This window comes from Cetorhinus maximus, chromosome 10 (genome assembly GCF_964194155.1).
Source record: "Cetorhinus maximus chromosome 10, sCetMax3.hap1.1, whole genome shotgun sequence".
NCBI lineage: Eukaryota > Metazoa > Chordata > Chondrichthyes > Lamniformes > Cetorhinidae > Cetorhinus > Cetorhinus maximus.
Genome location: NC_135888.1, coordinates 62,564,441 through 62,636,529, shown reverse-complemented (window position 1 = coordinate 62,636,529; position 72,089 = coordinate 62,564,441). Strand labels below are relative to the sequence as shown.

Genomic DNA, 72,089 nt, shown 5'->3' with positions numbered 1-72,089 from the left:
GGGAGGTGTTAGGAATGTCAGGTTTTGTAAATGGTAATAATTCATTCTATCTTGGACTTAAATAGACAGTATAGATTTGTGTCTAGAGGATAGCTAATTACCATTTCTACCTGTATACAGAGCCCATGTGATTCACATTACCATGGTGATGGGCTTTGAGAGGGGAAGAATCCATAGCAAGCCATTGTAGTATCAGGTTACGGGGTTTGTCTTAAGGTATCCCTGAGCCTTACAGACAGATCAGGCTGCAAAAATCTGGGAGAGTGTGAGAGAAAAGAGGAAGAAAGAAAAGAAAGATAGAGGCAGTTAGTCATGTACCTTAAGCATAGAAGATGCTGGCCCTGTTGGTCACCATGCAAAACGTGGGAGGAAGCTCACACTCAGATTGAAGAGACTGAGCTCCTGAGGATTTAAACAAGCCTGGAAGCTTGGTTGGGGGGAGGAATCACTAATTCTTCCTTCTAGCCAAGCTTCCAGTCCTGAATCAGTTAGAATCTCTGATTCTTTCCTCACCATGAAAGTCAGCTCGGGGATTAGAAGTTACCTACCTAGAAAAGTAAGTAAGCAAGCTATCAAGAGCTGAGAATAGCTTTGGACTAGTTCCTGGAGAATGAATTGTCCACTTAATGGACAGAGTAAAATTTAAAACAAAAACAGAATTACCTGGAAAAACTCAGCAGGTCTGGCAGCATCGGCGGAGAAGAAAAGAGTTGACATTTCGAGTCCTCATGACCCTTCAACAGAACTAAGTAAAAACAGGAGAGGGGTGAAATATAAGCTGGTTTAAGGGGTCGGGGGTTGGGGGGGGGGAGAGGGAGAGAGAAGTTGGGGGGTGGGGTGGTTATAGGGACAAGCAAGCAGTGATAGGAGCAGACAATCAAAAGATGTCAGATAAAGGAACAGAGAGGTGTTGAAGGTGGTGATATTATCTAAGCGAATGTGCTAATTAAGAATGGATGGCAGGACACTCAAGGTACAGCTCTAGTGGGGGTGGGGTGGAAAGACTGACAGGGCATTACAGGTATAGATTTAAAAATAATGGAAATAGGTGGGAAAAGAAAAATCTATATAAATTATTGGAAAAAACAAAAGGGAGGGGGAAGAAACGGAAAGGGGGTGGGGATGGAGGAGGGAGTTCAAGATCTAAAGTTGTTGAATTCGATATTCAGTCCGGAAGGCTGCAAAGTGCCTAGTCGGAAGATGAGGTGCTATTCCTCCAGTTTGCGTTGGGCTTCACTGGAACAATGCAGCAAGCCAAAGTCAGACATGTGGGCAAAAGAGCAGGGTGGAGTGTTAAAATGGCAAGCGACAGGGAGGTTTGGGTCTTTCTTGCGGACAGACCGCAGGTGTTCTGCAAAGTGGTCGCCCAGTTTACGTTTGGTCTCTCCAATGTAGAGGAGACCGCATTGGGAGCAACAAATGCAGTAGGGGAAATGCAAGTGAAATGCTGCTTCACTTGAAAGGAGTGTTTGGGCCCTTGGACGGTGAGGAGAGAGGAAGTGAAGAGGCAGGTGTTTCATCTTCTGCGTGGGCATGGGGAGGTGCCATAGGTGGGGGTTGAGGAGTAGGGGGTGATGGAGGAGTGGACCAGGGTGTCCCGGAGGGAACGATCCCTACGGAATGCCGCTGGGGGGGGCTGAAGGGAAGATGCGTTTGGTGGTGGCATCATGCTGGAGTTGGTGGAAATGGCGGAGGATGATCCTTTGAATGCGGAGGCTAGTGGGGTGATAAGTGAGGACAAGGGGGACCCTATCATGTTTCTGGGAGGGAGGAGAAGGCGTGAGGGCGGATGCGCGGGAGATGGGCCGGACACAGTTGAGGGCCCTGTCAACGACCGTGGGTGGAAAACAACCTTGGAGGGGGATTTTCTGTTGCCTTAAAAATTAAATGGGGGATTTTTTCCAACTCTCTTCAGTTCTGAAGAAGTCATATGGACTCGGACCATTAACTCTGTTTCTATCTCTACAGATGCTGCTAGACCTTATGAGTTTTTTCAGCATTCTCTGTTTTTATTTCAGATTTCGAGTATCTGCATTATTTTGCTTTTATTTTTTCCTGTCGTTTAGAGTATAAGTTGCCTGCTGAATAGTGTTTAGGCAAAGGTGACGTTAGTTCATTTATTGCAGTCAAAGTCATAAATTAAGTTTTGTCATCTGATCCCTCCAGTCAGCCACTGGGAATTCAATTATCTATCTAAAAGTTATCAGTCTCTGCAGGGATTGTGACAGTGCAGAATTTTAGATTCTAAAGTGTAGTCAGCATTTTCTTACATGGGCAGGTGGAGGGGGAAACACTCTCTTGAAAGAGTTAGCATTTCAAATTCAAAGAATGATATATTCCAGCCAGAAATACTTCTGTCTCGAATAAGTTTGCTGGCAATCCTTTTTAGCCTAAGAAACATTTTGGGTAACTTAAAAGGAACTGGAATTTGTGCCAAGCACACAAATAGGTATGAGAAGGAGAGAAGGGACACAGCCAAAATTTAGGGCTGGTTCAACTGCCATATTTCAACCCCAGCTCCCCCAACCCCCACCCCCACACACCTTGCTGTGGAAGGGAGGTTGTTCTATCAGCAGAGAAAAAAAAATGCTGCAAAGGTTATTTTTAAAAATGATAGGATTTCTCTGCCCATAAAAATGGAAATTAATGATGACTTGTTCTTTCATTTTATCCATGGAACAGTATCTGCTTATACAGTATAACATAGATTCCCATACATTTGCTTTAAACTCTTTCCTTGTGACAAGGAAAGAAAGACTACAGTGTCTTTAACACCTTCAGGAAGTCTGAAAGTGCTTTGCAACAGTGAAGTACTTTTGAAGTGTAGTCGCTGATGTAATGAAGGTCATGCGACAGCTACTTTGCTGTTTTTGGGAGCTTGCAGTCTACAATGTGATAAATGATTAGATAATTTGTTTTTAATGAAGTTGGCGAAGGGATAAGTCTTGCCCAGGCACTTGGGAGATGACCTGTGCTCTGTGGAATCTTTCACATCCTGAGGGGACAACACCAAAATGGCCAGAGGTGTTTTATTTCTGCATGTCTGCCATATTGGTTAAGATTCACTCCAGCCTTGATCTAATTTAATGGTGGAATAGGTGTTAGAGGTCACTTCTGCTCCTAAGTTCCTATAATTCTTTGTACCAATTTTAATTTATTATTTCACCTGATGTGGGAGTCACTGTCTAGGCCAGCATTTAATGCCCATTTCTAATTGTTCCTGAGTAGGTGCTGGTGAGGCACCTTTTTAAGCTGATGCAGTCCATGTGGTGTATATACACGCACTGTGCTGTTAGCGAGGGTGTTACAGGATTTTGACCCAGCGACAGTGAAGGAACGGTGATATAGTTACAAGTCAGGATGGTGGGTGGTTTAGAAGGGAACTTGCAGGTGGTGATGTTTGTAGAGTAAAGGGTTAACTTTAATACTAGCTATTGAGTATGTGCATAAGGAACTATGTAATCATAATGTCACACAGAACAGAGTAAGGAGATTCTTACAGATGAGCAGTGGCTCTGTTCTAGTGCTTTGTAATTCTGTATATAGTTGAGTATGTAAATAAACATTACTTGGAAAAAGGATCTTTGCCTCCAGCCAGATCTCTTGTTAAGGGTAAGACACCCAACATCTTCCAAGATGACCTAGCAACAACAGATGGTGGCAGCAGTGACCAGACCGACAGAAAAGCAGTGCAATACAGCGGATACAGCCTGAGAAGAAGCCCAGTAGCAGCAGAGAGCAGTGGGTGAAGGACTTTGTGGCCCACCCGGAAATCGGACCCGAGAAGCAAATCACAAGGACAGCCCACCAACTGACGCAGAAAGCAGCACAGGAAACGGGAACCTTGGCCAAGGGTGAGCAATCAACTCTACCTTACCTCGCCCAGAATGGTTCCAGAATGCAGCAATGGCAAAACTGGGGAAGGCATTTTGATAATGAGTGAAATGTTTCGGATCTCGCGAGTAAGACTGTCAAAGATCCAATTAGTACCTTGTTATATGCCGTCATTGTGGAAAATGTGCTAGCCAGGCAGGCGATGAATAAGAAGACAGCCCTGGAGATTAAGGTTTCATCGGAGCCTTTGTGTCATATTTTAGTCTTCATTGGAACATCATCGTAGAGCGTAAAAAATTACACCGTGGAAATAAAAGACCTGGTGAAGGAATCAATTCATTTATAAATGATCTCTATCGTTTGGCTGACAATTGAGTATGGAACGTTAAAAGATGATTTAATAAGAAAAAAGATGGTCGGTGTTTTGGAAGAAATGCTGTCAGACTTTCTACAAGATTTGCTGGTGAGCAAAGCTATAGAATTGGCTAGGCAGGCCGAAGAGGGAAAGCAAAACCGAGTGTTTGAAAGGGTTTGACAAGAAACCCTGTGGGAACAGCCCATTCAGTTTATTGGATGCAAAACTGAAAGTGCATGGCAGCAGCAACCATGGAAGAGCGTCAACTGCTGTTTTACGATGTCCCCGTAGCGGTGGGAGGAAGGGTCACAGACGTGAAGAATGTCCCACCCAAACTGCAAAATGCCCTGAATGCGACCAAGTTGGTCATTTTAAAACTCTGTCATTTGAAAAAGCCTTTGCAAAGCATAAAGAAAAACCTTTTTAAAGGAAGCTCTATACAAGATGTACAGAAACCAGGCAGCCAAGAAATCACTCTCCTCGGTGAAATCAAAGAACAAAAGCCAATAATGGAGCGCTAACGTTGAAGTCGATGTTCATCATACAGAATTTAAATAGGATACAGGAGCTGGAGTCTCAGTTCTGTCGGAAGGAGTTAATTAGCTGCAAAAAGTTACTCTGCAGCCTTCATTAATCAAACTTCAAGGTCCAGGAGGAATCAAGCTAAAAGTCAAAGGTTACCATGATGCTACATTGAGGCACAAAGGCAGAAAAATCTCTGAGACTATGGGCTGAATTTTATGCTGATCGGGTGGGAAAATGAAGTAAACATGCACTTGCGCGATACTTCAGTCGGCAGGCACGTGCGGATGTTGGAGCCACTGCCGCCATCAATTAAAAGGCCACTTAGGGCTATTAAAAAGGCAATTGACCAAGATTTCACATTGTCCGTGTGATTTCCCACTCATTGCATGGGCAAAACAGCAGGCAGCTGACATTTTGCAAAACCTTATCCACGAATGGGATAAAAAGGGTTAGCAGCATTGGCAGTGTGAGTAGTGAGGAGTTTTGGAGATAGTTTGCTGCTGGTTGCTTATTGGTACTTGGTAGCTTCATCTCTGTTCGGGGCTTCATTGTTAGCATTTCCAGGTGCATGTGAGGACTCATTGGTGTCTCCAAGGTCCCCGGAGGATTTTGACCATGCGGACCCTTCCGGGTATCAGACAGCCTTCTTTTACCGTGGTAATGGGGATTGTGCTCTCCTCTCATGGCACCTCCTCTGAGGAGGAAGAGAGAGGCAGAAGGAAGAGGAGGCTAGGTGTTCCATTGCAGCTTGCAAGGGAGCGACCTGTGGGAGGAGAGGCGCAGGGCCAGCACGTAGCCCAAGGAGGAACGGACACCACTATCCTGCTGCCAGGGTTTATAGGCGGTGATGCAGCTACCTCAATGTGTCTGAGGTGCAACTCCGAAGGAAGGTCCATCTCTCGAGGGAAACAGTGACCTCCATTTGTCAGATGATTGGGCCTGAGGTCACCTCCAACTGTGTGGGTGGACACCCCATGCCAGTTGTTCTGAAAGTTGCAGTGGCCCTCAACTTCTATGCCTCCGGCTCTTTCCAGGGCTCAGTGGGGGATGTGCATGGAGTCTCCCAATCAACTGCCCATAGTTGTGTCAAGCTGGTGACAGAAGCTCTGCTCAGGCGGGTCATGACATTTATTTATTTCTGTACAGACAAGGCCGACCAGGCTAAGCAAGCCAGAGGCTTCGCAGCGATTGCTGGGATCCCCCACATCCAGGATGCAATGGACTGCGCACATGTGGCCATCAAGGTGCCAGTGGGTGAGCCGGGTGCCTTCGTCAACAGGAAGGACTTCAACTCCATGAACGTGCAGATAGTTTGTGACCACAAGACGCGGATTCAGCAAGTCTGTGCAAGGTGCCCTGGCAGCTTCCATGACACTTACATCCTCAGACACTCCTAGGTGCCGAGGCTCTTCAGTGCTCCAGCTCAACTGGATGGATGGCTGCTGGGTGACGAAGGCTATCCGTTGAAAAGGTGGCTTATGACACCTCGCTGCCACCCAAGAATAGAGGCAGAGCAGCGTTATAATAGGAGTCATGCCTCCACAAGGGCAGTGATGGAGAGGACCGTAGGTCTTCTGAAGATGCACTTCCGATGCCTGGACCGTTCAGGGGGAGCACTACAATAACCCCCAGAGCGAGTGTCACTGATTGATTGTGGTTGTATGCTGCTCTCTCCACAATCTGGCTCTGGCAAGGGGGGACCCAATGGAGGAAGGGGATCTTGATGTAGCTCCACAGGCCACAGATGATGAGTCCAGTAGTGAGTCAGAAGAGGAGCATGGTGAGGAGAACATTGAGGGTGTGGAGGCAGACCTGTTTAACCTTCAGGGAGGCAGGGACACCAGGGACGCCTTAATCCAGCTAGGCTGCCAAAGATCTGCTACCACCTCATGCCAGGGCTGCCACCTCCATCCAGGATGTCTGAAATGCCCCTGTCATGTGAACCCAAAGTCCACTTAGTGCCTGTGCAATAAAGTTTAGACCCACTCATATCCAGCATTACTTACTGGCGTACCCTACACCAAAAATAAAAGGTGAAGCAAATTCAGACCTTCACAACAAAAGCAAATTTAATGTTATTGTCACATTCAAATCACATTGATTTGACCATTACTGGTGTTGATGTCCATACCAGTAGACATATAAACTAAACAGAAGATCACCCGTGAACAATCCCTCTTGTGCTCATGGTCCCTTAAACTTAAGTTTGTGAGTGCTGCATCTTGATGCCTGCCACACCCCCAACTCCTCGCTGGCAGTGACATTGGAGGCAGCCTGCTGACTGTGCTGTTTTGTTGGCCTTGATGACCTTAGCAGTTGTCCTCTGGCCGGTGGAGCCTGTGCTGGCCCCGCCTGGGAGGGAGTGGCCAATGCCACGGCTGGCATCTCGCCAGTTGCCACAGCCTCATCAGATGCCACAGTTCCAGCAGAGGGGTGGAGGAGCTGCTGCCATCATCCGGAACCCCCTGAGAGGAGCCTGCAGAGATGACAAGCAGCTTGTGTGTCAACGTGAGGTCACTCTGGACCTCCCTGCTCACCATTGATGGACGGGCACCTAGCTGGGAAACTGGGTGCCTCATCCATCTCCCACATGGACACTGACCACCTGAGCTCAGTGCCTGTGTGAGGGATTGCAGGTCCAAGCGCAACTCCAGGAACCCATGATTCTGTCCCTGGAGCTTCGCCTCCATGAGAGTCACCACTCTCTCAATGGAGGAGGCAATGCGCTCGTCCATGATGGTCAACGTAGTGCTTATGCTTTGCATGAACTCCTCCACAGCAGAGACCATGGCACACATTCCCTCATGGATCTCCGCCAGACCCTCCTGCACACCCTGCTGGATGTCCAGCATCTGCTGCCTAATGGAAGAGGCTTATTGTATGCCTTCGACCCAGCATCATCCTGGTCTCCAGCAGTCCTCCGGCTGCCAGCGGCCTGGGCACTCTCTGCCTTCACCTGCACCTCAAGCAAGTGTGAAATGCCCTCACCAATGTGCACCGACAATGTAGCAAATGATCTAACGCCCACCGAGATGCTGGTGTCTGCGCTGGTGCCTGGTTCAGAGTGTGGGTGTGACGCAGGTGCAGATGAAGCACGGCAGTCCTCTGGTGTCAGGGGTGGCCCTTTTGGGTCCTGAGAATGAGTCACCAGCATGCACTCGAAGGGAGAACAAGGACATGTCATTAGTTAAAGTCATCACACTGTCACTGTGCATGCCAGGCACCCCGTTGAGACAATGGAGATCAGCATCATGGTGCCATTGTCTTTCAATGACCAGTGGGGACTCCAGGTGTGAAGCTCAATGAAGACGCTAAACTAGAATGGTTGCACAAGCAGAAACTTTCACCTCTGTGCACTGCACTCTTACCTTCGTCTAACATCCTTGCTTCTCCTCAACAGGCTGCATGGGGAATGTGCTGGCTCTCCAGCTCCAAGGCGTCCTGCTCAACCCTAGTCAGCAGCAGCAGGTTGGGCGGGCCTCCGCCTGTCTGTGACTTCTCCAATTGGTTGTGGTTTATCTTCTCCTGAAAGGACAGAGGAGCATTGAATGGCCCACTCTCTACCTGCAGTGCCATTGTAGCCTGGCTGACCTCACCTGAGGAACACCTCGCAGGGCACATCCGAGACATGGCCCTTGAGCCACCTGGCACTAAGTCCAAGCTGCCAGGACACATCCACTTGGCCAGCTCCAGCATCATTGACAGTTGGCATTCAATCTCTAACACCCCTGACCTCCATGGGGTGAGATGGGGGGGAGCAGCCAGCCCTTAACATTTCACCACACTGATCCATGCCAACATAGTACTCACCCTTCCTGACTGTAGCAGGTCATTTTTTATTATTTGTTCAAAGGATGTGGGCTTCTCTGCCTGGGCCAGCATTTATTGCCCATCCCTAGTTGCCCTTGAGAAGGTGGTGGTGAGCTGCCGCCTTGAACCGCTGCAGTCCATGAGGTCTAGGTATACCCACAGTGCTGTTAGGGAGGGAGTTCCAGGATTTTTACTAAGCAACAATGAAGGAAGAGCAAAAGATTTCCAAGTCAGGATGCTGAGTGACTTGGAGGGGAACTTCCGGGTGCTGGTGTTCCCATCTATCTGCTGCCCTTGTCCTTCTGGATGGTAGTGGTTGTGGTTTTGGGAGGTGCTGTCTAAGGAGTCTTGGTCATTGAACCTATTGCGGCACTGCATCCATGTGCGCCACACAATGTCATGGCTGCTGACCTAGACTGCCACCTCCTCCCAGGATTTCTTAGTCAGATGTGATGGCTTCCTCCTTCTGTCCCTTGGTACATGGGTGTCCCTCCTGGTAGACACCTCCTCCAGGAGGACTGTAGGCTCTCTTCCAAAAATCGGGGGGCCAAGTGCCCACCCTACCTGCCCTCCTGCCTGGCGTCTCCAGCCACTGCTGAAGACATAAGTACCATCTTTGCAACACAGACCGTATGCTTCTTCACCGGCAGCTTTCAAGGGGCTGCCTGTGCCATTTTTAAACCCCTGCCCAGCTGTTATGGCACAGTGGATGCTAAATACTGAGCTGCTCAAATCGCAGAGAGAAACCTGAAACAGCTTCAATAGCTGTTTTTGAAATTTGTATTTTTATCTCGAGATGCCTGCCTTGAATTCAGTACTAATAAGCCCACCGAGTATTAGAGGTTTTTTTTTAAACAAAACTAAATTGAACATTTATTAATAAAAGAAATGATTTTAAGCACATATATTGGTCTACAAAATATTACGATGATAGCTCCTAGCTCCCCTAATTAATCTAACTCCCAGTTACATCTCCGTTAAGGCAACAGTAAAACAACATAGATTTCAACAGACCCAGGCAAAGCACACAATAGCCTGGACTGTGATATTAAAAATGAATTCTCTTAACTTCAGTGCCTGGAGACAGCTGCTTGGCGCATAGAGGCTGGAGGCTTTTCACACTTGCTAGATCTTAGAGTATCTTCTTATTACACATAACCTCATCCCCTTTATACAGGTTTCTCCCTTTTTAATATAAATCACATTGTCCCAATATGTCTTTGCAACTTTACTTTTTTCATAATATGAGTGCTATGAAAGATTTATATTATCAGTAATCTTTGGGAAAAATAAATTGGCTTAGCCTCTGTTGGCTAGGTGTAACACCTTACCATCTCTTTGAAATTCACTACTCTGGTTTATCTAAAAATGCAAATGTTCCTCACACTTCACATTTTAAAACTTCAGCCATGTTTATGTATTTAGCATTTCAAACCTAGTTTCCCTTCTGATACATCAAAGCACCCAGACCAGCTGTCTGTAATTCATTTAAAACCCACACACACAAAGACTGTCCTGTTGTCACTCCTACCATGATCTGAGACGGGTAAATTGGTGAGGACTAGGCAAGTAGGTTTCTCCCCTTTGTTGGTTCTCTCATCACCTGCCACAGGTCTTGGCCAGCTCGGTCAGTAGTGGTGCTACTGAGCCACTTTTGGTTATTGGACATTGAAGTACATTCTGTTCCCTAGCCACCCTCAGTGCTTCTTCCAATTGGTGTTCAACATGGAGAAGTACTGATTCATCAGCTGAGGGGGGTCAGGGAAGTGTTAGGGGTGGAGGTGGCCGTAAACAGTTCCTTGACCTAAATCCATGAGATTTCATGGGGTCTGGGTCTGGAGTCAATATTGAGGACTCTCAGACTAACTCCCTCTACTATATATCACTGTGCCATCACCTCTGGTGGGTCTGTCCTACCAGTGGAACAGGACCTACCCAGGGATGGTGATACCTGGGACATTGTCTGTTAGGCCTAGTCATACTCATGGAATCATACCTATGTCAGGCTGTTGCTTGACTGGTCTCCCAATTTTAACACAAGCCCAGGTAAGGAGGGCTTTGCATGGTCAACAGTGCCAGGTGTGGCATTGATGTTTCCAGTGCCTAGGTAGACATGGACCAGGATGAATGACGTCCATCCCTAAAGAGGCATTAGTGAACTGATAGGTTTTTTACAACAATTGACAATGGTTTCACAGTCACCATTACTGAGGCTAGCTTTTAATTGCAAATGTATTAATTGAGTTTAAGTTCCACCAGCTACCATGGTGGGATATGAACCCATGCCCCCAGAGTATTAGCCTGGGCCTTTGGGTTACCACACGAGTGATATTACCACTATCCCATCACCTTCCCGTGCTGGAGAAGCTCACTATAAAGACATAAGTTTAAAACATCCACACTTTAATGAGTCTTTTTCAGGATGAATCAATGAGGATTTTATGGAAATCATGAACCTCAAATTGTGAAGTACATTTAATTAAAGTGTGCAAGATTACTCATCATCAAATCTTACAATATCGTGCTGGAGCTAAGCCCATGATTCCTGATTGTAAATCAGACACTGTACATCAAACTGTTTGTTTGAAACTGTCGCTGTTAACACCACAAATGATAAGACAGCCATATTAATCAGTGAGAGCACCAAATAGAATGCCAAATGATGGCAGTTTTATTGCGACTTATTCCAGGAAGCGGTTGTATTTTGCCCCTCACCTTATTGATTTCACATCAGCTAAAATGACAGTGTCAGCATTTCTGTGATCAGGCCTGAGTGAGCCATCTCTCCAGTAGAACTGCAAGCAATAACTGCTAACATCTAACTTCAAGTCAAATGGTGAATGGCGAACACAGAAATGTGACACCCCTCAGGGTGCCGGGGGGCCAGAGAAGAAATTTTAATGTGAATGAACTTCCACCTTCCCACAACACTGAATGTGGAGTATCTTTCCATCACCAGCAATGTTATGTTGGTTGATATATTAGAGAAGAGGAACTGGATCATTAAGGACGTTTGTTAAATATGAACTTACCCGCTGTTGGGTAAGTAGATGAATGAGTTTACATCAAGTGGAAATTAGTTTGAGCATTGGTGGGTGTGGCTGGCTGTTAGCATTAAATGACACATTAAACCAAGGCCCCATCTGTTCCATCAAGGGAACATGAAAGATCCCATGACACTATTTGACAAAGAGTATCCAGGCCAACATTTATCCTTCAACCAACATCATGAAAGAACAATTATCTGGTCATTATCCCATTACAGTTCATGGGAGCTTGCTGTGGGCAAACTGGCTGTCACATTTCCGACATTACAACAGTGTCTACACTTAAAAAAAAAAGGTACTTAATTGGTTTTGAAGTGCTTTGGGACAACCTGAGGTCATGAAAGTGCAATATAAATGTGAGCTCTCTTTCTGTCGTTTTGTACATTATCAGAACATAATGAGGTCAAAAGCTTTTAAGAAAACTATCATTTTAGTCTACTGCATTTAGTCTACTGTATTTGCTGCTCCCAATGTGGTCTCCTCTATATTGGAGAGACCAAATGCAGACTGGGTGACCACTTTGCGGAACACCTTCGGTCTGTCCGCAAGCATGACCCAGACCTTCCTGTCGCTTGCCATTTCAACACTCCACCCTGCTCTCATGCCCACATGTCCGTCCTTGGCCTGCTGCAGTGTTCCAGTGAAGCTCAACGCAAACTGGAGGAACAGCACCTCATCTTCTGACTAGGCACTTTACAGCCTTCCGGACTTAACATTGAGTTCAACAACTTCAGACCATGAACGCTCTCCTCTATCTACATCCCAATTTTCAAAATTCATTTTTATTTTTTATGTATTTTTATTTTTATTCAATTTTATTTTCATTCATTTATTCATTGTTTTATCCCCTTTTTTAAATCCCATTTTCAATCCCCTTCCCCCCCCACTAGAGCCATCTGTTACTTGTTCATGTTCTTTTCAGAGTGTTTACCCTTGCCCTGCTATTATCACATTTGACTTTCTTACCTTACTGCCACTATCAGCACCTTTTTTTAGCCCATACTAAGACCGTTAAAACTCCCTTTGTCCTTTTGTCCATGCCATCTTTGTCAATCTCTGCTTTGCCCCTACCTAACTCTGGCCTTCTATCCAGCTCCACCTGCTCCAACCCCCCTTAAACAGTATAAATTTCATCACATTTTTGCTTCTCTGTAGCTCTGAAGAAGGGTCATATTGACTCGAAACATCAACTCTGTTTCTCTCTCCACCGATGCTTTCAGACCTGCTGACGTTTTCCAGCATTTTCTGTTGTTGTTTCAGATTTCCAGCATCTGCAGTATTTTGCTTCTATCGTTTTAGTCCTTTGTTAATAGACTTCACTCTGTAACATAAGATTGTGATGTTAGGCTGTGGTTGTAATGTGCTGTCCCCCAGAGACCAGCTGCTGGGTGTGATTTGCCACCAGCAAGAGCCATGGTTACTTTACCTGGCTGTAAATCACACTCCTGGAGAGAGTTGAGAGAACCCTGTACACCTGTCTCCCAGGTAATGATTTCTATATGCAGAGCATGAGCTGGACCATCTGCTAGCTCACAACATTAGAGAGATTTTGTTTAGGTCTATGAAGTGCTCATGTGGGCCAGTGGACACCCTGAACTGCTGTTTAAAGCCAGGGCTGAAGAGGGAGAATTCTGGGGAGAAGACTGCCTTGCAGGCATGACACACTGTGGGTGGGCTAAAGTGGTTGAGAGTGGGACTTCCACCCCTCAGTGGGAGGAAGACCTGCCCTTGGGAGCTGCCAGCCAATCTTATTGGCCTTCAGCTCCAGCAGCCCCGGAAGTGCCACAACTCAGTAGTGGGCACAGCCGGAACTGTAGGAAGGAGGACGAAGAAGATGGATGGCTGCCCCAAATAATTAAGTCTCGGAGTTTTAGTGTGGGGAGGGATCTTGAAGCTCGGGGGGAAGAGAGTGTTTGGAAGAGGGTTGGGTTTTGGAGGGCAGATTGTGCAGAAAGAAGTGAGTTGGGGGGGGGGGTGGTGACATCTTAGGAGGAGCTGCTCCTGGTGCATAAAAGGTAAACCCCAAATGAAATGTTCCCTTTCACTCCCATCCTTTTCTTTTCAATGTAGGCCTTAAAAAAACAGCCTGCCCACTCCTGCCTGCTCACACCAGCCATATAATAGCATGGGTAACATATTACCCAGGTCAATAAGCTTGCTAACAAGTCTAACAAAACTTTAATAATATATTAGCTTAACGTAGGCAGGCTGCTGATTTCGGCCCCTGCCTGCCCACCTAGTGTATTATGGGGGGTCAGCTCGGGGGTGGCCGGGAAGGTGGTGGGCTAGCCATCTGACATACTTTAGGTGCCCTGCCATACTATCACCCCGCACCTCCCCCCCCCCAACCCCAGCGAAAAAGCTGCTTGGTGGGGGCACATTAAATCCAGCCCCCAGTTTGCCCAAGTAGTGTAATTCAGACTACCCGAGGGATGTCGCCTTGCTGGTGTTTAGGACTTTGATCGAGAATTAGCTGAAGCTGTGCTGGTTTTTTTCTCAAAGATGCACAGCAGAAACTGTTCACACTGAGTCAAAGCTGCAGTGTAGCTGCACCTGTACATTACATGAACAACAATTGTTACTGGGCACTCAGTCTCCGTGGTCAGAATTTTTTGCTCATTGGGTGGGCGCGCACTGACCTGAATGAGTGTAAAATGATGCGTGATGACATTGGACGAGCGTCCCAACGTCGTCGTGTACTCGCGCAGTATTTCGGTCAGCGGGCACATGCAGGAGTCGGCAGTGCGCTCACCGACAATTAACAGGCCTATTCAGGCCACTAAATTACCAATTAAATGTAATTTTTTGCTGCCCGTCCAACCTTATGGTTGAGGGGCAGGCGAAAAGGCCAAGCGGCCTTTGCATTTTTTAGGAAACCTCATCTACGGGTGGGATGACTTTTCCAACAGCAATTGAAAATAAAATAAAAATTTTAACTTTTCACTAACATGTCCCTGCTCATGCTTTTTTAACATATGAAAATAAAAAATGAAGGATTTTAAAAATTCTTCATCTCCCTCGAGGCAGCTCTGTGCCTCAGGAAGCTTTTCTTGCGCGCACCCACGTGCACGTATGTGAAGTTCCCCGCTCGCTCTCCTCCCCCAACAGAGACAGCGCTACAGCATGCGTTTCACGCTGGGCGGCCCTTAATTAGCCCGCCAGTGTGAAATTGTGATCACAGCCTGACTGTAAGCAATGGTCAGCATCCCGACTGCTCCCGCTCGCCCCCGCCGAGCCCATCCGACGAGGGCAAAAGCCTGGCCCGTGTCTATATTTGTGAGCCAACATCAGTGCCTCTTAATTCGGTGCTGCCCACTCAGTACTCGTTGAGATAACAGGCTGTGAGGGGGATCGATTCAGTGATGAAGGATATGGAATTTGTGATGGAAGCTGAAGATAATGGCTCATATTTTACGGTCAGTGGCGAAGGAATGATGCTCGTCGATCGCTTTGCTCACAGCTGCCCATAAAGTTCTAGTGGGCCTTGAGCTTAAACCTGCTTTAACCTGCCATCTGATCCAGCGTGGCACTTTCTGCAGAGCAGCTGTGGTGTCTGAGAGCAGGGCAAGCAGCAGCAAAGCTCTTCAATCAATCAGATTAAAGAATCCGCACTGAGGCATGGCACAGTTCAAACCAGACGTTATAAATCAGGACGTATAAATTAGATTTAAATCATTTACAAAAGGCAAAATACAGTTCAAAAAAGAAAGATGGGATTAAGAGACATAAATAAAAAAACAGTACAGACAAGAATTTTTTTAAAAAGTTTTTATTTTCTTAAAAAATGTCCAACATTAACTTCTCAAGGAATGAGATTTCACAACTGTAAAATATAACTTTCATGGCCAGAAAGGTAATTTCACAATAATTATCACATCATGTTGTTAAAAATTCACTTACTCCTGATGCAACAGTGGATAAGTACCCTAATTCCACACCTTCGCCTGTATTTCAATGGCAAATCTTATTATCAAGGAATTGTTATAGTACAGCCTTTGGAGGATCAGGGTAACCTGAAACACAACCTCCGGATATTTGTGCTTAACTGCTCATATGCAGGCTCTGAAAGTTGCTATCCAATTTACTCCATAGTAATGGTGAACATTGACAGCCTCTCCATCGTTATTAAAGTGAAGTCCTTGCTTTGGTCTTATGATTAGCTGGAGGAATTATGGCTCATCCAAAAGCATCCTGTTAAGACAGAGGCAATGAAATAATCAGGAGAGGGAAAGAAAATGATTGCACAGTGTTCAGTGTGAGTTGTCTGATACTGAAGCAGTCCATGTCCACATGCAGCAAGACCTGGAAAACATTCAGGCTTGGGCTACTAAGTGGCAAGAAACATTCGCGGCTCACAAGTGCCAGGCAATGACCATCTTCAAAAAAACAGAATCTAACCATTTCCCCTTGATGTTCAACAGCATTACTATCGCTGAATCCCCTACTATCAACATCCTGGGGGTTATCATTGACTAGAAACTTTACTAGATCAGCCATTTAAATACTGTGGCTACAAGAGCAGGTCAGAGGCTAGGAATTCTGCAGAGAGTAACTCACTCCTAACTCCCCAAATCTGTCTACTGTCTACAAAGCACCAATCAAGAGTTTAATGGAATATTTTCCACTTGCCTGGATGAGTACAACTTCAAAATAACTCAAGAATAGTCGTTTGGTAGTACAGACTTGAGTATTGCTGAAAAAAAGAGACACTTTTTGTCAAAGCTTTTCGTCTTGCACTCATCAGGACAATTTGCAAGACCATGCCAATGTAAGGGGAAACAACAAATTTGTACTGTAAGAGAGTGCTGATTGGTTGGAAAATGGACTCTGATTGGTAGAGGCATTGCCATGGAGAATGCACCAGTTATGGTGACTGACAGTTAACTGCCAATCATTGTTTGAAATTTAAGCCAGGCATCTTAACTCTGGTCAACACATTGCACTGGGGAATGAACCAGCGAATGGCTGTCAATTATTTTGTCTAGCTGAAACAGGCGCAATGTGTGTATATGTTCTTTCTATATGCAAAGAACAGGGCACTGTGTATTAATATATGTAGCTTCCAGTACATGCAAATATGCCACACTGTGAGCCCAACTGACAATCTTAAATTGGTTGTCAGCGTAATTCTTAGCACACTGAAGATTATTTAGCAAATGTTGTTCAATGACAGAATTACACCTAATGTTGGACATTGTATTTTGAGTTTTGCAAGCATAGCCTGGTTTGGTACAGTCTGTATCTTACCCATTGTGAACATGCTGTTTGATATGATCCACCAGTCTTTGGGACGTACGGCCTACCTACCTAGCATTACACTGGTACTGAAATTCATACATCACATTACTCATCCGTGTGATAGACAGAAGGTCTTTTTGGCTTGATGGCAGCATCTTGCTAGTGGCAAATATCACTCGTGTTGCTACTGCATAGTAGCAGTGTGAAACAGCTAGCTTCATCTGTTGCTCAAATTTTTGAGATACCTTCCCTATTCCAGGGTAATCTGAGGTAGACTGGGCACTTTTCGGGCCTGAAAGTGACAGCCTTGGGCCTGTTCGTGAGTTTGCATGATATACAATGCAATAAGTGACAGCCTTTCTCTGGTTCATTCCCCAGGGCAATGTCTTGACCAATCAGATTCAAGTTGTCTTGTTTAAATTTCAAACAATGCTTGGCAGTTAATGTTAGTCACAATCAACTGGTGCATCTTCCATGGCAGCCCCCCTATAAGAGTCCACTTTCCAACCAATCAGCACTCCCTTCTCATATAGTATAAACTGTTGTTTCCCCTGACATTGGTATTTTCTTGCAAATTGTCCTGATGAGTGCAAGATGGAAGTGTAATAAACTTGGTGTACCAGACAGTTGTCTTGTTAGAAACAGTAAAATTTATTCACAGAGCTCCTGATGAAGCTACAGGCTTGAACCAGGTCCATGACTAGAAAACTCCACCCCTAAAGCTACCCGCATTTAGGGCTGATTCGTCTGTACAGTCACATGCTTCCCAAAACAGTATGAAAGGTATACTCGTAATCACTATATTGCTCTCCCTTTAATTTTGTTTTACATCGCTTATTTACAAGAGTATCTTAATCCATAACATATACAAATATACACAGTTCATGCGAGCATAGATTAAGTCTCTGAGGTGGTTTTCTGATTCAGGTAGAGCGACTTAACTCTATGACTTGAGATTCTACCACTGGATCGACTTGACCAGGAACTGCAACATCAAGGATATCCTTAGACAATGGCAGTTCAGAATTATTTGTTTCGACAGAGACATCAGGTATGCCTATTCTATATCGATCTGTCGCCTCAAGGATCAAAAGTTCAACTTCAACTTCAGGTGGAGTAACTGGTTGTTGGAATGTCTCTCTATTTAATAGATGACCCACATGTTTTCGAACAAACCGATTTTCCACTTCCACTTTGTATGATAAAGGTCTAGTTTCAGAGACAATTATACCAGGAACCATGGATCTACATTTCCAAAATTTCACACGACGACTATCTCTCCCACAGTAAATTTTTGATCTTTACTGTGAATATCATGATTCATTTTGACTACTCTGGCTCTTCTCTACCTTCCCCTCTTAAGTTTGGAAACACCAGGCTCAACCTTGCACCAATGTGGCATTTCATTAGTAATTCAGACGGTATTGAACCCATAGTTGCATGAGGAGTCATGTGATAGTTGAGAAGAAATCGTGAAATTCATGTTTCTAGCGTTCCTTTGGATAATTTCTTCATTCCTGTTTTAAAAATTTGTCCTGCTCTTTCTACTACCCCGTTGGATGAGGGATGATGTGCTGTTTTAACATGTTTAATCCCATTTAAATGCACGAATTGCTGAAATTCCGTACTAGTGAAAGCAGTACCATTATCTGAAACAATGACTTCTGGTAGGTCATGTCCATCCACTTACAATGCACATTGATGATCAATAAAAACATGGTACCTAAAAGTGGACCTACATAGTCCATATGTCGTCTAACCCAGGATCGACCAGGCCACTCCCACGGATGCAGTGGAGCCGAAATGGGCAACTTCTGTTGTTTCTGATACTGGAGACAGTGTTTAACCATTTTTTTCTAGATCACCGTCTATAGCTGGCCACCAGGTATAGCTTTGTGTAAGCATCTTCATTTTCAAAATGTCTGGATGCGCACTGTGAAGCTCTGTCAAGAGTGGTTCTCTTCCTTGCGCAGGGATGATGACTCTTGCTCCCCACAAGTTTTCATCTTGACAACTTAACTCTGCTTTACAGGCATAGAATGGCTTCAGCTCTTCACGGACTTGTGCATGCGACCATCCTTGCAATACCTGCTCTCAGACTCTTGATAAAATTGGATCCTGGTTTGTCCAATTCTTTATCTGCTTCGCACAGACCGACGAGGAGTCCAGGAAATTCAACACAAGTACAACTTCTTGAGGCACTGGAGCATGTGTAATGCTCTCTGACAAAGGAAGACAACTGAGGGTGTTTACATTTGCTATATGCACACCCGGACGGTACATTAAGGTGCTGACAAAATCAAACCCCATCTTTGAATTCTGGCAAAGGCTATCGGCGGAATTGTTTTATCTTCACTAAATAAACCCATTAGTGGCTTGTGATCTGACACTGTGGTGAAATGTCGACAATGCAAATATTGATGGAATTTCTTTACTCCAAATATTACGAATATGCCTTCCTTTTCAAGTTGTGAATAACCCTTCTCAGCTGCAGAGAGGGTTTTGGAGACAGCCGATTGGCCTTTCAGAACCATCTTCCATCCTGTGTGATAATACAGCTCCCACACTGTAAGGAGATGCACTACAGGATAATATTAATTCTGTTGATAGGTCATAATGTACTAGTATACATGATGAGAGTAAAAGCTTCTTGACGTTCATGAAGGCTTCTTGCTGCACCTTTCATGACCAACGATGGTTCTTTTTCAATAATGAGTGTAAAGATGCTAACACACTGTAGAAAAATTTGATGAGAAGCGACCGTAATAAATTATCATGAGTTCAGTGACACTGGTAGGAGAGGGCACCTCTTTGGTTGCCCTGACTTTCCCCTCTACTGGCTGCAAACCCTGGGCATCCACTTGGTGTCCCAAATAAGTGATTTCAGTCACTTGGAAAGTATACTTCTCTTTTTTTCAATCATACACCAGCCTCCAAAATACCCCTAAAACCTCCTTCTAGGTTGGCCAAATGTTTGGCTTCTGTTCTCCCTGTGATCAGGACACCATCTAGGTACACCACAACTTGGGGGAATCCTTGTAGTAGGCTTTCTATGGTCCTTTGGAAGATTGCACACGCAGATGATACACCAAAGGGTAGGTGTGTATATTGGTACAGGCCCTTGTGCATGTTGATGGTTACATACTATCTAGATGTGCTGTCCAGCTCTAGCTGTAGGTATGCATGGCTCATGTCCAGTTTGGTGTAGGATTTTCCTCCAGCAAGCTTAGCATACAGATCGTCAATCCTCGGGATATTTGTCTAATTTAGCAGCCTTGTTCACAGGTGCCCATTCTGAAAATTGGACTGGCTGGATGATGCCTAGCTTCTCTAAGTGGCACAAATCTACATCCAACTTCTCCTTTAGGGCATGAGCCAAAGGTCTGGCCTTAAAGAACAGGGGTGTTGCTTCCGAATCTATGTATATTTTTGGCTGTAAACCTTTTATCTTTCCCAATTCATCACGGAATATGCAGATATACTATTTTAACAGCTCAGGAATTCCTCCTGCACTAACCTGAAAAATTTCTGACCAGTTGAGCTTAATTTCATTTAAACAATCGCAGCCCAGAACTGGCAGCTGGGCTGTCTGTTGCCTGTAAGATACAGGTACAGGGATGGTGCCTTTCACCTTTTATTGCGCCTCAAGTGTACATTTTCAGCTGAGCCGTGGTTTGCTCCAAATTCAGTGGCTGGGTACCTTTGTTTAGAGATATGTTCTCCCACCACTGTGGTTGATGCTCCTGTGTCAACCTCCATGACTAGAGGCTTCCCATTTACTTGAAGGGTGACAGTGATTGGTTCAAATTTTCCAGGCCTTAAGATTGTATATCAATATATCAATAGATATCAATATCAGCAGCTTCCGGTTCATTTATATTGTGCACTTCAATCATCTTGGCCTGCTGTCTGATTGGCTGTCTTGATTTTGCCCTGTATTGCTTTATAGCGTGCCCTTTTTTTCTACCAATGATGGCATTCTGCCTCTTTAAATCTGCAGGTTTCTGGTATATGCTTACCCCCACATCGGTAACAAATTAATTTCTGAATCGCTGGTGAGATGCTTCCAGTATTCCTTTTTGTTTTTCGAGCAGTAGAAACTGTCTCCCACTTTGCGACTGTCTCCCTGGTTTTCGCACCACGCCCGGCGGTAGGTTCCCACCCCAACTGGAGAAAGGTGCCATGTTGCACTCTCTCTGCAAAGCCTGTGAATCCCTCTCAGCGCTCTCTCTATTGTTAGTGCTATCTCCATGGTGCACTTCAGGTCAATATTAACCTCTGCAAGTAAATGGCACTGAATGGCATCGTCATGTACATCGCTAACCAAACAATTTTGCAACATGTCATTGAGAGTATCTCCGAAGTCACAGTGCTCAGTCAACTGTTTTAACTTTGTAATGTACATTGCAATTGACTCACCCGGGGCCCTTACTCTAGAATTGAATTTGAATCTTTGCATAATCAGTGATGGCTTAGGCTGAAAACATGTCTCCACGAGGTCTACTAGCTCATTAAAAGATTTGGAATTGGGTGCATTTGGGCCATCAGACTATGAATGAGGTTATATGTCTTGCTCCCGCAGACTTAGTGGAGGGGAAGCAGAAAGCAATTCTTCTGTTATTTCATTCACCACGAAATAAAAACCTAGGCACTTGATGTACTGGCTCCAGTCTTCCATGGGCAGATCATATAGGTCGACACTGCCAAAGAGTTGCATGACTGGCGAGTATACTTTTCTTACTTCCCTTAAAAATCAATATACTCACATTGATGAGGCAAGGTGCTGTGTCGGCGCTATTTATCCTTGTCGCCAATTATAATAAACTTGATGTACCGGACAGGTTTCTTGTTAGAAACAGTAAACTTTATTTACAGAGCTTCTGAAGAAGCTACATACTTGAACCAGTTCCATGTCTAGAAAACTCCGCTCCTAAGATTACCCACACTTAGGCTGATTTGTCTGTACAATCACATGCTCCCGAAAACAGTATGAAAGGTTTTACTCTCAATGACTACAGAAAGCTTTAACAAAAAATGTCTCTTTTTTTCAGCAACACTCAAGAACCTGTATAGAGTTGATTGTCCAGAAAACTTTTCTTGGCGGAAACATTGAACTTTATTTACAAGGCAGCAGCAGCTACATGTGAGCATCTAACTCTATAACTAAAGAAGAACTCCCTTGTAGAGGTTCCCCGTGCTGCTAACTCATTGCATTACACAGAACATGTGATCTTACAACACAGGATTATTCTTAAAGTTACAGTCCTATGTTTATCAAAACTATAATTACTGCAGAAGCTTAACGCCATCCAGGACAAAGCAGCTCACTTAATTAGCACCCATCCAACACCTTAAAAATTCACTCTCCCCACCACCGGTGCACAATGACAGCAGTGTCTACCATCTACAAATTAACTTCAGCAATTTGCCAAGCTTCTTTTACAGCACTTTCCAAATTAAGTCCTCTACCACCTAAAAGAAGAAGTGATGCAGGTGCGTGGGGACATTACCACCTGCAAGTTCCCCTCCTGACTACCTTGACCTAGAATATACCTCCGTTCCTTCACTCTTGCTGGGTCAAAATCCTGGAATTCCCTCTTTAACAGCACTGTGGGTGTATCTACACTACATGAATTGCAGCGGTTCAAGAAGGCAGCTCACCACCACCTTCTCAAGGGCAATTAGGAATGAGCAATAAAAATGCTGGCCCAGCCAGCGATGCCCACGTCCAATGAAAGAATAAAAAACATTTCACCTCCAAGTCACACACCATCCTGACTTGGAACTATATTGTCCACCATTCCTTCACTGTCAGTAGGTCAAAATCCCAAATAGCACTGGGGATATACCAACAACTCATGGACAGCACTGCCTTCTCAAGATAAGTAGAGATGTCAAATAACACTGGCCTCCCCAGTGACACTCCCATCCTATGAATGAATTTTTAAAAAATGAACAACTCGACTGGCTCACTGGAGGGGTACATTTGTCACTAGGAACTGGATTTCTTTCTAGTAAGCTCCAGGTAAGCTTGTAAGCCATGTTTTCACGAGTAGGGTGATCTTAGGGGAAGCAAGAAACTTTATAAAGTGCTTTGTGCTGGTAGACTGTGTGGTTTCAGCCAGTTAAACTCACAGTATCTCTATGTCTACTTGATTTACTAAACCTTGGCTCTCGCCAATTTCTGCATAAGTATCTCTCTGGGGAGAGCCTGCAGTCTAAAGTAACCAAACATAAATTCTACTCAGTGCTTTCCTCAGCAGCTTCTTTTGGATCCTCTTCAGCATAATAGTGGGGTTTCTGGCAGGCAAAAAAGAGCTTAAACAATTGGCTTTTCTTATTCCATTCCTCAATAAACTTTTAAAGGTAAATTGTCACCACCAGGATCTTGCAAGAATGCTAAAGTAAAAATGTACGCAACTTTATAAATGGATTTGTACCCTGGTTTGGAGGGTTACTTTATGAGGATGGGTTGTGTGAATTTGGTTTGCATTCCCTTGATTGACTGAGGAGTGATCTGATCGCAGCTTAAAATGCTAAAAATAATGATTGAGTCAGTACAGAATATTTTGTTAAAATTCTTTTATGGAATGTGGGCTTCACTGGCAAGGTCAGCATTTACCGCCCATCCCTAATTCCACTTGAACTGATTGGCTTGCCACACCATTTCAGAGAGAAGTTAACAGTCAAACACATTGCTGTGGGTCTGCAATCACATGTAGGCCAGACCAGGGTAGGATTACTGATTTCCTTCCCTAAAGGACATTAGTGAACCAGATGGGCTTTTTTTATGTCAATCGAAAATAGTTTCATGGTCACCATTACTGATTTCCCAGATCATTAGCATGGGCCTCTGGATTGCTAGCCAAGTGATGTTATCACTGCACCACCACCTCCCCATGCTGGGGCAGCTCATTATAAAGACATAAATTTAAAACATCCGCCCTTTAATGAGTCTTTTTTAGAATTGGCCCAAATCTTCCAGTCTCCAGACCATCAGACTTACGACCCAAAATGCTCGACTGGACCCTGTGGAAGTTTTGATGTGCTGACCTCTGTGGGAATTTCTCTGGAAGTTTCACTTTCCGATGGGTAATTCCTCAGGATGCTGCAAGAATGTCTCCAACTCTAGCTCAGAGTCAGAAACTTTGGACAGTTCCAATTTACTTACCTGAATAGTTACCCAGGAAATGTTAGACAGAAAAACCTAGTCCAACTCCTAGGTAACTACAGACAGGCCCCCTAGTAATTCACACTGACCACCCCACCACCCTCTCTTCACCCCAACTATCCCCCCGACCACCCCACCAATGACCCCTATCACCCCTCCAGACCCCTACCACCGACTACCCCTCCTGACCTGACCCAACTACCCCCTGGCCTACCGACCCACTAATGCACTTCATCCACCTGCCACATCACCCACCCTACCACCTCACGCACATACCACCCTACACGCCTGCCACCTTACCCACCTGCAACCCTGTCCACCCACAACCTTACCCACCTGCCATCTCACCCACCTGCTGCCCTATCCATCTGCCACCTCACCTGCCACCTCACCCACCTGACACCTCACCCACCTCAACCACCCAAATGACTTACCTCATCCATTTACACCATACCATCTTACCCATCCATCCATTCACTAACATTCACACTTAACCTAAGGCAGCAAATGCCGTAAAAAAGAGGCTATGTCCTGTCTTCCCCCACACTCTACTCCTTTCCGACACGAGTTCTCTGAAGGATGCTGTACTCAACATTTCTGGTAAAGCTGGGGCTCAGAAAACCCAGCAGGAAATGTGAAGCAGTGCCGAGGCAGGGGAAAGTTCGAGTGGAGCGGCAATCTGACAATGGTTGCCGCTCCCCGGAAGATCCAGTCCATTGTTTCCTTTGGTGGGGGAATCATGAACAAATGGACATAATCTTAAAATTAGAACTAGGCCATTCAGAAGCAAAATGAGGAAGCACATTTTCACACACAGGGTGGTAAGAAAATGGAATTATTTTGAGGCTGTGGGTATTGGGGGCAGAATTTAATGCCCCCTGGAGGCAGACTGGTGTTGGGGGGGGACCTTTTTGCCTTCCTGAAGCCCTCCAATTAAACCTGGGGTGGGAAGGTTCAAGGGTGACCCTCCTGCTTGGAGGCCAGTTGAGGCCCTTAAGAGCCTCATCCTGTCTCCATCGTTGTGGGCAGGGGGGCACATCGTGTGGGCAAACCACCTGATAAACCTTGGTGAGCATGCCTGTGAGCTGGGAGGAAGGGTAATTTCTCCTACTTGGGCAGCCAGTGCCCACTAGAGAGACCTGCTGGCAGCAACAGCTACTCACCCAAGAAGACCTCCACCTGGCCTTTAGGCTAAACTCCCTCCCCACCCTGCCTCCCTGGTGATTCCGTCTTACTTACCTTTCCACCAGGGCTCAGGTGATGATCCTGCTCCTAGCCCTGACTTCAGGACTGGCAGAGCCCTAACCACTAACAGTGACACTGCTAGTACTGGAGATCTGCTGGCCTCTGATTGGCTGAAAGTTCCCAGTGGTGAGAAATTTGCCCTGAAGACGCCCAGGGCACTGTCACTAAAGAGATAAGTGCCTGAGTGGCATTGGATTGGGTTAATGAGGGGGAATTAAGGTGGTGGGAGTGCCAGAAATGCCGCAGTGGGGTTGCTAGCTCTCCAGCTAGTGGACAGGCCCACCACCATGACCATTAATTACTCTGGTAGTCAATTGGATCTTTTAGGACTAAGACTGATAGATTTTTGTTCAGGAAGGTTACCAAGGGATGTGGCACCAAGGACTGTAGATGGTGTTGAGGTACAAGTCACACGTGATTTGATTGAATGGCAGAGCATACTTGAAGGGCTGAATGGCCTACTCCTGTCCCAATGTAAATTAACATTAAGTCATGTCATTTGTTTTTGCCCTGATAAAAATTTAAGCTTTATCAAAATAAGGCGAGAACATTTTTCTGAAAATTACCAAAAGGTTTCAACTACAACAAAAAAGGGCTACTTTATTAATTGAGCTATCTATGCATACAAAAAAAATCTATGCTTTGATGTTGATATATGTGTTATGATGTATTTTGTTAGATGGATCAATGCAGCTACATCAATTCATTGGTACATTCATCAAACATTTATTAATTATCTGCCAGGCCAAAGTAGATGTTAATTTAGAAAGAAATACTCCATGAAAAGGTTGCACCATATGTAGCTAACTAAGGAAATTAAGGATTGTATCAAATTGAAAGAAAAGGCAGGCAATGCTGCAAAGATCAATGGTAGGCCAGAAGGTTGGGAAAATTTAGAAACCAGTCATTCCAAAGAATGACTAAAAAAGTAATAAAGAGGGAGAAATTAGAGTATGAGGGAAAAGTAGCAAGAAATATAAAAAAACTGACAGTAAAAACTTCTACAAGTATAGAAAAAGGAAAAGAGTAGCTAAAGCGAGTGTGCAGCTAGGGAATTAATAAAGGGAAATGAGGAAATGTTCAAAGTCTTTGCCAAGCATTTTGTATCTGTCAAAGACACAAAAAGCATCCCATGAATAGTAAAAACAGGAGGCAAAAGGGAAGGAGGAACTTCAACATTCACGATCACTAGAAAAAAAAGTACTGAGAAAACTAATGGGACTAAAGGCTGACAAGTGCCCTGGACCTGATGGCCTGCATCCTAGGGTCTTAAAATAAGTGGCTGCAGAGATAGTGATTGCATTGGTTGCAATCCAAAAGGGCCCAGTGAATTGGGATACCATAAATGTGACACCACTATTCACGAAAGGAGGGAGACAGAGAGCACAAAACTATAGGCCAATTAGCCTAATGTCATTGGGGAAAATACTAGAATCCATGAGGAGATAAAAGCAGGACATTTAGAAAATCATAATATGATCAGGCAGAGTCAATATGGCTTTATGTAAGGGGAATCATGTTTGACAAATTTATTAGAGTTCTTTGAGGATATAATAAACAGGGCGGAACCAATAGATGCAGTGTATTTGGATTCCCAAAGGCATTCGTTAAGGTACCACATAAAAGGCTACAACACAAGATTAGAACTTGGTGTTGGGTGTGATATATTAGCATGGGTAGAGCACTGGCTAACTAACAGGAAATAGAGCATTGGGATAAATGGGCCATTTTCAGGTTAGCAAACTGTAACTGCAGGGATCAGTTCTGGGGCCTCAACTATACTAATGACTTGGATAAAAGAACTGACTGTTTTATAGCCAAATTTGCTAACCAGACAAAGATAGGTAAGAAAGCAAGTTGTGAGCAGGATATAAAGAATCTGCAAATGTATATGGAATATTGACCTTTATTGCAAAGGGGATAGAGTATAAAAGAAGTCTTGTGACAGCTGTACAGGGTATTGGTAAGACCACACCTAGAGTGTTGTATACAGTTTTGGTCTCCTTACTTAAGGAGAAATTTAATTGCATTGGACACAGGTTAGAGAAGGTTCACTTAAGTTGATTCCTGCGATGAAAGAATTGTATTATGAGGGAAGGTTGAGCGTGTTGGGCCTATACTCATTGGAGTTTAGAAGAATGAGAGGTGATCTTACTGAAACATATAAGATTCTGGCACAGCATGCTCAAGGGGACAAATGGCCCACTCCTGCTCATATTTCTCATGTTCTCCCTCTTTGTCCCAAAATGACCACCAGATCCCAGGACGTAGGGGCTGGGCCCTCATAATAGCTACATTATGGAGGATGCACCACACGAACACAAAGAAGGAGACCCTCTCTAGTGATCTATGCAGACCAATAACTTGCTCCAAGATGTTACCTATGGATCCATGGCTCTTGGTGAAGGCCCTCTGACATCACATGATGGGAGAGTGGAAAGGGGTCATGAGCTATGTGTGGATCTTGTCACCAAGCAGCCATCCTGATGCCTGCCTTGGAGACCCAAAGACAGTGAATGATTCGGACTTTCAAAGGATGCAAACGGTGTGAGTGCTTCACTGATAAGAATTTCTTGATGTGGTTGCATACCAGCTACACTTTAACAGAGCAGTAGGCCTTGTGGTTATGGCATTGTACTCTGTTGATTTGAGGGGCCTGAAGAGCCACAAGTCGATGGTACACTGCATCGTCGAGAAGGCTGGTATCCTGGTGAACCCACATGACCTCTCATCCTGGTGTTCCAAACTCCGGGAGAAGAGGATGAAGTTCCCTTTTCTCCTGTAGCATGCCTCCCAGGTGCTTTGGCAAACTGTGAGATGTTGCAAATTTCACCAACTACTGCTTGGAAGGAACCGGTTGCAAAGAAAGAAAGGGAAATGATGATCTTTACTGACACTGGCAGGCCCATCCTCACTCTGGTTTGAGATTCCACGTCTTCATGAAGGAGGTGGCACAGCTCCCTCAACATGCCCATTGTAAAGCGAAGCCTCCTGAGGCACACCTCCTTACTCATCCCAAAGTAGGAGTAGTGTTCTCCTTGCTGAGGTTCCCCTCTCTGCATTCCCCTCTAGATATCCTGCTCATACTGTAGAGCAGGTGACACTACAAATCAGCTTCAATACTAATGAAAGGATATTTAATTTGCTCAGGCTTTCTGTTGTCAGCAGAAACCTTTGCTTCCTTTAGCTACTCACCAAAGTGCTTCCACTAACTTGGTCTGAGCAAAAGTAAGTCCAAAGCATCACAACTGCAACTTGTTAAGTACCCCTTAAATAGCCCCAGAACAGGGCCCATCTTGTTTGCAGGGAATGCCTTCACCCCTGAAACAATCACTGGTCAGATTCAGCACTTGTGCATTGCATCAACCCTTTGACAATCTCACCTTTTCAACCTCTTAGGGTGCAGGGAGGGGACATGTGCCATGCCAGTCACTTGACTCCATACAGCCCACATGGAAATTGACCAGCAGTGACTCAGGCACTGATAAGCATGGCACTGCACTACTGAATTTCACACCCAGAGTATCTACATGTTTCTGTTACAGTGGATTCAAGTCCTCCAAATCAACTCTAACAACCAATTTGGGAGATGAGAAAATCATAAATAATTCCTACAACAATATCATGCATCTTTTGAAAATATTTACATCCAACATCTGCTGCATTCCCTTTATTGATACACTACAATTTTCTCAAAACAAATTAAACAGTCAGACATGGCCTGCCCTTTGCAAATCAGTGTTGGCCAAATTCTTCCTGCATTGTGGACTACAGAGGTTCATCCATTCCAAGGTGTTCTCTAATTTCCTGACATCAAGGTTGAGTATCCTTTTATCTGTAAATCTGAAAACTGAACACATCCAAAAATCACACTTTTTTGAACCTCATCGACTTTTAGCGCAGGAAGTCCCTGACGTGAATTGACAAGACTCAAGCTAACATGAACCTCGCCGACTGCTCCCGACCTTTAGCGCAGGAAGTCCCTGACCTGAGCCGACACATGATTCACAAAAGTTAATGAATAATAGGGAAACTTTGCATGGGTTGAAAAATGTTGAACATGATCGTATTATGATGGATTGGATTCGTCAGGAGTGAAAAGTTTCCACTGACTGGCTCATTGATCATGCAGCAAACCAAGATCTACCACAAAGAACTGAGGCTTGAAGGTGCATGTGAATACACGACAGGCTGGTTGCAGAAATTCAAGAAGCGTCATGGTATTAAAGTTTTGAAAGTTTGTGCTGAACAAATTTACAATGCTGACAAAACGAGTCTGTTTTGATGGTATTCCCCTAGGAAAATGCTAGCAACGGCTGAGGGGAGTGCACCAACAGGTGTTCAGGATGTTACGGATAAGTTGACTATCCTTGGTTGTGCCAATGAGGCTGGCACACACAAAGGTTAAACTGGCTGTAATTGGGAAGAGCAAATGTCCCAGGTGCTTCAAGGGTATTCGGACATTACCTGTTCACTACTATGCCAATAAGACAGCCTGGGTAACAGGGACATGGCTTCAGTTTGGTTTCACAACTGCTTTGTGCCAGAGGCACATGCACATCACTGGGCAGCTTCACTTGAAGAAAACTGTAAAATCATGTTGCTCCTGGGCAATTGTTCAGCACATCCCCCTGCTGAACCCTTGGTGAAGAACAATGTTTTTGCTGGGTCCCTGGAAGGAAGCAGTCATTAAGGCAGTCTGAGTCGGAGCGGCTTTGAGGGAGTTCCGAGGCTAAATCTTTTAGAGTACAGAATTGGAATCCCTTATGAAGAAGATAGACTTTTAAAGAGATTGTGTAACTCACAGTGAATACTAATGTCTGGGTGGGTTCCTGAGAAATCCATTGGTTGCATCTGCCATTTACTCTGTAGTGTGTGTTCGACCACAGTTTGTCTATTAGTTCACATGTTTGGTTTCACAACTGCTTTGTGCCAGATGCACGTGCACATCGTCGGGTAGCTGGACTTGAAAAAAACTGTAAAATCATGTTGCTTCTGGACAATTGTTCAGCACATCTGGATGGGTTTGTCTGTTTAATCACCTCATACTTACCCTGAAGGTTAAGAGTATCAGATATACCTTGTAGATTGTTTTATCTTTCTAACCTTATATAGTAATTTTTGTTTTCTTGTTTGTCCAAAACCCGTGGAATCTTGTGGCTTTATTCCAAAAGCAGGTGGCTTTAATCTCAACCTTTAACTACTTTAAGCAAAATGTTACTGGTCCCTAACTGGACTTTGTGATTTGATACCTTGGGAGATGAACATGTATCTGTTTTTGTTTTGGATTTCCAGCATCCGCAGTAGTTTTTTGTTTTTATTTATGTAACCTGAGCTGACCTTATTAAAATCTCGGAGCTGCAAATTCACGGGGCTGAAGAAAATGTTGGGATGTGTGGGTATCCTCTGCTCCTGACTTCATCCGAGTTTTGAGAGGTTCATAGTAACAGGAGGTGGTCCGGAGCCTATTGTACCACTCAAATAGAACATGGCTTCATTCACCCGACTTTGCTCCATATCCCATGATGCCCTTATCCAACACATGTCAATTGATCTCTGTCTTAAAAGGTCAGACATAAGAACATCAGAAATAGGAGCAGGAGTAGACAATATGGTCTCTCGAGCCTGCTTTGCCATTCAATCAGACCATGGCTGATATTATCAGTATTTGTTTTTTTTTATTCATTGGATGTGGACGTCACTGACTAGGCCAGCATTTATTGCCCATCCCTGAATGCCCTTGTTCAGAGGGCAGTTGCTGTGGGTCTGTATGTAGACTGCAGATTTCCTTCCCTAAAGGGCATTAGTGAACCAGATAGGTTTTTACGAAAATTGGCAATGGTTTTGTGGTTATTATCAGGCTTTTAATTCCAGGTTTTTATTGAATTCAAATTCCACCATCTGCCATGGTGGGATTCAAACCTGGGTCCCCAGAGAATTACCCTGGGTCTCTGGAATACTAGTGACAATGCGACTATGCCAGTGCCGCCGCCCCCTATTCTCAATTTCTTCTGACTTTTATTTTCAAATTCAATAAGGAAACACAGCTTCTATTTCTGCTCTTGTTACTTTCAAAGTAGCTAAAATGAAATACAGCAACTTCAATATCTCGGTACAGATGCATTTTTCAGTGACCGTTCTAATAAGATTAATCCACTCGTGAAGATCCTTGCCTGTCCTTCAGAGTTCACAGCATTAACAATTAATCTCTGGGCAATGCAGTCCTGTTTCCAAAGGCAGCTAATGTTTTAGAGTGTTCACTACTGATAGGAAAGTGTTTGACTCTAGTTCGCAAAATTTGATACAAACATATTCCAATTCCTCTTCAGCAGCACCTTTCTCCTACACTGAAAGCTGCAAAGATATTTCAGCCACAATTACTTTCATCTTTTCTCATTTGTCTGTATCATTTACCGAGAGGGCACAAATTGGCGGGGATTTTTCCATGAGGACAGGGACCTCAGTATGGGAGCCAAAAGCGGTTGGGGTTGAGGGGGCACCCTGCTTCAGCAGGACCAGGGACTGCATTTTACTGACAGTAGCGAATTAAGAACAGCCGCCTGTCCCCAAGAGTTGCTGGTCCCATTAGAGGGCTGGCAGCCCAGCAGTCTCAGCAGCACCACCGGGAGTGGTGGTCATTGCTGGAGCTGCGGCTGAAGGAAGAACATGCATCAATGGACGCGCCCTCGCAACTGGTCAGGCAGGCTTCAGTGAGGGTTAAGAGGGTCGTGGTCACTGAGGCAGGTGGCGCCAGTGATGCCGGGGGGTGGGGGGGGCCCCCTTCGTGGGCCAAAAAGTGCCCAAGCCAGCCGTCTACCCATGTGATGGAGGAACCTATCCACTGCCGGTAAAATGCCAGCAAAAGCGGGAAGAACATACAAATTTGGAGCAGGAGTAGGCCACTTAGCCCCTCAAGCATGCTCCTCCATTCAATGAGATCATGGCTGATCTAATTGTAACCTCAATTCTACATTCCTGCCTACCCCGATAACCTTTCACCCCTTGCCCATCAAGAATCTATCTATATCTATCTTAAAAATATTCAAAGACCTTGCTTCCATCGCCTTTTGTGGAAGAGGGTTCCAAAGACTCACTACTCCCTGAGAGGAAAAGTTTCTCCTCATCTCTGACCTAAATGGGTGACCCATTATTTTTAAGTAGTGACCTTAGTACTAGATTCTCCCACAAGAGGTAACATCCTTTCTACATTCACCCTGTCAAAACCCCTCAAGATCTTATATGTTTCAATCAAGCTGCTTCTTACTCTTCTAAACTCCAGCGGATACAGGCCTAGCCTGTCTAAGTTTTCCTCATAAGACAACTGTCCATTCCAGGTATTAGTCTAGTAAACCTTCTCTGAACTTCTAATGCATTTACATTCTTCCTTAAATAAGGAGATTAATACTGTACACAGTACTCCAAATGTGGTTTCACCAATGCCCTGTATAACTGAAGCACAACCTCATTACTTTTATATTCAACTCTCCTCACAATAAATGATAACACTCCGAGCTTTCCTAATTGCTTGCTGTACTTGCATACTAACCTTTCGCAATTCATGCATGAGGACACCCAGATCCCTCTGCATCTTAGAGCTCTGCAATTTCTCACCATTAGATAATACGCTTTTTTAATTCTTCCTGCCAAAATGGACAATTACAGACTTTCCCACATAACACATAACACCAGGTGGCCATTGCTACCTGGGGGGGGTGTTGCCCAAAATGGAAGGCCCCACCCGGGCATCTCCCCATGCAGCAGATTGACTCCTCCGCTGCTCCATTTGCCAGATCTGTGCCCACTCACTTAACCAATCTATATTCCTTTGTAGCCTCCTTATTTTTTTTTATTATTCATGGGATGTGGGCATCGCTGGCTGGGCCAGCATTTATTGCCCAACCCCTAATTACCCTTGAGAAGTTGGAGGTGAGCTACCTTCTTGAACAGCTGCAGTTCATGTGGTGTAGGTACACCCAAAGTGCTGTTAGGAACGGAGTTCCAGGATTTTGACCCAGCAACAATGAAGGATTGGCGGCATATTTCCAAGTCAGGATGGTGAGTCGCTTGGAGGAGAACTTCCAGATGGTGGTGTTCCCATCTGGCTGCTGCCCTTGTCCTTCTAGATGGTAGTGGTCGTGGATTTGGAAGGTGCTGACTGAGGAGCCTTGGTGAGTTCCTGCAGTGCATCTTGTAGATGGTATACACTGCTGCCACTCTGCGTTGGTGGTGGAGGGAGTGAGTGTTTGTAGAAGCGGTGCCAATCAAGTGAGCTGTTTTGTCTTGGATGGTGTCAAGCTTCTTGAGTATTGTTGGACCTGCACTCACCCAGGCAAGTAAAGAGTATTACACTCCTGACTTGTGCCTTGTAGATGGTGGTCAGGCTTTTGGGGAGTCAGGAGGTGAATCATTCACCACAGGATTCTTAGCCTCTCACCTGCTGTAGTAGCCACGCTATTTATGTGGGTAGTCCAGTTCAATTTTAGGTCAATGGTAACCGCCAGGATGTTGATAGTGGGGGATTCAGTGATGGTAAACACATTGAATGTCAAGGGGCGATGGTTAGATTCTCTCTTGTTGGAGATGGTCAGTGCCTGGCACTTGTGTGGTGCGAATGTTACTTGCCATTCGTCAGCCCAAGCCTGGATATTGACCAAGTCTTGCTGCATTTGGACATAGACCACTTCAGTACCTGAGAATGATGATAAACAATGTGCAATCATCAGACAACATCCCCACTTCTGATCTTATGATGGAAGGAAGGTAATTGATGAAGCAGCTGAAGATGGTTGGGCCTAGGACACTACCCTGAGGATTACTGCAGTGATGTCCTGGAACTGAGATGACTGACCTCCAACGGTCACAACTATCTTTCTTTGTGCTAGGTATGACTCCAATCAGTGGAGAATTTTCCCCCTGATTCCCTTTGACTCCAGTTTTGCTAGGACTCCTTGATGCCACACTCGGTCAAATGGTGCCTTCATATCAAGGACAGTCAGTCTCATCTCACCTCTGGAGTTCTGCTCTATCCATGTTTGAACCAAGGCTATAATGAGGTCGGGAGGTGAGTGACGCTGGTGGAACCCAATCTGAGCGTCAATGAGCAGGCTATTGCTAAGCAAGTGCTGCTTTTGGCATTGTTGACGACCCCTTCCATCACTTTACTGATGATCGAGAGTAGGCTGATGGGTCGGTAATTGGCTGAGTTGGATTTGTCTTGCTTTTCATGTGCAGGACCTAGTGCGTAATTTTCCACATTGCCAGGTAGATGTCAATGTTGTCGCTGTACTGGAACAGCTTGGATCGGGGCACAGCAAGTTCTAGAGCACCCGTCTCCAGTACTATTTCTGGAATATTGTCAGGGCTCATAGCCTTTGCAGTATCTAATGCCATCGGCCATTTCTTGATAGCATGTGAAGTGAATCGAATTGGCTGAAGACTGGCATCTGCAATGCTGGGGACCTCCGGAGGAGGCCGAGATGAATCGTCAACTTGGCACTTCTGGCTGAATACCATTGCAAAAGCTTCAGTATTACCTTTTGCACTGTTGTGCTGGATCCTTATGTTCTCTTCAGAACTTACTTTCTTTACTGTCTTTGTGTCATCAGCAAATTTAGCATCCATGCCTTCGGTCCTTTCATCCAAGTCATTTATATAAATTGTAAAAAGCTGAGGACCCAGCACTGATCCCTGTGGCACACCACTCGTTACATCTTGCCAACCTGAAAATGACCCATTTATGCCTACTCTCTGTTTCCTGTTAGCGAGACAATCTTCTTTCCATGCCAATATGTTATGCCCTACAGCATGAGCTTTACTTCCCGCAATAACCTTTGATGTGGCACCTTATCAAATGCCTTCTGTAAATCTAAGTGCAGTACACCCACTGGTTCCCCTTTATCCACAGCACATGTTACTTCTTCAAAGAAGTCCAATAAATTGGTTAAGCATGATAACCCTTTCAAAAAGCCATGTTGACTCTGCCTGATTACCTTGAATTTTTCTAAGCGCCCTGCTATAACGTCTTTAATAATAGCTTCTAACATTTTCACTATGACAGATGTTAAGCTAATTGGCCTGTAGTTTCCTGCTTACTTTCTCCCTTTTTGAACAAAGGAGTTATATTTGCTATTTTCCAATCTAATGGGACCATCCCCGAATCTAGGGAATTTGGGAAAATGAAAAGCACTGCATCAACTATCTCACTAGCCACTTCTTTAAAGACGCTAGGATGATGTACTTCAGGACCTGGGGACATGTTAGCCCACAGCCACAACAATTTGCTCAATATCACTTGCCTGGTGATTGTAATTTTCTTGAGATATTCCTTCCCTTTCCTGATTTACAGCTATATCTGGGATGTTACTTGTACCCTCTATAGTGAAGACCGATGCAAAATACCTGTTTAATTCATCTACCATCTCCCTATTTTCCAGAGGCTCTTAATTGTCCACTTAAGTGGCTCAACTCGACACCAGGTGGTCTGCCACCTTTCCCACCACTGACAAAATGGTATTGGGACAGGAAGGCAGGCACGCCACCCGAAACCTTCCTATACCATCAGCCTTTCCATCTCGCAGCCCATCTCCAAAGGACGTGGAAAAATCTGGCCTTTGATCCTGATGCTTTTTCAGTGGGTTCTTCCACCTTGACTCCCTTGTCGATTGAAAATCTGTCTAACTCAGCCTTGAATGTATGCAATGACCCAGGGCGGAATTGTCCCAGATTTGCACTAAGTGCGATTTTCATGCCGTATCATCCCAAACCTGCCGCATTACTTATACATTCCTGGGAAACATGCCGTTTTCATGGCGGGCGGGCTTTCATTTGCCCGCCATGCCATCAGCTCATCGCTTCAGCATGCCGGGCGCCATATTTAAAATCCAGCCGTGTGCACACATCTCAGTGCTTCCAGCCCAGGACTGCTGCAGGGAAGATATCCACGAAAGGCAAAAAGACTGCAGCCCCCAGGTTTAGTGACGCGTGACTGGAACACATTTTGGATGCAATGGAGATCCGCCGTGATGTCTTCTACCCGCTCTCTGGCCGCAGGATGGGCAGTGGCATGACCAACCAGGCTTGGGAGGTTGTGATAGCTGTGGTCAGCACCAACGCCCTTCAAAAGAGGACAGCCACCCAGTGCCACAAGAGAATGAATGATCGCCTCCATTCCACCAGGGTAAGTCACTCTTCTCATCACTCTCAACTCACACACTCACAAGCCCATCACACACCCACAGGGCTCTCACTCACTGCCCGTTCAAAGGGCATCACAATTCACTCTCTCACACTCACCGTCATTGTCCTCATCTCATCCATGTGATGACTCACCACCCGCACATGCCAGGCATACTTATCATCTGGCCTGGCAGGCGTCCTGCTTACACTCTCTCCATCTCTATTCATACAGGACAAGCTGGCACACAACAAGAGGGAGAGATCGCAGACCGGTGGAGGAATGCACGAAATCAAGTTCCTCACAGACTTTGAAAACATAGAAACATAGAAAATAGGAGCAGGATTAGGTCATTCGGCCCTTCGAGCCTGCTCCACCATTCAATGATCATGGTTGATCCTCTATCTCAATGCCATACTCCCGCTCTCTCCCCATGCTCCTTGATGCCTTTAAAGACTAGAAATTTATCTATTTCCTTCTTAAGTATATTCAGTGACTTGGCCTCCACAACCCTCTGTGGCGGAGAATTCCACAAGTTCACCGCCCTCTGAGTGAAGAAATTTCCCCTCACCTCAGTCCTAAATGGCCCACCCCTCATCCTGAGATTGTGACCCCTTGTTCTAGACCTCCAGCCAGAGGAAACATCATCCCTGCATCCAGTCTGTCCAGCCCTGTCAGAATTTTATACATTTCAATGAGATCTCCTCTCATTCTTCTTAACTCCAGTGAATATAGGCCTGGTCGGCCCAATCTCTCCTCGTGCGACAATGCTGCCATCCCAGGAATCAGTCTGGAGAACCTTCGCTACACTCCCTCTATGGTAAGGAGACCAACACTGCACACAATACTTCAGGTGTGGTCTCACCAAGGCCGTGTACAGCTGCAGTAAGACATCCTTGCTCCTGTGCTCAAGTCCTCTCGTAATGAAGGCCAACATACCATTTTCCTTCTTAACTGGTTGCTGTACCTGCATGCTTGCTTTCAGTGATTGGTGTACAAGGACACCCAGGTCTCGTTGTACATCAACATTTCCCAATCTATCACCATTTAAATAATACTCTGCCACTCTGTTTTTCTTACCGAAGTGGATAACTTCACACTTATCCACGTTATACTGCATCTGCCATTTATTTGCCCAGCCACTCAACTTGTCTAAATTGGCTTGAAGCCTCTTAACACCCTCCTCACCACTCACATTCCCACCTAGTTTTGTGTCATCAGCAAACTTGGAAATATTACATTTAGTTCCCTCATCCAAATCATTAATATATATTGTGAATAGCTGGGGCCCAAGCACTGATCCCTGCAATACCCTGCTAGTCACCACCTGCCACTCTGACTAAGACCCATTCATTCCTACTCTCTGTTTCCTGTCTGCTAACCAATTCTCAATCCAGAGCCATCCAGCTGGCTGACAACGATATGGACCGGTCCTGTGCTGATGGTGAGGTTGGCAATGCTCTACCAAGTGAGGATCCAGCAGTGCAACATCCATCAGACAACCATGCTGTGAGTGATGTGTCCTGTTTCACAGGCCACTGCCATGCACTAATTATCTCCCCTTGCTTCCGTAGGCACATCTGGGAAAGAGCTGATGGAGTTCATGACCCAGGGCCTCCAATCAAGCCGCGAAGAAACCTCTGAAGAGGAACCTGGAGGCACCCTCCTTGAAGTCCCATCACAGCACTCACCCACAGCCTCCACCAGCACAGAGATACACGCTTCGTGGGACCTAGCTTTTGAATAGCCTCGGGATCACATTCTGGTGAGCACATCGCAACTGTTTGATCTACAGCAGGTGGTGGCAGGGACTTCCCAGGTGTATGGCACTCGAAGCACTGCTGGAGGCCAGCAATTTTCTGAGTCCGAGTTAGATGATGAGCCTCTGGACTCAGTCACATCAAAGTTGCTGGAGCTGCAAAGGCAAGCTCGGGAACATCAAAAAGGGATGTCCGCTGCACTCCTCAGATTGCAAGGCACAATGGAGGAGTCCATCTGCCTTCAGGCTGAGGTGATAGTGCCAGCATGCCAATACGCCAAGGTCAGCACTGATAGGATGATGGCCACTATGGAGACCTTAGTCCAGGACATCATTCCTGCACTGCTGCACAGGCTGAGCTCCATTGCTGATGCCATAGTTGGCCTCCAACGGTGTGTACGCGAGAGGGGTGCGGGACTGGTCAATGTCAGTCCAGCCACCCCTCAGGAACCCATAGGGAGAAGGATCAGGAGGTTTCCCCACCCAAGGTCATCCATCCAGGTGACTCCAGGAGTGTCCGGCCCATCTAATTCCCTTCTTCTTTTGACCTCCGCAGCTCCAGCTCCACAGGCCGAGAAGGGTGCCACTGTCACACAGCAGGACCCTGCAAGCACGCCGCACCCTCCAGGTCTCGGCCCTGTAGAGGGTGCCCGCCAAGGTCATCACAGAGAGGTCATAGCAGTCAGGAAGCTGCCTCCACCTTCGCTGTGGATGTCTGGGGAGCACCAAGACATAGCGGCAGGGTTAGGAAAGTTAAGAAGATATAGTTGCACAGCCTGGGCATGGGTGTTAATCACTTGTACATACCATTCACTATTGTCAAGAAACACCCAAGAATGTCTCCCTGCCTATGGCTCCTTGTTCTGATGAGCAGTGTTCGTGTCACTCAGATGTGAAGCCTTTGTGCACAAGATAAAGGCAGGTGTCTCAGTCCAGGGCTTCTTCCCTGTGCTCTGTGCAGCCTTCAGACCAAAGTGATGGTCCCGGCTTCACATTCCCTGGACACATCACTGATACCTGCACCTCGATGGTGCTTGTCATTACTGCCAGAATGTTGTGGGCAGGCATCACAGAGTTCCGTCATTCTCTCTGTGTGCTCTCAGCACCTTTAACGGGGGGCTGGCCCCCATCTCTTCAGCATGTGTGACCATTCACGCTGTGCCCCTGAAGAGGCTGAAGGGGTCAGGTGCTGAAAGCTGACAAAGGATGAGGTGCTTTTAAAGTTTCATGGCTGCATCTCCATGATATGACCCTGATCACAGAGCACAAGCGAGCTGCCCTCAGCCAGACAGGAGTCAGACATTCTCAGAGGCTATGTGCATATCTATGGAGTATCCTCACTGCATGTCGTCATTATCCTCCTGCAATCGAGTGACTATTAGTGCCTCCACTGTGTCTCCATGACAGGAGAATTATCACAGAGGCTGTGTGTGCTGTGGCTCTTCGGCAGCGTGTGCGGGAGCCCCAGTTGCACCTCTTCCAAAGGGTGCTGCTCCTACCTCTGCCCAGCCAGGCACCTCAGTTGCTCTCTCCTCCGTTGTCCTCGCTCTCTGTACACCACAAGGCATACAACTAGGTCACCAGGCTCCACAATCCTGATGTACTCCTCCTGCTGGATGAAAGTGGGAGGTACATGGGGTAGCATGGGTGTACTAAGAACCTGTCCTGGTTAAGTCTGAAGGCCTCTTAATGCATTGTGGAAAGTGCTGGCCACACGGCTGCCCGAAACCTCACCCACCTCTGCCCCACTTTACCTGACTGATTGGCAGCAGCTTTGCCCACTGGACTGCATGCTGTGCTCTCAGCTCAGGCGCAGGCATTCTCCTAACCCACACTGCAAGGCTGCACTGTTAGCTTGAACCATAGGGGAAACTGGTCCAAACCAGGATGCTGACATTGCAAGAGGCTGTGAGCGCCTCCACCAGTGACTGCCCCATGACCAGCTTTAGCAAGGAGGTTGTACAATGTGCCCAGTCGTCTAACTGTTCTGCAGTCCACTAAAACGCTCATTAATTTGCAGTCAGTGCTTGAGGGGTGAAAGCTCTGGGGCATTTTGTGGCACTTTCAGTGATGCCTCTGCATTGCTTGAGTGGGCAGATAAGCTAGAAGACCGACTCCAATCATATCACTGGCTGCGCCTAAATTGCCTCAGCTGCAGAGGAATGGTCACTTTATATAAGGTGGCCCTAATGATTGGCCGCTTCCCTCACCCATCCTACCTTCCACCCCAGACGCTTGTGTGCTACATTGAACCTGTAGCAGCCCTAGCAATCTCCCCACAAGTCACCTCAACCGCAGGTCTGCCCTTGCCCCCTACCCCCAATGCGCCTCAAGCTTGAAGCCCAACAGGCAACCTAGTGAGCGCTGCACAATGCTACTGTGCGCTCACCTCTGAGTTCCCCTCAAAGTGCAGCCCATCAAGGGCACGCCTTTTATATGCTGTTGTGAAATACGTCAGTGTGCTTTCCTGCAGATGTTGGTAAATGATCCAATGGGGAGGGACGATTCCGACAGGCAGGCCTAATAATGATATGCAGATGTATTAATGAGGTTCCCGATGTCCAATGGTGGGAAACACGGCCCGGGCTGAGTGACCGACTGCAAACTGGTTTCACACTGTCATAAAACTGGTTGCGTTACATTGTCCGCTCACGTCACTGAATGCGTCCAACACTGGCGGGCACGGAAAATCCCGGCCCAGTCTCCACTACTCACTGAGAGAGGGAATCCAAAGACTTATGACCCTGAAAGAAGAGTCTCCTCATCTCTGTCTTAAATGGGAGAGCCTTTATTTTGAAACCGTGCTCCCTAACCGCAGATTCTCTCACTAGAGGAAACATCCTCTCAGCATCTACTCTGTCAAGCCCCCTCAGAATGTTATGTTTCAATAAGATCACCTCTCATTCTTAAGCAGGGTGGGGAGGAAGAGGAGGGAGTGGAAGTAGATGAAGAAAGGAGGAATCCACATGCACCAGCTGCAAATAGACAGAGTGAGAGGGACAACATAGTGAGGCTTTGCTTCAGTTGATCCCCAACACGGACCCACATTTCTCTTACAGTACATCCATTTCAGACTCCACTTGGCATACATCACTCAATAAAGGCCAACACCAATAACCATCACAAAACATCTTTATGCAGCAATACCTCAATAATACATAAAACACAAAGTAACTCACTCTTGTGCATTCCCTTAGCATCTGTCTTGTTGTTGCCCTTGCATTATCATAGCACTCCCACACAATGCTTCCCCAGTAGCTGCAGGATGGCTGGTGGAAGACTGCTGACTTTCCCTTGGGAGAATGCAGATGGCCTTGGAGGATGACTTTGAGTAAGTCTGGGCCAAGAGGGTCTGAATTCATACTGTACCACTTTGGCATAAATGGCAGCAGTCTGGATTTGCTGACTGACAGGCAGCATCAAGGGGGCTAGCAGAGTGCCAGTGGTGGGAGGGCAAATGCTGTAGTCTATGCACCACCTGCTGTAGGGGAGATTGTGGCACAGTAGTCATGTCGCCGGGATTAGTAATCCAGGTTCTGGGGGCACAGGTTAAAATCTCACCATGGCAGCCGATGGAATTTAAATTAATTTAAAGAAATAACCTGGTGATTATGAAACTATCATCGGTTGTCGTAAAAACCTATGTGGCTCACTAATGTCCTTTAGGAAAGGAAATCTGCCCTCCTTACCTGGTCTGCCCTACATGTGACTCCAGGCTTACAGCAAGATGGTTCACTTTTAACTGCTCTTTGAAAGGACTGAGCCAGCCATTCAATTCAAGAGCAATTAGGGATGGGCAGCAAATGCTGTCCTGCCAACAATGCCCACATCCCATGAAAGAACAAAGGAAAAAATGATTGTTGGACAATGTGAGTGCCTGCATGTCCCCATGTGCACTGAGACCCACGTCCATGATGGCAACTGTCTGTACCTGGATGGCAGCAGCTTCAGACTGGACAGCAGCAGCCTGAGCCTGTATGCCAGCAATCTCACGAACTCCGTGCAGCACTGACATATTGGCAGCGGAAGCTGAGGCAGCGGCCAGTATGCAGACGGCCCATCAGGAATCAGTCTGGCAGCGCTATCATGGAGGTACTCACCACGTCCACTGTGGAAAGGACGTGCTCCAAACTCTGAGTGATGAGCCATGCCATGGTGGAGCTGGACTCCTCCATGCTCCTGGCCAGTGACTGCTAAGCTATCTTGCAATGGCCCAAACATCATAGTGTGCATACAACCCAAAATACTGTGGATGCTGGAATTCTGAAATAAAAACAGAAAATGCTGGAAATACTCACCAGTTTATGTGGAGAGAGAAACAGATTTAAATGTTTCAGTTTGATGATCTTTCACCAGAATATCTCTCTCCACAGATGCTGCCTGATGCTGCCTTGAGTATTTCCAGCATTATCCATTTTTATTATAGCAACTTACCTTAAACAGGAGGCTCCATAGCATTGCTGATTGGGATTTGAATAACCATCTCCTCCAGGACACTGAGGGATTGTATTTGTCCTGGTCTTCCTCCAGCCTTCGGGCTTTCCTTCCTGTTGTGGGTAACCTTCTCCTGCAAGAGAGAGGGCAGAATGACATTCACTGTATGTCAGTGTGTCTGGGTGCAACAGTCATCACCAGAGATACATGGAGGCAGTAAGGGGTATATGTAAGTGTGACTTCTTTCATTCATTCATGAGATGCAAGTGTTGCTGGCAAGGCCAGTATTTGATGCCCATCCCTAATTGCCCTTAAAAAGGTGGTGGTGAGCCACTCGAACTGCTGCAGTCCCTGTGGTGTAGGTACACCAAGACTGCTGTCAGGAAGGAAGTTCTAGGATTTTGATCCAGCAATAGTGAAGGAACAGCGATATGGTTCCAAGTCAGTATAATGTGTGGCTTGGAGGGGAACTTTGCGATGGTGGTGTTCCCATGCGTTTGCTGCCCTTTTCTTTCTAGGTGCTTTGAAGGTATGCCTAGATGAGGTGTGAGGTGCTGGATGAGCGATGGGGCTGTGGTGCATTGAGCAGTGTGGGAGGTGTGTGGTGTACGAAAATAGTGATGTGTTGATGTATTTACTCACCTCGACCACTCGAGCGAGGCCATTAAACTTTTATTGGTACTGCTGCCAGGCCTGTGGTGCCACACTGTGGGCATTTACTACCCTTGCCACACACTTCTACTTGCTTCTCAGGTGACTTTGGAGGGCTTCCTGCCCTCAGCTGGGTACTGGGCAGTTTGTTATAATCCTGGAGCCTCTGCAAGCCAACATTCTGATTTTCAGCTGCTCAGGTAAGTGGATGGCAAGGACACCTGCCTAAAGTTGGCCAGGCCCTTTTTAGCATATGTATATGGGAGCCCGATGGTGCCATCAAGGTGCCAACTGCAATTTTGGTGGGGGGGGGTTGGGGTGAGCAGGGATAAAAATCAATGCAAATAAAAGCCGGGAGAATTGTAAAATGTGATGCTGAGTTGCTGACACCTGTTTTATATAAATACACCTCATCAGGCGCACTGCCAGTGTTTTCAGGTTGTGAGCAATGAACAGTTGAAGAAGCTCTGTTTCGTGAGGGCCACATGGAAATGATATCTCAGAACCTGTGTGTCTTTTAAATGTACATTCAGCTCAATGGTGATGTAAACCCTATTACCTCTTTTTCATTTCTTGGAATCATGGGCCACTGTGGAATTAATGTCAATAAAAGCAGATTCCAGACACTAAAGCCATCGTTTATTGTCTTGGCCAGTCAGCCTTGCCTTTATGTGCGGCTGATGAGGATATATGAGTCATTGGTGATGCAAAGATAATCAGCACACATTCATCCCACAGCACATGCATATTCAGAGGCTCAGGGTCCACTGCCTCCAAATAAAGAGATGCATGCGTATAGTGAATGACCCAAGACGCCTAGGAAAACAACAGTTGTAGAGCCGTCTCATGGTTCATTCTTTCTCCCATTTTAATGTTAAGAAGCTGAAAGAGTGTGGTGTCAAAAGTTGAGAAAGTACTTCATCATCATTAATTGACACTCAGGGTTAATTCTAGAAGGATCTTTAAAAGACTCCTCTTAGGTAAGAAAGGACTTGCAACAAAGGCGATCCACGATCTGATTAAGTGGGGATCCCTTGGGATAAATGACTTCTTCCTGTATTAATGTTCCTATATTATGGAATAAAGAACAAGAACTGTGGTCAGATTATAGGAATTTACTCCTTTACTGTATCTCTGTGAAGCACCATTGGGCATTATTTTACATTAAAGGCTACAGGAAAAATTAGTTGTAGTTGTGAAACTGGCATAACAGATCTCTCTCCTTTGCTTCCTCAACTCATACATTATAACCTTATTGAATTTGAATATCTAACAGAGTTCATGACAAACCAATCAATAACACAAATGTCTTAAATCCTATGGGATACAACTGTTTCTGTAAAGCAAATGTATCTGTGTACCATCAACATCAGTCTCCCAGTGAAAAAAACAATTTGAAATAGCATGAATGCACACTGCAGGCTGAATTAACCAATAACAGATCTTAAAATGCATTCTTTCTAAACAGAATCAGACATTTTATTCAAGTTCCTTATTAAAACATGCAAAAAAAAGTGCATTGGCACCATAGGAGGCCTGTAAGTGATAGCTTGTCTTTTACAGTGACACACTGTTCATTCCACACAAATGTTTGGATTTAACTTTGGAGTTTGGATCTAACTTTGAATTATCTTTGTGCTGTGTGTATTCACGCTGTTCCTAATGGCAATGATAGTAACTTTTATACCATAGATTATTCTGGCTGTTCTATGAATGGAACAAGAATGATTTCCAGATCACAGCCAATATTAAGTTTAGCTGCCAGACAGACTTTGTAGCTAGCTCTAAACAAAGAGAAGTGAGATGTAATGAATCTAAGTGGCAAAATCATAAGGGCAAGAATCTCCAAGCCAATGGGAAAAGGAAGAAACCAAACAGCTGGGGAAAGAGGCTGCCCTGCGGTTGAGGTGACTTGGTTTGGGGGGTGGTGCCAAGGATTGCATTGCGGTTGATGGTAGTGCACAAGCACGTGTGGTGGGGGCGAGGGAAGTGACCATGCATTAGGGAAATATTGTATAAAATGACCATTCCTCTGCAGCTGAGACAGTTCAGGTGCAACCACCTTGACATGTTTGGAGTCGGGCCTCTAGCTTATCTGCCCACTCAAGCAACGCAGAGGCATGAAAGTGCCACCAAATGTTCCTGAGCTTTTCACCCCTCAGGCACAGACTGCAAACTAATGAGCGTTTTAGTGGACTCCAGGACAATTGGACAACTGGGCACATTGTACATGGAGCAGTCACTGGTGGAGGCGCTCACAGCCCCTTGCAATTTCAGCATCATCCCGGTTTGGACCAGTCTCCCCCATGGTTCAAGCTAACAGTGCAGCCTTGCAGTGCAGGTTAGGAGAATGCCTGTGCCTGAGCTGAGAGCACAGCTTGCAGTCCAGTGAGCAAAGCTGCCACCAATCGGTCAGGTGGAGTGGGGCAGAAGTGGGTGGGGTCTCGGGCAGCCATGCAGCGCACTAAACTCTGGCCATCCAAGTGGTGGCCAGCACGCTCTGGGGTAAAGGCGTTAAGGGGCCTTCAGACTTAACCAAGAGAGGTTCTCAGAACACTCAAACTAACCCATGTGTCTCTCTCTTTCATCCTGCAGGAGGAGTACATCAGGAGCATGAAGCCTGGTGACCTACCTGTGTGCCTCGTGGCTTACAGAGAGCGGAGATGAAGGAGAAGAGAGCGACTGAGGCCCCTGGCTGGGCAGAGAGAGGAGCAGCATGCATAGGAAGAGGGGCAGCTGCGGCTCTCGCACACGCTGCTGAAGACCCACAGTGAGCAGTCACTAGTAGGTGCCTAGCTAGACCCAGGGTGTATAGATGCCGCCTTTCATTCCTGCAGATGACCGAGAACCAGTGTTGCTGAAGGCTGCGCATGTCTAGGGAAGCTGTCGGTCACATCTGCCACCAGCTGCAGGATTTGGCATCCCGGGGACATGGAGGGCATCCACTGCCCGTGGCTGTGAAAGTGATCACGTTGCTCAATTTTAACTTCAGTGGCTCCTTTCAGGGGTCCACAGGTGACCTCTGTTGGATAACTGCAAGTCTGCACCCACAAATGCATCCATGGGGTCACGAATGCCACCTTTGCAAGGGGAAAAACCTTGTGCATTTCACATTGGACCAGAACAGCTAGGGTGTAAGAGCAATTGGATTTGCCCAGAACTTGGGTTTCCCACAGGTGCAGTGTACAGTTGACTGCACTTATGTGGTGCTCAGATCTCCGTCGCAACAAGCGGTCAACTATGTCAACCGCAAGGGATTCCATTCGCTGAATGTACAGCTGGTGTGTAACCACCACAAATGCATCCTGCAGATCTGCGCACAGTTTCCAGGGAGTGCGCATGACCTCTCCATTATCAGTCGGTCTCAGATCCTTGATGCCTCCCAGGGTCCACAGAAGCTGCAGGGTTGGCTCCTCGGGGACAAGGGCTACCAGCAGAGGATGTGGCTGATGACACCCATGCAGCGACCTCAGACTGCAGCAGAGCGATGGTATAACGAGGTTCATGCTGCAACTCGCAGCTTGGTGGAGTAAACCATCAGGATGTTGAAAATAAGGTTCCGGTGCCTGGACCGGTCTGGTGGAGCCCTGCAATATAGTCCGCAGAGGGTGTCACGCGTTGTCGTCGACTGCTGCACCCTCTACAGCCTAGTGCTGCAACGGGGAGAGGAGCCGGCTGAGCTGGAGATGGAGCAACTGGAGGTCTCCTCCAAGGAAGAGAACATCAACAGGGATGAGGGTGCTGAGGTTCCCGAAGGCAACAGTGACGGTGAAGAGGCCATCCCACTGGTCAGATGAGGCAGGCGTGCCTGAAAGGCTAGATTTGTGGAAGATGATGGTGACATGCAGTGAGGAGATCCCATAGATCCTCACATTGCATCTATAAACATTTGACTCCCATCTGGCTTATGGCAGTGCATATACCCTCTGTGATAAGGCTCCTGTCGTGGAGACGCAGTGGAGGCCCTAATAGTCAGTCGATTCCAAGAGGATGATGACTACATGCAGTGAGGATGCTCCATGGGTAGATCGCTTGCGCTCTGTGATCAGAGTCATATCATGGAGATGTAGCTGTGAAACTTTAAATGCACCTGATCCTTTGTCAACCTTCAGCACTTGACCCCTTCAGGAGCACAACGTCACTGGTCACAGATACTGATGCGATGGGCGCCAGCCACATTTTAAAGGTGCTGAGAGTACACAGAGAGAATGAAAGTGAATGGAAGCCCTGGAATGCATTATTAACGTGGTGGGATTGGGGCGATACAGCGCGAAAAGCCGCCATTGCGGGCGGCAGGCAAAACCCCCTTTTTCCAGCCCACTACCACTCAGTGCAAGTCTGGAACAATTCTGCGCATTCTGTTCTATGAAGTGAATCTGTATGTTAACACCACAGCCGCACAAAATAAATAACAAGGGCACAATTTTCCAGCTGGAACTTTCATTACTAAATATGTTACGTCAGCAAAACAAAAGTAGCTCGAAACAGCAATGGATAGTATTAAAAATTCACTTCCTTTAGCCAGGTATTTCCAAGTGCCTTCAATATTCCAGTACAACTGCACAGAGAATAATGACTTTAATGGCTTTTAATTCATAACCAAATGTATGGTTGCCAATGCACCAGGATAGGTAGAAAAATGAGTTGTCAAGAGGAAGTAGAGAGGTTGCTAAGGGATATAGGTTAAGTGAGTGGGCAGAAAATTGGCAAATGGAGTATAATGTGGGAAAATGTGAACTTGTCCACCATGATGGGAAGAATAGAAAAGCAATATACTGTGTAAATGGAGTCAGATTGCAGAATTCAGTGATACAGAGGGATCTGGGTGTGCTGCTACACGAATCACAAAAGTTAGTATGCGGATATTGCAAGTGATTAGGAAGGCAAATGGAATGTTGGCATTTATTGAAAGGGGAATGGAATATGAAAGCAGGGAGGTTTTACAGCTGTACAGGGCCTTGGTGAGACTGCATCTGAAATATTGTGTAAAGTTTTGGTCTCCTTATTTGAGAAAAGATATAATTGCATTACAAGATGTTCAGAGAAGGTTCACTCCACTCACTCCTAAGATGAGGGCCTTAGCTTATGAGAAAAGGTTGAACAGATTAGTTCTGTACCCATTAGAGTTTAGAAGAATGAGAGGTGATCTTATTGAAACATATAGGATCCTGAGGGGACTTGACAGAATAGACACTGCGAGGATGTTTCCACTTGTGGGAGAGACTAGAACCAAGGGGCACAGTTTAAGAATGAGTAGTTTAAGACAGAGGTGAGGATTTTTTTTCTCTCTCAAAGGATTGTTAGTATGTAGAACTCTCTTCCCCAGAAAGTATGGAGGCTGGGTCATTGAATTTATTCAAGGCAGAGTTAGATAGATTTTTGATAGACAAGGGTGTCAAGGGTTATGGGAACAGATGGCAAAGTGGAGTTAAAACAACAACCAGATCAGCTATGATCTTAATGAATGGTGGAGCAGGCTCAAAGGGCTGAATGACCTACTCCTGCTCCTAACTTCTATGTTTCTATCTGCATTCTTTTAAAATTCATTCCTAGGATGTAGGCATTGTTGACCATTCTTAATTGCCCTTGAGAAGGTAATGATGAGCAACCCTCCTAACTACTGAGTACCTTCCTGGGCCATTTGAGAGGTCAGTTAAGAATCAACCCCATTGCTGTGGAACTGGAGTCACATGTGGGCCTGGCCAGGTTAGGATAGCAGATTCCCTTCCCTAAAGGATATTAGTCAACCAGATGTGTTTCTTCCCCAATGACAATCTGATAGTTTTGTGATTATCGTTACTAGTGCTAAATAAAAATATTTTTATTTAATAAACTGAATTTAAATGCCCCAGCTGCCATGGTGGGATTTGAACTTACTTCTCAAGATCATAAGTCTAGGCCTTAGGATCACTAACTTCTTTGCTTCCATTTCCACACATCGTCAATGAAAAGGAAGTAGATGCTGCGGAATGAAATGGAATTGATTCTGGATGCCAAGGAGAGGAATTCCGAGATCGTGTATAGCATGGTACAATACTCTGCTTAAACAGCACCTAAGCCCTAATCTTGCCACCTAGTACATTATTGTGACATTCTTCCATTTCCCATGCCACCTTTGCCAAATTAAGAGGAGCCCACAAAGAACAATATTTTTTGACCACATTTACTCCAACTCATTCCCTATAGGATGTCAACAACTGACAGACTGAGGATAGCATCAACCCATTGCTCTGGGCTGAACTTGAACCTGGACCCCACAGATGGAAAAAAAAATCAAAATTTAACTCATTTTTATTTCACTCAGTTGTGCGATGTTAGCATCGTTGGCTAGGCCAGCATTTAATGCCCATCCCAAATTACCCTTGGGAAGCTGATAGTGAATCATCCATTGTCCTGAGCGAGTTTGTTTTGTCAGGATGACTGACCTCACATAGTTGACAAAACTGTATTTTGTTGATGCTGAAGTACTCACAGGTTATTGTATGTAAGAGTGATTTGAAGAATAACTGAGTTCAACAATTTCAGACCATGAACCCTCTCCTCCATTTTTATCCAATTTATTTATTCCTTTATTATATTTTATTTTAAAAAATATTTTTATCCTTTTTCCCCAACACCCACCCCACCCCCCCAAACACGCGCACACACACACACACACACACACACGCATACATACACTCAAAGGGCCATCTGTCACTTGTTTTTATGTTACACTTTCACAGAGTGCTGACCCTTGATCTGCTATTAACACATTCTGCTATCTTAATTTTATGCCACTATCAGCACCTCCTTTAGTCTTTAATCCTACCATTACCACTCCCTTTGTCTTGTGTTCAAGACACCTTTTAGAAATTTCCCCTTAGCTCCCATCTATCCATGCCCTTCTATTTTGCTCCACCTGCTCCACCCCCTCTTAAACAGTATAAAATCCATTACGTTTCTACTGCTCTTTAGCTCTGAAGAAGAGTCATACCGACTCAAAACGTTAACTCTGTTTCTCTCTCCACAGACGTTGCCAAACCCACTAAGTGTTTCCAGCATTTTCTGTTTTTATTGGATGTAACCTTCCATTTACTTCAATCTTTGCCTTACCACCCCTGGTCCCTGTGTCCATGGGATGAAGTTATGAATTTAAAAAGGGTTTTAATGAATTTTAACCTAATTCTTGTAGCTGCTGAAAGGCCTTAAGGACATTTTGGGACATTCTGGATACTTTATGCATTCATGGGATGTGGACTAGACCAGCATTTATTGCGCACCCCTGATTGCCCTTGAGAAGGTGGTGGTGAGCTGCCTTCTTGAACCGTTGAAGTCCATGTGATGTAGGTACACCCACAGTGCTTTTAGGGAGGGAGGTCCAGGATTTTGACCCAGCAACAGTGAAGAACGGCGATATATTCCCAAGTTAGGATGGTGAATGGCTTGGAGGGGAAATTCCAGGGGGTGGTGTTCCAATCTGTCTGTTGCCTTTGCCATTCTAGATGGCAGTGGTCGTGGGTTTGGATGGTGCTGACTAAGGAGCCTTGGTGATTTCCTGCAGTGCATCTTGTAGATGGTACACACTGTGCGTCAGTGGTGGAGGGAGAGAATATTTGTGGAAGGGGTGCCAATCAAGCAGGCTGTTTTGTCCTGGATGCTGTCAAGCTTTTTGAGCATTGTTGGAGCTGCACTCATGCAGGCAAGTGGAGAGTGTTCCATCACACTCCTGACTTGTGCCTTGTAGATGGTGGACAGGCTTTGGGAAGTCAGGAGGTGAGTTACTCACCACAGGATTCCTAAGCTCTTACTTGCTCTTGTAGCCATAGTGTTTATATGGCTAGTCCAGTTCAGTTTCTGGTCAATGGTAACCCCCAGGATGTTTATAGTGGGGGATTCAGCAACGGTAATGCCATTGAATGTCAAGGAGTGATGGTCAGATTCTGTCTTGTTGGAGATGGTCATTGCTTGTCACTTGTGTGGTACAAATGTTACTTGCCACTTGTCAGCCCAAGCCTGGATATTGTCCAGGTCTTGCTGCATTTATACATGGACTGCTTCAGTTACTGATGAGTTGTGAACGGTGCTGAACATTGTGCAATCATCAGCGAACATCCCCACTTCTGACCTTATGATGGAAGGAAGGCCATTGATGAAGCAGCTGAAGATGGTTGGGCCTAGGACACTACCCTAAGGAACTCCTGCAGTGATGATCTGGAACTGAGATGATTGACCTCCTACAGCCCCAGCCATCTTCCTTTGTGCTAGTTATGACTCCAATCAGTGGAGAGTTTTCCCCCGATTCCCATTGACCCCAGTTTTGCTATGGCTCCTTGATGCCACACTCAGTCAAATGCTACCATTATATCAAGGGTAGTCACTCTCACCTCACCTCTGGAGTTCAGCTTTTTTGTCCATTTTTGAACCAAGGCCCTGGCAAAACCACTCAGCTCCTGACTTCATACTGAATGCCTACCTGATATAAGAGTCTAAATATTGCACAAAAGCAGGAAAGGTTAACAGAATGATGGCACCATCAGGGAAGACAGATGTGAGAAACAAAGGGCTAAGTTCAAAGTTGTAGCCTGCAAATTGTATGATGAAGCATTTACTTAAGGATGGCTGACCAGTTAGCAAATGAGGCTGCTCTGCATTAGGGAACCTAGCATGAGGAGTATTATAAGGGTATATGTTATAACTGGAACCAAACATTTTGAAATAATTAGTTACAATGAGAAACTTTGCTATCGGAGACTTAAAGAAACTACCATCCTTTTATTTATAAGCTGGTTTGGTAACTCAAATGAATTGATATCACTACCGGTCATAACCCTTCACGAAGTAAAAATACTTTGCCATACTTGTAGCATGTTAATCAGAATACTTGCACTGTAGCTGGGTTAGATTGCTTCTTTGTATATGAGCACATGGTACATCTAACCACAGAAAATTCCTTACCAGTGACTGTATGTCTGCTCAGACTTCCATAACTAATATCTTGGCTGATGAATGAATTCTCGAACGGGTGACTTCAGAAAGCCAGTGATTGTTTTAAGTAAGATCCGCAGTCTTATCGAAGATAATATTTGGCTTCTTTTAGAAGAATATTTGATCCTTGTTTGGACTGTGTGCCAAAACTTGGATTATCTTAATGTGGCATCAATATGTAAGATTGTTGACATGTTAGCAAGGAGTGATCACCTCCCCATCTCCCAAATTACAGTTCAAATTAAGCCATAGAGTCAAATTGCTTGGATGTTTAGCCACAAGACTAGGTAAAGTAGATTTGACAATTGATGAATTTGCAAGGAAACTCAGCAACTCTAATTTGGATGCCTTGAATGCCGATTCGCCAGAGCCCTCCGTGTGGAATAAGTTGATGTCAATTAAGACAAATATAATGTGGGACGCACTGAGGGAGATTTTAACTTTTGGCACAGAATGGATGGTCGACCTAGCTGTTGTGGCTGCCTTGAGGCCTTAACCGCTTTAAGGCCTGGGTCTTGGCCTCACTGACATCAATCCAACGAGCTGCACGGGCTGATGCAATACAGCTCATCAGTTGGGGAAGGAATGGAGGGGCCTCCTATTTAGAGGTAATTGAAAGCCTCTTGAGAGAAGGGAGTATTCTTGCTCCTCCAAGCTCCATTAAAATAAAAGATGAAATAGGTCCCGGGCTAGATTTTAAGCAGTGGTCCCTTACCACTGCTTAGATTGCTCAACATCAGTGCAAGTGAATAGAACAGGAACCACACACATTCAACCTCACCTAAATCATCTCAGTACCAGGACATCACCCCAGGAGTTCCTCAGGGTAGTGTCCTAGGCCCAACCATCTTCAGCTGCTTCATCAATGGCCTTCCTTCATCGTAAGGTCAGAATTGGGGATGTTTGCTGATGATTGCACAATGTTCAGCACCGTTCGTGACTCCTCAGATACTGAAGCAGTCCATGTCTAAATGCAGCAAGACCTGGACAATATCCAGCCTTGGGCTGATAAGTGGCAAGTAACATTCATGCTACACAAGTACCAGGCAATGACCACCTCCAACAAGAGAGAATCTAACCATTACCCCTTGACATTCAATGGCATTACCATCGCTGAATCCCCCATTAGCAACATCCTGAGGGTTATCATTGACCAGAAACTGAATTTGACTACCCATATAAATAGTGTGGCCAGAAGAGCAGGTCAGAGGCTCGGAATTCTGTGGCGAGTAACTCACCTCCTGACTTCCCAAAGCCTGTCAACCATCTACAAGGCACAAGTCAAGAGTGTGATGGAATACTCTCCACTTTCCTCGATGAGTGCAGCTCCAATAATTCAAGAAGTTTGACACCATCCAGGACAAAGCAGCCTGCTTGATTGGCACCCCTTCCACAAACATTCGCTCCTTCCACTACTGATGCAAAATGGCAGCAGCATGTACCATCTGCAAGATGCACTGCAGCAACTCACCAAGCTTCCTTAGACATCACCTTCCAAACCCATTATTGCTACCATCTAGAAGGACAAGGGCAGCAAACACATGGGAACACCACCAACTGGAAGTTCTCCTCCAAGTCACTCACCATCCTGACTTGGGAATATATCACTGTTCCTTGGTCAAAATCCTGGAACTCCCTCCATGACAGAACTGTGGGTATACCTACACCACAGGGACTGCACTGGTTCAAGAAGATAGCTTACCACCACCACCACCTCAACGGCAATTAGGGGTGGACAATAAATGTTGGCCTAGCCAGCAACGCCCACATCCCATAAAAGAATAAAGAAAAAAAAAATGTTTAAAGGCAAAGAACCTCACACATATATAAAAAGTGGTCTCCTGCCTGAAACAGACAGCCAGAGCACCAGTGAAAATGTGGTGACAAGTGATTCAATGCATTTTTCAGTCCGCTATTACCCTGTTAATGCAGACAGCAAGCAGTTAAAATTAGCCCCAACTTGTTTAACTCCCAGTGCATCAGATGAGCTGTTAGATGTGGGAGGTGGGTTTTGAAGGTTAATTTATTAGTGGTAGTGATTTTCTGATTTATATCTGTGCAAAAAATACAATTGGAACTCACTGTGGTGCTCAGGATTGATGGTTCTTCACTTTATGAAAGTAGCACTGTGAGTTACCAACACTACAACCTTTGCTTCAATATGAGGTGGAGTGGGACTCGTCAGATGGAAGGAATCTGCTTTTCTCCATGGTCATGCAAGGCACTTCTGACCCGTTACATTTTTCAACATTTACCTCCAATTGTTTCCGCCCAGTGCCATTTTTGTTAATGAGCCGCTTGTGTCTAGAATCCGGAACGTGCCTTTCCCTTCCCCATTATTGCAAGTTTATCAGACAAGCAAAAGCCTCTGTCACCATAGTGATTCATCATCTGCACTGACGCAATCTCCTTGCCTTCAGAAAAAGTTTGATTAACTATTCTATCAGATAGTGGGTCAGGTTAAGAACTACAGAAGAAGTTTATCAATGATAATAAATAGGTCAGAACACAGGAGCTAAGACAAACATCAGATTCACATCACTGTACCAAACTTAGATGCAACACTCTTGAATATAGAAAATAACAGCCATGGTCAAACTCAACCTGGTTCTGTCCCTTTTCAGTTGTGGAGGCTACTGCATAACTGCACCCCCCACCCTGCTCCCCCTCACAGGGTCTCCTTCCTCATGAGGAGGACTCATGAATTAGGGAGTCCTGCCATGGACATACTTTATAACTGCTTTGAAGTTCATCCAGAGACACAGGAAATCAAATAATTACATCAGGCTGTCAGACATCCACAGGATGCCAAATGCAAAGGATATTTGCTGAGCAGGGTCATCTCATACACTCTTTGAAGATCAGATCTGCAATGCTGGACATCAGAACCTAGAAGATAGGTATCATGGAAGCATCAGACAGAACCACACTATTGGCTTTGTGCTTAACAAGCCTTAGGATATTAAAAATAACCATTCATTTTATTTCAGAAACCCACAGAGGCATTTGATTCTGTACTGATGTGTATCAGCCATATTGTCACGGATTATTTCTCCAATTGAATGTGGTTTTAACCCTGGAGATAACAGAACAAAAAGAAAGAATAAGTCAATAGTACAATGGACCAAAGACAATGTGGTTGAATTTATATGGAAGTCCTGCTGATTGTTCATTGGTGACAGCTACATACAAATACACAAAATTAACAGACAGGAAAAGACAAGCAGATCCCTCAAACCTGCTCTACATTTCCTAACTCCTAATGGCATGTAATCTCCTGGGGGAGGCAGGATTATTTGTTAAATAATAAAGCCTATAATAAGCAAAAATGCTCTGGAAAAGTCCTCTCCGATTATCTCAGACAATCAAAAGCAATCCTCAGGATCATATAGATATGTGCACATTAACCGTTTAATCCACATACCTTCTATATGATGCGAACTCTGCTCCAACTCTGATGCAGTCCGGGTCCCTCTTGAAGTCCTGGAGAGAATCAATGCATAGAATATCAGCCAGCAACACCTTTCAGGGGCTCACTATTCTCTGGAGAAAGAAGAATCGCTTAATGTCTAGGTTATTCCTACTTGTTTGCAGTTTAAATATGAACATATGTACATACATCCCCTGGTCCTCCCCAATTTGACAAAGTGGAATATGATCTGCAGAAACACTGATAACACCATAAACAATGCTACAAGGTTTCAAAATTTTCCAGCGAAGTTACCCTAGTGCAGAGTCAGAAGAGCCACCATGGAAACTCAAACCCAATACATCTAATTTTGTCACACTGGGATGCTATCGAGTCCTAACTACTCAGTGTTACCGCTTCACACCAGCTCTATACTGGTAATGTAAATGCACTCTCAGATATTAGGCCCAAACTTGCAGAATCTCATCTGTTATTGGCTAATGACTGAATGTCGGTGACACAAAGAAAATTATGTCTTTGTGTCCCAGCAAAACATGGAAGTTCACTATAAGGTCTGTTATCATTGTTGTGGGTCTTAGCTTAGGCTGCCCTTAGTTGGGATCGATAGGGACTGCCAGAGGCAAGGCTGCTGGTAAACTTTATCTCTTATTGGCCTCCTCTCCCATCTTCCAAGAAAATTTCCAAGTTGTGGCGAGCATCTCCAAGTGGCTCACCTTTCCCTCATAGATGGATTCACCTGCTCACCACCGAAGTAATATCAGAAATGGGCCCAGTGTATGTTTAACAGAGACTACTGGAAACAAGACATCCAGGAACTTCCAAACATTTATTAACTATTTCCAACAATGTACAGGAACAGATAAGCATAAGGCACCTTCTAGAGACAAGTTATCTGACATCACCGATGATGTATATTAGCATAATGGCTATTAAATCCTTATACTACAACCACCAGCTTTAAATGGCGGAGAAACTGAAGTCCCATGATCCCCATGCACCTCACACTTAATTCTAAAGGTAACATTGAATTGTTAAAAGTTCAATGTTAATAAGTAATAATGATATGCAAAGCTATTATGTGTCCTCTAAGTTGCCGGGATAATTTGGGCCTTTTATCCCAACACTAGTGTAAGACCCCACTCTCTGGTCTAAAGGTTCTTGTCTCTACTCTTGATATCAATAGCATACAACAGATTGGGATGCTGTTTCACTAAATGTGAAGCACCTTTTTTTCTAAATCTCTAAGCAAGCGTACATACACACAATGATAATGGTTGCTTAGGAATGCCGTGACCTAGGGTCCATCTCAGGTGGTCAGTGCTTCAACAGATCTCCCAGCATAACTTTTTTTTTTTGCAAAAATATACTTTATTCATAAAATATCTTCAACCACATTCCAAACCATTTCAAAATCACCTTTACAAGGGTACAATCCAGTTAAACTTTTACAAAATGTATCACCAGGTGCATCAGTACAAACAATATTACAATCATTTACAGCCTTTCATTTTGAGCTGTACAGCCCGAGGGGCTCTAAACAGTTCCCAGTCCCTCGGTGCACTGTGGCAGAAAGGTCTTAGACAGAGACCCTTCCCCATTGCGCCTTTGCGGCAGCTGCCCCAAGCTTTAGTGCGTCCCTCAGCACGTAGTCCTGGACTTTGGATTGTGCCAGTCCGCAACAATCGGTCGGGGACAACTCTTTGTGCTGGAAGACCAACAAGTTTCGGGCAGACCAAAGCGCGTCTTTCAACGAGTTGATGATCCTCCAGCTGCAGTTGATGTTTGTCTCGGTGTGTGTCCCTGGGAACAGCCCGTAGAGCACAGAGTCCTATGTCACAGAACTGCTCGGGATGAACCTCGACAGCAACCACTGCATCTCTCTCCAGACCTTCTTTGCAAAGGCACAATCCACAAGGAGGTGAACAACGGTCTCTTCCCCACCACAGCCACCTCGAGGGCAACGTGCAGAGGGGGTGAGACTCCTGGCGTGTAGGAAGGATCTGACAGGGAGGGCCTTTCTCACCACCAGCCAAGCCACGTCTTGGTGCTTGTTGGAAAGTTCTGGCGATGAGGCATTCTGCCAAATGACTTTGACAGTCTGCTCGGGGAACCATCCCACAGGGTCCACGCACTCCTTTTCCCTCAGGGCCTCTAGGACGTTATGTGCTGACCACTGCCTGATGGACTTGTGGTCAAAGGTGTTTTTCTGCATAAATTTTTCCACGAGGGACAGGTGGTACGGCACGGTCCAACTACTTGGAGCGTTCCGCGGCAGCGTGGCCAGACCCATCCTTCGCAACACCGGGGACAGGTAGAACCTCAGCACGTAGTGACACTTGGTGTTTGCGTACTGAGGGTCTACGCACCGCTTGATGCAGCCACACACAAAGGTGGCCATCAGTATGAGGGCGATGTTGGGCACGTTTTTTCCCCCTTTATCTAAAGGCTTGTACATCGCGTCCCTGCGGACACGATCCATTTTCGACCTCCAGATAAAGCGGAAGATGGCTCGAGTGATCGCCATCGCGCAGGAGTCTGGAATGGGCCAGACCTGCGCCACGTACAGCAACAGCGAGAGTGCCTCACACCTGATGACCAGGTTCTTACCCGCAATGGAGAGGGAGCGTCGCTCCCACATGCCCAGTTTCCTTTTCACCATAGACACTCGCTCCTTCCAGTTTCTAACGCATGCCCTGGTCCCTCCGAACCATATCCCCAGCACCTTCAGGCCGTCAGCCCTGACAGTGAAGGGGACAAAGGATCGGTCAGCCCAGTTCCCAAAGAACATGGCCTCGCTCTTCCCACGATTTACCTTGGCTCCCGAGGCCAGTTCGAACTGGTCGCAGATGTGGATCAGTCTGCGCACCGACAGCGGATCCGAGCAGAAGACGGCGACGTCGTCCATGTACAGGGAGGCTTTTACCTGAGTGCCTCCACTGCCTGGGATCGTCACTCCTCTTATGCCCGGATCCTTCCTGATGGACTCGGCAAAGGGTTCTATGCAACACACGAAAAGAACAGGCGAGAGAGGACAGCCCTGCCTGACTCCAGATTTAATCGGAAAGCTATCTGTTTCCCACCCATTGATTGAGACTGCGATGTTAGTGTAGAGCAGTTGGATCCAATTTCGAATTCCCTCCCATCGCCAATCGGGTCAAATCCACCCTGGAATTGGTGATTCACCCTGACCAGACCTGCACTGTGCCGGGCAGGAAGATCTCTGACAGCCTCGCGCTGCTCAGGGATACGATTGCCTATGTACAGGACAGGGGTGTGGATACCTGCCTCATCAGCTTGGATCAGGAGAAGGCCTTTGACAGAATATCGCACACCTACATGGTGGATGTGCTCTCCAGATCTCCCAGCATTTTTTTTTTTTTTTTTTGTAAAAATATACTTTATTCATAAAATATCTTCAATCACATTCCAAACCATTTCAAAAACAACATTACAAGGGTACAATCCAGGGTTAAACTTTTACAAAATGTATCACCAGGTGCATCAGTACAAACAATATTACAATCATTTACAGCCTTTCATTTTGATCTGTACAGCCCGAGGGGCTCTAAACAGTTCCCAGTCTCTCGGTGCGCTGTGGTAGAAAGGTCTTAGACAGCGACCCTTCCCCATTGCGCCTTTGCGGCAGCTGCCCCAAGCTTTAGTGCGTCCCTCAGCACGTAGTCCTGGACTTTGGATTGTGCCAGTCCGCAACAATCGGTCGGGGACAACTCTTTGTGCTGGAAGACCAACAAGTTTCGGGCTCCCATCATAACTTCGGAATGGCTGACCAGGCTATTCTACTGACTGCAGTGACAATTTCCTTGAGGGCTGTGTCTTTATACACCTTCCTGACCCTGGCTTTTGGCATATAAGGTAATACCTTGAATCGGATCGTCCAATTGGCTTATTAATCCCACCCTGGCCATCCAGGACCACCAATTAGTGGTCATATCCTGCCCTCAGCAGTAGGGGTGTCTCCAGGTGCACACCAACAATGGGTGCGATTCCTGTATCTTGGGGCAGGAAAAAGGTCATTCACACATTCCTGAGTGGTCATTGTCTAGTCCAGTTTCTGTAGACAAAGTGTCTGTGGTAAACCACCACCTCAGGGACCTGCCCTGATGTGTCTGTGTGTGTGTGTGTGTCTGTTTAGTTTCAACTATCTTTATTTTTACAAAGTTCAATATGATCCTCAGCGATGTTTTTGGTCAAAGCTCTTCTCCGTAGCTCCATCTTCATACCACCATGAGACAAACTCTGCCCACAGGGCTCCACAACCAGCTTACATTCATTAACATGAAATAAATAAAAGCATGGTTACATGATTAAAAGTGATTAATACAATACAATTTAAATGATGCATTGGCTTACATCAAAGAACTGATGCAGCTGCTCCTGCAGAATTATGCCCCCCCCGCCTCTTTTCTTTCTTGCTCAGTCAGCGTTAAATTCTGTCCACTGCTCTATCTAAACATTAAGTATGACGATTAAATCAGTGGATAGTTGGAGGTGGGAAAATGAAGTTACATGTGTATGATTTACAATAGAGCATTGAAATCAAATTAGTTAAGCCAGTCAAAACTCTTGTGTGTGTGTTTGTATGTGTTGTGATGAAAGGGATATTTTTAGAATATTTTTTGGGGTTATGTCAGTATTCTGTGGGTAAAGAAAGCTCTGTGTGTGTGTGTCCAGGGTTAATTAAACAGGGGAAATGTTACAAGAGACAGATATCTGTGAGGGCTAAGAGATGAAAGGTTAAAGATGTTAGGTTGGTGCATTTGTTTTGAGAGGTTATGGTGGGGTTGAGTTAAAAGTAAATAGGGTGGATCTAAAAGTTGCATTGTGAGATAAGTGGGAACTTGGCTTTCCAGCTGTTGAATTTCAAAAGGGATTTCAGAGGTAGCAAGGAACATTTGCATCTTATAAAGGCTTCATGAGTAAACAGGGGAAGGTTTATTAAATTTTATTGACCCGAAAGTGGAGACAAAATAGAAAACATGAAAGATTTTTATATTTGGAGAATTGGGATTTCAAGGAGGTTTGAGGACATTGGAATCTGAGGTGAAAGAGGAAAAATGATATTTAAGGAAGGATGTTTAACTGAGTTTGGTAGCTGTAGGGAAAAAGCCCCAAAGACCAGTTTGTTAAGTGTGTGATCCATTGAATAGCTATGAAAGTTTTGAATTGGAGGCAGCCACCCAGTGTCAAGCCAGGAAAGTCTGTGTTTTGGGAAACCATTTGTTCCTGAAGCTCTTTTGGAATTCCACATCAGAATGGAAGTGTTTGAGAAGTCATGAGGTGTACCTTTATTAAAGTGACAACAATTCCTTGATTTGGGTAATATTACTGGATTTTTATGGTTAAAAATGGTTACCAAGAGGGTATATTAATTGTGTACTTTTGACTAAGCAGGTTTTTTGTGGGTTATTCTGTAAGACTGTTTTAACTGTGTAACTTTAATCTTGTGTGTTTAATTTTTTTGAATAAATGATTTAATTTTTAAAATCCTAAAAGTGTTACTGGAGTTCTGTGCTTTGGAGGTCAAGCTCTTCTGCGTGTTTTTAAAATTTTTAAAAAAGGTTTATGATCAGTGAGAAAGACTTTACTCTGCGGTCTGGCTTGCTCAGTAATAACATAAGCTGTGATTGTAACACTGTGCGTGTGTGTGGTGATTCATTTAAATTGTGTAAAAACTCTGAAGACATTAGGACAAGACTAACCATCCGTATCATTTAACATTGTAAATCCCATGATAAAAATGTTTATCCTGTTGCAAAGCTCCAAATAAAATTGTGTTTAACCATTTACTCCCTCTACCAGCAATGCACAGTGACAGTGTATACCATCTACAAGATGCAGTGCAGCAACTCATCAAGGCTCCTTCAACAGCACCTTCCAAACCCACAACCTCTACCACCTAAAAGGACGAGGGCAGCAGATGCATAAGAACACCACCACCTGTGTTGTGACATTGTACGCATGCCAATGCAGACAATAACATGTACCTTTAAGAAGTTGCATAGTGACATCACTATGACATCACCATATTTAAGGCTGGAGGATAAAAGTACAGCCTCCATGTTAGTTGTTCACTATTGGCTGTGATCTCTACTGCAGATATTTACTACTGTCTGTGATTCTGTATCAGTAAGACTTTATATATACCTTATGAGTCAGGCATATAGCCTAGTAATCAGTCAATGTAACTGTTAGGACCCAGGCTAGATCAAGGCCTGTGTACAGCTGTATATAGTTGTTGCTAGTGATAAACTTCATGTAATTGTGTTTGACCAGAGCCATTGTCAGTCTCAATATCTTGCTTAGCATAGATAGCACAGAGACAGATTCCTTGAGGTCCACATCAAGACCCTCAACATATATGGTGGCAGCAGACTGCAAGAGACCACAACATGGCTGGCAGGTGGTCACTTCTAAAGATGTCACCGCAGGGAAGATAATTTCTGAAGATACCAGAACACAAGGCAGGAGACCACTTCAGCAGCAACACCAACGGTAGTGATTCCACTTACCCAGCTCCAATCCAGGCTCCTCGAGGGAAGGACAGTCTATGAGTACAACACTTTAAGGGAAGTCACTCACAGGGAACCTCTGTCTGGGTGCTTCGGTTTAAAAACAGAAACAGTCCAGTTTTTCAACCTCAAGAATTTAGCATCCGACATTAGGCACAGAGACTAGTTCCCACAGACATCCGAGTTCAGAAGAAAGTGAAGGCCTCACTGCAAGCTCAGTGATTTGGGCAGCAGGCTTCGTCATATCTGAACGCTGGGATCAGCTATTTTAAGTCACTCACCCTAACAATGAAAGCTAGAGCAGTAAGTTTGTTCAAAAAAGAAACAAACATGCCCCAGGCTGAGAGGGCCGGGAAAGGCAAGCTCCAATGGCTCCTGGCAGAGCTCAGCACGGCTGTCGATTGGTTCCGTCATTTTGTTTTTTCAATTTCAGTGCCAAAACCAGCTTTTCCGCCCCAACAATAAAGGTGTGGTAGCAACCCAGCAGACTAAAACGGCACAGTTTCAATACTGCAACAGAAACAACGAGCAAGGCACAATCTAAAGACCTGCAATTTAAATTCTTTCTCCTTATTTGAAACCAGGCTAGAAGAAGCCAAGCATCTAAAGTGATACTTTTAAAACATACAGCAAAAGGAGAGGCAAGCTTTTCCCCTTTTCAGCACAATGTTATGAGCCCACAGTGATACATTGTTGTAGCATTTGTTGTCTAACAGCACAGGGATCACAGACAGAGAGCAAGTGCAAATTCTCATCCAGAGACACAGCACTCAGCAACTACATTTGTGTGGCACCCAGTGCAGCATATAACCAAGAACCATCACAGTGGCAAATAGAGATTTTGACTATGAACTGGCGCGCAGGAAATCTTCCTGTAGAATTTCAACTCTTTCGACAGAAGATGCACTTACACTTTGTGGACCAGTAGGTACAGGAACAAGAGAAAAAGGCCGCCAAATGACAAATTGTTCTTGGCAATGCATGTAAACTCATCAGGTCTATCTGATGAAGACCAAAGAGACCCTGATAAAATCTTCAAACTCACCGAAAATCCACTAAAGGTCCGAGTTAATTTTAGAATTCACAGGCTAGAGTTCATGTCGTACCAACAACAGCCAAGTGAAAGCTTCAATTAATTTATAAACAGGTGCCGGCACAAAGGAGCCAAATATGACTTCAATGCCGATGACCTTGTGGAGAGATAGATGGAGCTTATCATCGCTTCAATGCCCATCAAACCTTTCAGGAAAGCGCTACTAGACAAAGCCAAAGGTTCCTCAATAGATGCACTACTGTATGAAGGTAGAAAATTTGAGGCATTAGTGGCTGGTGAACAGCACCTTCAAGCCCTCAATCACAAATCTATCATTGCCGTGGTAACTAGAACATCAAAGACACCCAAAACCTGCATGTGGTGTAGTCTTATGCACTTACCTAGGCAATGCCCATCATTTTTCAACATGTGAAAAATTTGCTTCACCAAAGGGCACTGGGCAAAAATGTGTCGCAAATGCAACACACTAGATGTGCCCAAAGTGAAAAATCACAAGAAGAATTCCACAACAATCCAACAGCAATGACAGTTCCAGGGCTGGTCCCCAAAATGTAAACATGTCAATGAAGTGAAATACACCTCCTCCATACACCACAGTGTACAGATCCAGGCCAAACTGTATATATTGTCAACTTCATTTACCATGTGGACAGAGTCAGACAAGCTGAAGCATTTGCCACTGCAAATGCTAAGTACACTTTAGAGAGTATACCATATATTGGAAATTGATACTGGCGCAAAAGCCAACACCTTACCATTGCACATTCTCAACACCACATACACAGGGCATGGCACAGCATAGTCCAGTCAACATCTGACAGGCTTACTGCCTCCAATGGGTCTGACACTTGCTCTCAGACACCTTCTGCAACGGTCCACCTCCAGAGTTTTGAACTCTCTTTCTGATGTTCCTTTCCCCTCGGTCATCACATGCATTCAAGCTGTCTTCCATGCACTGTCTCTCATTGACTCAGCCGTCAACAGTACACCACTGCTTCACATGCCCGTAGCAAAGAGTTACAGACCTTCAGTTGCCTCTTTGGACCTTCTGGCTTCTCATAAGCCTTTATTTTTTTGACTTTGCTACCTGTAGCTTGGAGCTTTAACCTTGACGCTTGGAGCCATTCTCTGCCCCTCACTCTTAACTTCACTTAACAGAACCTTTTCCAGGTTCCTGTCCTTCCTTTGACTAGAAAGTTTGTTTGGGACTTTCTCCTGTTCCATTCCCCTAGATTTGGGGACTTTCTTCTTTAGCTTGGGACTAGCTATTTGTCCCCTTTGCTCTAGTTTCTCACCGGTAGCTACTTTCAACCAACTTTAGATTGGGACTGGCTATCTGCCCCTTCAAAACTGAACTCAAAAAGTGCTATTTCTAGTTTCTTGTTTCTGTGTCTGTGGGAGCGACCTGCCTCTCTGGACCCCTGTGCCTAGTCTTTTTTTACTTTTGTGTTTGCTTAACTTCTCTTACAGTCATAAACTCTCATTGGAAATGCAGGCACCTTTTAAAGTGAAACTAAAACTCAACTTGACCTTTCCTTAACGCACAGATACAGAAATACAAATCAAAATTAAACATTAAAGCTAAAACTCATTTCTAACACCCTCAAATACAAATATAACTTACTTAAATTATCTCTATTTCCTAACACAGTGAAGATTCCATCTTGGTAACAGGCTATTTTACCGAATTCCTTTTTTTTTGCCAGATTAAGGACGCGATCAGCTTTACGGTTGTTGACACGCTCACCGTGATTTTCGGCATGTTTGGTGTGCCTGAAACCATCGTCTCAAGCAATGGTCCTCAATATACAGGACCACCCTTCCAGAACATCTGCACAAAATGGGTTGTGAACCACATCAGATCTTCCCCACATGATGCTCAGTCCATCGGGTTGGTAGAATGGACCATCAAGATGGTCAAAGCAACACTTCTAAAGTGTAAGGCAACCAAGCAAGATTTCCAAATCCCCATGCTCACTTTTGTGCCACACTACAGGGAGACGGTCTACCCTCATTCACCAATTTGATGTTTGGCAGGCAAGTCCATTTCCCTCTCCCATCCCATCTACTGCCAATCCAGATGGAAGCTCATGATATTCTAATATAACAGGGAGAGAGGATGTCCCAGCAGCACGACCAGAGAGCAAAACCGTTAACACAGTTGAATGTAGGTCAAAGCGTGTGCACACCGGATCACCATACAAAGACATGGGTACAAGGAAATATACTGCGAAAGTGCACACAGCCACGGTCTTACAAGGTTGAGATGCCAAACAAACAGATCCTCAGAAAGAACCATCGGTACATGTACATTGTGCATGCCGCACCACAGATGGATCAGAGTGACAATGACTCAGACACAGACAATGTTATTTCAGTCGCAGAGGACCACACAATTACCGATACTGTAAGACAAGATGATTCCACAATGAAACACAAGCTGTGAATGCACAACCACAGGACACAACACAGCACCCTGAAAACTACACAAGAACAAGATACAGTTGTGTCATATGCCCACCAAAACGGTGTCTTCATACATAGACTCTATATTGTGACTCAATCTTGTTATGCCTGATATTCACTGTTATGTATGTTCTCACAAAATGTTTATCCTTATCAAACAGGAAAAGGGGGATGTCGTGATATTGTGCAATGACATGTACCTTAAGAAGCTGCATAGTGACATCAGTATGACATTATCGCATGTAAGGCTGGAGGATAAAATGTACAGCCTCCATGTTAGATGTTCACTATTACCTGTGATCTCTACTGCAGATATTCACTACTGTCTGTGACTCTGTATCAGTAAGACTTTATATATACCTTATGAGGCAGTCATAAAGCCAAGTAATCAGCCTATGTAACTGTTAGGACCAGGCTAGATCAAGGCCTGTGTATTGCTGTATATAGTTGTTGCTAGTGATAAACTTCATGTAATTGTGTTTGACCAGAACCCTCATCAGTCTCAATATCTTGCTTAGCATAGATAGCACAGCGACAGATTCCTTGAGGTCTACATTGAGACCCTCAAAATGCATGGTGGCAGCAGACTGTAAGAGACCATGACAACCTGCAAATTTCCCTCCAAACTACACACCACCCTGATTTGGAACTATATCGCAGTTTCTTCACTGTCGCTGGGTCAAAATCCTGGAACTCCCTTCCTAAAAGCACTGTGGGTGTACCTACACCACATGGACTGCAGCTGTTCAGGAACGCAGCTCACCACCACCTTCTCAAGGACAACTAGGGATGGGCAACAAATGCTGGCCCAGTCGGCAAAGCCCACATCCCGCAAAAGAATGAAATAAAATTTAAAAGCTATGTCTAAGAAAAGGTGTTGCTCGGTTACATTATTAATCATGGCTGCTCTATGTGATCACATATGATTTACTAATGACGAGTAGGTCAGTAGTCAGCCATTCACAGATTTTACAAGAAAAGGAAAAGATTCTATTGTCTATTCTATTGACACCAGGGCAGCAAAGGCTTTCTAATAATTTCAATCATAACTTCCTTCTGGAGACCTGAATCACGTCAAGATTTTCCCTTTTTTGCATGCCTGATAAACACAAGTTCTGCTTAACAGGAAATGTTAGCCAGACACAAATTCTATTTCCTCTCCAACTCACCGCACCCCCAACTCCAGTTGATTTTGTGAAGCTGTGTTTCTTTACTTAACAAGGTGTTTTCCTGCCTTCATTGTGTTCCAGTAATCTAGAATGGCCTTGAACCTCTTTGTGCTGTCGTGTGCCCTGTTGATGGGAGGTAATTGGCCCACGGCCACACAACAAAGGCGACAGAATGTACTGCAGGATGCTTTGCTTTTTTGTGCACCAAGGCCTACTCAGAGGTGACTCCCTACCTCTCCACCCCTACCCCCACCCCCTGCAGAAGCACAACACAGTTTGTGTTTGCCACGGTTCTGATTAGGAACGGAGTACAAACCTGCCACAAGGCTTGAAAATGCTACATAGCTACACATTTTATAGCACAGGAATAGGCTTCTTGGAATAACTGGTTTACGACAGCAATTGTAATCCACACAGGCCTCCTCCCCACCCCTGTTTATTGAACGGTATTAGTTATCTATCTATTCCCTTCTACCTCATGTGTTTACATAGCTTCTACATAAATGCATCAATGTTCTCAACACACAGCAGGTTGGTCAGTTCGCTGTAAAAAACAAAGACCAGATCAAGTGCAATGTGCACTTGTCTTTGGTCTATACCTCTAGGCATCGACTAAGTGACTAATGGAAAAGCGATTCTCAAACCTATTTTCATTTCAAGAGGCAGAAAAGAACAGATTCATTTTCACCAAGATTACATTGTGCACAGGGATTTGAAGGTGTAATTCAGTTATCATGATATGTTTGTGCTGTAAACATTCTTTAATGATGTTATGAGGATGTGTTTTTTTTAAAGATGCAATTTCCAATTTATCTTTTTTCTGCCTGGCTGGATTTAAAAAATAACTGGAACCCTCTAAAGACAATGGAAACTGCGCAGACTGATACAATACACAGCTTGCATTCCACCAAGCGGGATGAAATAAAAAGACACAACCCACTGGGAGCATGAAAGACCCCATCTGTTGACTTCACACTATCCTAAGACTTTTCAAATGTTTCTGAAATGAGATATCAAAATACAATTGCCTGTTCAAAAACAATAACTGCAACAGATATGGACAAATAAATTTTTATGGAATATACAGCCAGCAGAGGGACTCGAAATTGGAAACTGGAAAAGGGATATTGTGACCAGATTTGCAAAGAAACCATCCTGAGAAGAGAAATCTACTGTGAACGGAGATCTTTTGGGAATCAGACATGGGAATCCATACAACTACACCCAGGAAGGCAACTGAACAAAATGGCTGCAATGTGGAATCCCCGCATTGAGACCCGCCAAGGAACAGCTGTCTCCCTTGTCTCCCTTTTTCACGAACTGTAAAAAAAATCCTGATGCATATCCTCTAATTCTGGCATCTTACAGGTGTGTGTATGGGCTCAGGCAAGCGTGTGTGATGTATGAATGGTGGTTGCGATTTACCAAAGGCGGAGTTGTCCCAGATTTGCACTAAGTGCGGCAGCAGGCGGGTAAAATGACATTTTACCCGCCAGCTGCAATGGCAGCTTCTCACGCCACATTAGTTATACATTCCTGGGAAACGTGCCATTAGGATGGTGGGCGGGCTCTCATTCACCCATCATGCCATCGCCTCACTGCATCATCACGCCAGGCTCCATATATAAAGTGCAGCTGCACACACACCTCTCAGTGCTTCCAGCCCAGGACTGCTGCACAGAAGACATGGCCCCGAAAGGCAATAAGGCCACGGCCCCAGGTTTACTGATGCATCCCTTGAGTACCTTTTGGATGCCATGGAGGCCCGCCGTGATGTTCTCTACCCCTGCTCTGGCAATAGGATGGCAGCAATTTCACCAATCTGACTTGGGAGGTGGTGGCAGTGGTGGTCAGTGCCAATGCCCTACAAAACAGGATAGCCACCCAGTGGCGCAAGAAGGTGAATGATCTCCTCTGTTCCACCAGGGTAAGTCACTCTCAGCACTCTCAACTCACATGCTCACAACCCATCACACATCCACAGGGATCTCAGTCACTGCTAGTTAAAGGGACGTGACCATTTGCCCTCTCAGACACACCTTCATTGTCCTCATCCCGACCATCACCACTCACCACCCACGCAGGCCAGGCATACTTATCATCTGGCCTGGCTAGCATCCTGCTTACACTTTCTCCATCTCTATTCATGCAGGACAAGCTGGCACAGAACAAGAGGAAGAGGTTGCTTATCGGTGGGGAGATGCTTGAAATCAAGGTCCTCACGGACTTTGAAAACAGAGCCACCCAGGTGAGGATCTGGACCGTTCCTGTGCTGACGATGAGGTCAGCACTGGTCTACCAAGTGAGGATCCAGCAGTGCAACATCCATCAGGCAACCATGCTGTAAGTGATGTGTCTTGTTCACAGGCCACTGCCATGCATTAATTATCTCCCCTTGCTTTCAGACACATCTGGGAAACAGCCAACAGAGTCCATGACCCAGGGCCTCCAACCAAGCCCTGAAGAAACTTCTGGAGAGGAATCTGAGGGCACCCTCCTTGATGACCCATCACAGCACTCACCCACACCCTCCACCAGTGCAGAGACGCGCACCTCGGTGGGACCTCGCTTTAGAGTAGCCTCGGAATCACAATTTGGTGAGCACATCACACTTTCTTATCCACAGCAGGTGGCGGCAGGGACTTCCCAGGTACCTGATCTTGGAGGACTGCTGGAGGCCAGAAATTTACTGAGTCGGAGTCAGATGACGAGCCTCTGAACTCGGTCATGTCACAGTTGCTGGAGCTGCAAAGACAAGCTCAGGAACATCAGGAAGGGATGTCCGCTGCACTCCTCAGCTTGCAAGGCATGATGGAGGAGTCCATCCGCCTTCAGGTTGAGGTGATAGCGCCTGCATGCCAATGCACCGAGCTCAACACTGGTAGGATGGTGGCCGCCGTGGAGACCTTGGTCCAGGACGTCAATCCTGCACTGCTGCATGGGCTTAACTCCATCGCTGATGTCATAGTTGGCCTCCAACAGTGTGTACATGAGAGGGCTGCGGGGCAGCTCAATTTCACTCCAGCTTCCCCGTCTGCTCAAGGAGTCAGCCAAGGGCTGTCCTTGTACAACCATAGGAAGGTGGATCAGCAGGTGCACACCCCAGGGCAATCCACCCAGGTGATTCCGGGAGTGTCCGGCCCATCAAATCCCCTCTTCCTGTGACCCCAGCAGCTCCAGCTCCACAGCTTGAAGAGGGTGCCACTGCCACATAGCAGGACCCCGAAAGTAGGCTGGGGCCCTCCAGGTCTTGGCCCTCCAGAGGACGCCCATTACAAATGACCTTGCAGTCAGCAGGCTGCCTCCGCCTCCGCTGTGGATGTCTGGGGAGCACCAAGACATTGCAGCAGGGTTAGGAAGGTTAAGAAGATGTAATTGCACAGCCTGGGCATGAGTGTTAACATCTTGAACATAATGTTCACTATTGTAAATAAACTCCCAAGAATGTCTTCCTGCCTTTGGTTCATTGTTCTGATGAGCAGTGTTCGTGTCACTCAGATGTGAAGCCTTTGTGCACAAGATAAAGGCAGGTGTCTCAGTCCAGGACCTCTTCCCTATGCTCTGTGCAGCCTTCAGACCAAAGTGATGGTCCAGCTTCACATTCCCTGGACACATCAGTGATACCTGCACCTCGATGGTGCTTGTCATTGCTGCCAGAATGTAGTGGACAGGTTTCACAGAGTTCCGTCATTCTCTCTGTGTGCTCTCAGCACCTTTAAGGTGGGGCTGGCCCCCCAGCATCTGTGACCAGTGACGCTGTGCTCCTGAAGCAGTTAGGTACTGAAGGCAGACAAAGAATCGAGTGCTTTTAGAGTTTCATGGCTGCATCCCATGATATGAACCTTATCACAGAGTGCAAGCAAACTGCCCTCAGCCAGACAGGAGTCAGACATTCTCAGTGGCAATGTGAAGATCTATGGAGTGTCCTCACTGCATGTCGTCATGATCCTCCTGCAATCGGGCGACTATTAGGGCCTCCTAGTTGCAAGTTGCAGCATGACCCTCGTTGTACCTTCGCTCTGCTGCAGTCTGAGGCTGCTGCACGGGTGTCATCAGCCACGGCCTCTGCGGGTAGCCCTTGTCCCCAAGGAGCCAATCCTGCAGCCTCTGTGGACCCTGGAAGATGTCAAAGGTCTGTGACCGACTGAGAATGTAGGAGTTGTGGACAGCCCTTGGAAACCATGCACAGACCTGTAGGATGTGTTTCTGGTGGTCACACACCAGCTGCACATTCAGCAAATGGAATCCCTTGTGGTTGACACAGTTGACTGCATGTTGCCATGGAGACCTGAGCGCCACGCGAGTACAGTCAATGGTACCCTGCACCTGTGGGAAACCTGTGGTCTGGGCAAATCCAATCGCTCTTAGATCCTGGCTGTCCTGGTCCAGGGTGAAATGCACAAAGTTGTGTGCCTTCGTGAAGATGGCATCTGTGACCTCATGGATGCATTTGAGGGTGGAGGCTTGTGAGATCCCACAGAGGTCACCTGTGGAGCCCTGAGAGGAGCCACTGGCATAAAACTTGAGTCAACTTCATGGCCACTGGCACTGGATGCCTTCCATGTCCCTGTGGCGCCAAATCCTGCAGCAGCTGGTAGATGTGACCGACCTGCTCCCTAGACATGTGCACTCTTCGGTGACACTGGTTCTCGGTCATCTGCAGGAATGAAAGGTGGTGTCTAAGGACCCTGGGTCTAGCTAGGCGCCAACCAGCGATGGCTCGCTGTGGTTCTTTGGCAGCGTGTGCGGCAGCCCCAGTCTCCCCTTCTTCCTGAGGGCTCTGAGCAGCCGGAAGCCTCTGTCTCTCTGTTCTCTTTGCTTTCTGTAAGCCACGAGGCATACAGCTAGTTCACCAGGCTCCATGCTTCTGATGTGTTCCTACTGCAGGATGAAAGAGACAGACGCGTGGGTTAGCTTGGGTGTTCTAAGGACATATCTTGGTTAAGCCTGAATGCCCCTTAACACATCCCGGAGAATGGTGGCTAACCCTTTGATGGCCAGTGTTTAGAGCGCTGCATGGTTGCCAGAAACCCCACCCACCTCTGCCCCACTCCACCTGAACGATTGGAGGTGGCTTTGCCCATTGGACTGCATCCTGTGCTCTCAGCTCAGGTGCAGGCATTCTCCTAACCCACGCTGCAAGGCTGCACTGTTAGCTTGAACCATGGGGGAGACTGGTCCAAACCGGGATGATGACATTGCAAGGGGCTGTGAGCTCCTCCACCAGGACTGCT

The 72,089-nt window shown here is 45.6% G+C and overlaps 1 long non-coding RNA gene across 2 annotated transcripts; it reads right to left on the bottom strand.

Moving 5' to 3' along the window:
- Positions 1–15,330: 15,330 nt before the first annotated feature.
- LOC144685728 (uncharacterized) lies at positions 15,331–63,207 on the bottom strand. Of its 2 annotated transcripts, none has more exons than XR_013577767.1 (3): positions 63,078–63,207; positions 55,631–55,749; positions 15,331–15,762 (listed from the first exon to the last, which is right to left on the bottom strand). It is a non-coding gene; the product is annotated as an uncharacterized LOC144685728 (long non-coding RNA). The 2 variants fall into 2 exon arrangements; XR_013577768.1 differs by lacking the exon at positions 15,331–15,762 and adding an exon at positions 29,062–29,075 and having other exon boundaries at positions 55,631–55,689.
- Positions 63,208–72,089: the final 8,882 nt, after the last annotated feature.